This window comes from Microtus pennsylvanicus, chromosome 3 (genome assembly GCF_037038515.1).
Source record: "Microtus pennsylvanicus isolate mMicPen1 chromosome 3, mMicPen1.hap1, whole genome shotgun sequence".
NCBI lineage: Eukaryota > Metazoa > Chordata > Mammalia > Rodentia > Cricetidae > Microtus > Microtus pennsylvanicus.
In genome coordinates, this window is record NC_134581.1 from 25,032,720 (window position 1) to 25,104,002 (window position 71,283).

At 43.3% G+C, this 71,283-nt stretch overlaps 4 protein-coding genes across 4 annotated transcripts; 3 read left to right on the forward strand and 1 right to left on the reverse strand.

Moving 5' to 3' along the window:
• Positions 1-2,254: 2,254 nt before the first annotated feature.
• Positions 2,255-2,863, forward strand: LOC142846724 (proline-rich protein 23A3-like). Its single transcript, XM_075967554.1, has one exon. The coding sequence runs from the start codon at positions 2,255-2,257 to the stop codon at positions 2,861-2,863; it is 609 nt and encodes a 202-aa protein (XP_075823669.1).
• A 7,339-nt stretch (positions 2,864-10,202) lies between these two features.
• Positions 10,203-10,826, forward strand: LOC142846725 (proline-rich protein 23A3-like). Its single transcript, XM_075967555.1, has one exon. The coding sequence runs from the start codon at positions 10,203-10,205 to the stop codon at positions 10,824-10,826; it is 624 nt and encodes a 207-aa protein (XP_075823670.1).
• A 10,988-nt stretch (positions 10,827-21,814) lies between these two features.
• Positions 21,815-36,084, forward strand: Mrps22 (mitochondrial ribosomal protein S22). The gene is made up of 8 exons (XM_075964908.1): positions 21,815-22,022; positions 24,743-24,906; positions 26,058-26,222; positions 29,741-29,884; positions 30,353-30,436; positions 32,037-32,182; positions 34,671-34,779; positions 35,963-36,084. Exons 1-8 carry the CDS (start codon positions 21,851-21,853, stop codon positions 36,056-36,058), a joined length of 1,080 nt encoding a protein of 359 aa, XP_075821023.1. The 5' UTR covers positions 21,815-21,850; the 3' UTR covers positions 36,059-36,084.
• A 385-nt stretch (positions 36,085-36,469) lies between these two features.
• Copb2 (coat protein complex I subunit beta 2) lies at positions 36,470-60,002 on the reverse strand. The gene is made up of 22 exons (XM_075964907.1): positions 59,864-60,002; positions 55,388-55,525; positions 53,042-53,128; positions 52,701-52,827; positions 51,749-51,897; positions 49,779-49,925; positions 48,756-48,855; positions 47,983-48,125; positions 47,555-47,754; positions 46,087-46,197; positions 44,766-44,854; positions 44,572-44,678; positions 43,639-43,782; positions 42,932-43,062; positions 42,438-42,645; positions 39,588-39,698; positions 38,553-38,767; positions 37,682-37,774; positions 37,412-37,592; positions 37,180-37,248; positions 37,014-37,082; positions 36,470-36,823 (listed from the first exon to the last, which is right to left on the reverse strand). The coding sequence occupies exons 1-22, from the start codon at positions 59,864-59,866 to the stop codon at positions 36,728-36,730; spliced, it is 2,718 nt and encodes a 905-aa protein (XP_075821022.1). The 5' UTR covers positions 59,867-60,002; the 3' UTR covers positions 36,470-36,727.
• Positions 60,003-71,283: the final 11,281 nt, after the last annotated feature.

Below are 71,283 nucleotides of genomic sequence, written 5' to 3' on the forward strand. Positions count from 1 at the left end.
GCATTGAGTGAGGTGTGAAACTCTGATCTGCAGTGAGCAGTCCCACCTAACTGGATATTCTCCGCCCATCTTAAGCATTGCATCTTTGAGCTTCTCTGTTCCTCATCGGTGCCCATAACCACTATCCTTGCCCTTCCCCTCTATAAAGTTCTTTTTTTTGGGGGGGGGGCAATGAAGGCTGTAATGAAAACGGGTAAAGCACCCTATTGTATTGCGTACCAAGTGCCATTCTCTAGTTATTCTCTACACCCAAAAAAAGGCTAATCCCTTCAGGAGGGTCATCACTTAAGCCCCAAGCGACACTGAAAGGTGGACATTACCAAACTCACTTTATGGGAGAGAAACTGGCTTTCAGGAAAGTGAAGTCACGTGCAAACTCTCCCTGCTAGTATCAGACAGAGCCGGTGGGTGCCTGGCTCCGTGATGAGAACTGGGCCTCTCACGGTCTTTCTGGAGCTACTGAGGAGGAAAAGAACATAGGTTCTCTTACCACCCAGATACGGGTGCTAAGCCGCTCTGTCGCTCAACAGCCCCAGCATGCAAGGACCCACCTTCGTAGCTTTGCCTTGTGCTCTTCCCTGGAAATGCTCTCTCCCCATGCCACAGCTCAGGTCCCTCCTCCAAAAAGGTCTCCCTGCAGACCTCCATGTCCCTAGATGAGGGGCTTGGACATTCCCTGCTGCCTTCCCTACAGTCGTCCTTTCCCCATCTGATGTGAGAACAAGGCACTGTTCTGTCGTCTTGTTCAGGTGCTCTGCACATGTGCAAACATGCCGGCAATGCTTTGCTATGCATCCCTTCACATGTGGAACCCAAATCACCTCTTGTGGGATCGGGGCTCATCTGGCTATCTGGGTCTCTCTGAAGGAAGAGTTAGAAATGGCGGCATGGTTTTCCCTGGCTCTGTCCTTCCTGGGTGCGCCATCTTGAGATGCAGATACCAGGATGATCAGGTTGAGCATCCATAGGAAGGTCTGATAACTTCCACTTCTGTTGAGATCACTGTCAAAGTGTAAAGAATGAGCCTTCCTTGAACACAGCCACAGTCTTAGAGCCACCGCAGCTAGTATAAGAGAGCTCTCCCCAGATTTGCAGATTTGTGAGCAAAATAAATATCAGGAAGTTTTGTTGGCAAAGGCGGGATTGATTATGCTGCTGTACATATGTAGGGCATGGTACTAACTTAAATGGACAGTTGGGAGTAGCCGCGGAGACCTGAGCAAACACTAGAGGGAAAGGGTGTGAATGCTGAGCAAGCAGGTGTTGAGCTGGGAGGATGTGTGAACTAAATCCTTGGAGACTTGATTTCATGCTTGCAGGCTAGCCTTGAAAACACTGTAATCCTGGATTGGATCAGTACACGCCCAGTAGCAGGCTCGCCTTGAATTGCTAATCTTCCAGTCCTTGTCTCCTTCATCCTGGGATTATGGGTGTCTCACATTACTCCATTTTGGATTTCATTAGGGGCTCAAGCCCATTGGCCTCCAGCACGCTAGGCAGACGCTCTATCGTTGAGGTATTGTCCTAGATCAGTTATGACACTCAGTGACAGATATATCCTTGTCGGTTTTCAATTCCAAGCAGCCATATATATATATAAAAAAAAAGTATCCACTAGTATTTCCAAGCTTGACCTCCAATGAAAACCTCAGCTGTCACTTTGTTAATTTCCATTGCAATTTGCTTTGCAAATTAAGAAAATCTCTAGGCCCTCTTAGGTGTGGGTGGGACAAGGAGTTCCTGAGACTGTGGTAGGGGGTAAGAAAGAGTTTTCATGTGTTTGTGTATGTATATTGACAAAATAAAGGCAATACAAACCGTAGGACAGCTAAGGCTTGATTCCTTCTCTGAACCGCTACCAACAACGACAACAACAACCTCACACTCAAACATACACACACACATAAACAATTAGGCAGGCAGGAACAATAATACCCACGTGCACATTGGTGGGTTCCTGAAGGTGGGGCTGGGGTGTGTCTTCCACTCCCTAGGCCCCTCCCATGCCTGGGCGGGGATTCCTTGGCAGCCAGGCTTATATAAGGAAGAGGGGTCCTCGACCACTGCTCTTGATCAGCAGCCTGTCAACCTGGTAGCCTCCACTCTGTCCCAGAGAGTCCACAGAGTGTCTTGCAGAAACCAGACGACAGCTGTTCCTGAACAAAGAACTGTGGAGCCCAGGTCCATAACCTGCCTCGGACCTTGTTGTGTACCGGCAACCGCAAACGAGGGGCAAGAGCGCATTGCCACCAACATGCTGAAAATGCCTCCGCGAAGCCCCAGGGTCTACCCGAAGCCCTGCCGGGGCCCGCAGCCAGAAGAAGCCAACCCTGCCAAGCGCCACCTGCCCCAGGAGCCTGCCTGCCTGGGGTCGTTGGCACAGCCAGACCTGGAAGCACCCGCCAGGCCTGCCAGCAAAGAGCTCACGTCCACGGTGGTCATTCCCGCCGGATGTGCCATGCAACTACGCGTGGAAGGCGTCGACCTGCTGCTGGAGCCCGACCCGAATTCGGTCAGGCGAGTGTCGCTACCTGGACATACCATCATACTGGTCCCCGAGGGCCTCCAAGCCTCCTCCCAACCTGGGCAGGCTGTGTTCTGCCCCGCCGGCACAAAGGAGGCCCCTGTCCCGGACATGCTCCAGGACCACCATGTCTTTGCCCTCGACCAGGGATTCAATGGTGCCGAGAAGTATGCTCCTTGCTCCATCTGGAGCCTCAAAAGCAGCACGCGTTGGCCTCTGCCCAGCTCACAACTGCAGCCTCTCCCTCCATCTCCTCCTCCGAGTCATCAAGAACAAACCTCTGAGAGTCCTCAGAATCCTCCACGGCCACCGTGCAAGGCCAAGAGGCGACTCTTCTAGGAAAGGGACGACGACTGCACCCCAACAAACAACACCTCGGACATTTTATCTGGCCACCCTAGGGGATTCCCAGGGTGCCCCGAGACACCCAGTAACCTACCATTGAGACTGGGCAAACAGCAAGTGCTTTTTTTTTTTTTTTTTTTTTGGTTTTTCGAGACAGGGTTTCTCTGTGGCTTTGGAGCCTGTCCTGGAACTAGCTCTGTAGACCAGGCTGGTCTCGAACTCACAGAGATCCACCTGCCTCTGCCTCCCAAGTGCTGGGATTAAAGGCGTGTGCCACCATCGCCCGGCTACGGCAAGTGCTTTTTGCTGCACATTATGGAGGGGAGAAGAGAAGGACTTGCAGAAGGGTGCAGACACTGGATCTCACCCCTCAAGCTCAAAAGCTGCCTTGGAGAGACAGAAAGTTCTCTTCCAGTTCTGGGATTTGATGGAGGAAGGTCATTGGCTAATAAAGGAACTGCCTTGGCCCATTTTATTGGTTAGGACATAGGTAGGTGGAGTAAACAGAACAGAATGCAGGGAGGAAGAGGAAGTGAGCTCAGACTCCACAGCTCTCCTCTCGGGAGCAGACACCTCAGAGAGACGCCATGGTCCCAGCTCCCAGGCAGACGCACACTATGAAGCTCCAACCCCCAGGATGGACAGAGGCTGGAATCTTCCCGGTAAGCACACCTAGGGGCGCTACACAGATGATTAGAAATGGGCTAAATTAATATGTGAGAATTAGCCTAGATAGAAATGGGCCAAAGAGTGATTAAATGAATACAGTTTGTGTGTTGTTATTTCGGGGCAAAAGCTAGCCGAGCAGGCGGCTGGGGTGTTGGGGACGCAGCCCTGCCGCCCTTATTACTACAGGGATTCATCTCAAAACCTTCCCTGCCACCTCCTCTGCACAGGTGGTTCCCTCTAAGAACGCTCGGTGACCTCAAGCATGGATCTCAGAAACCAAGGCAGCACTGGCGTTGCTAGGCAGCCAGTCTCCTTTCTGTGTGCCCCTGACTGGAAGGAAAACTGTGCCTGCATTGGTCCCCCTGGACAGTTCAAGCTGCTCTCTGGGGAACTGACAAATGCCCCAGTCAAAGAAGATGCTTCCTTGCCCTGATGGACAATGATTCTTGGCTTCTTAGCACCCATCCCTTCACCTGCTGGAGTAGTTTTTCTTCACAGACTCTTACTGACAATCAGGGCTACACGGAGAAACCCTGACTTGAAAAACAGACAGACAGATAGGACAGCTACTGAAGAAAGCAGTTTTTATGGCCCTTTAGTTCGCAGTGATTGAGAAGCCAAAGATACCAGATCTCTGTGAAGTCCAGCTTGCTATCCAACAAAAACTCAAATTCATTTCTTACTGCAAAATGCCCTTTTTCAAAGCAATGTTTCTAATTCCAAAATCACTTATTATTAATAAAATATATAGACCATAGTATATGGTATGGATAAATGGCTTTATTAGAGAGAGTTTTTGTCTCTGTATATATGTTAGTATGTATGTGTGTGAGAGAGGGGTGGGCACAATGTGGGTGGTCGGTGGGGCACACCTGTCCTCCAGGTAAAGGCAGATGACCTAGGAGTTGGGGCCCACACTCAGAAACAGAGAAAGTGTAAGCTGGGCTACATCGGGCAATGTGAAAGATATCAGAAGATCAGCGTGGCCCAAGAGATGGCTCAGCACTTAGAATAAAGGTTCTCTTTCAACCTATGGGTAGAGAACACTTTGAGGGGTCAAACGAGCCTTTCCTACGGGTACCCAATTAAAGAACCTGCACATTTACATTACAATTCACACCCTGACAAAATTACAGTTATGAAGAAGCAACAGAAATAATTTTATGATTTGGGGGTCACCACAATATAAGAACCTGTTGAGATTTAGGAAGCTTGAGAACCACTGACATCAAGGGACTTAGTGCTCTTGCAGCATCCACATGAAGAAGACCCTTGACGATACAAGATAATGGACACCCTCTCCAACCCAGGCTCTTTCATGCCTGCAGTGCACAAAAGCCAACACACACACAAACACACACACACACACGCAAAGAAACAAAAAATAGTAAATAAATTAGAGTTGAACAAAATACAGAATAAAATCAGAGGATAAGAGGATCTTCGTAGACAGAGCATGTGTGGTGTATATCCTTGGTTCTCAACTCGATCAGACCTTGAATAAACTAAAACACCTGTTTTAGGAACCAGGTTAATCCTGGGCTATTTGTCTGGATTGGGTAATTTGAAGTGGGGAGCCTGACACTCAGTCCAGTCCTTGGGTGGTGGAAGGATCACCAGCATAGCAACTGAAGGCACGGCATGCATTCCAGGCTTTGGGAGGAGGAGACACTCCATCCCAAGACCAAGGCTATCCTCACTCCATCGTGTGTTTTACACCAATTGTGACAGTTGCAGGACTTGGTGAAAAGAAGTGCTAGAGGGACTTCAAAGTCCTTAGGGCCCACTGAGCAATCGTTAGGAAAAGGAATAGAGCTTGCAAGAGATGAGCTTAGTGGGGCATCAATGAAATAAAAATCCAGCTCTCACAGATGTAAGAACGTCATAATGATGCTATGGGACTGTGGTTTGTAGCCTGTCAATTGTATTTTAATAAGACATTGATTAGCCTGAAGCCAGGCAGGAAGTATAGGTGGGACCACCAGACAGGAAGTAGCGGCTGGTCAATGAGAACAGGAGAATTCTGGGAAGAGAAAAGCTTGGTCTGCAGTCCTGACCTGGCCACAGAGCAAGCAAGATGTAACTGCCTCACCAAAAAAATGGTACCAAGCCTTGTGGCTACCATAGACAAGGATAATGGGCTAATATAAGTTATGAACGTTAATAAGAAGCCTGAGCTAGTGGGCCAATGAGTTTATAACTAATATAGACCTCTGTGTGATTTCTTTGGGAGTTAACGATTGTGAGAACTGGGCAGCACAGAAAACTCGGTCAACCAATGGCACCCACGTGGATGACTGCATCCACATAAAGCCTGAGAGAGCTTGGGAAGTTATTCCAGACAGAAACGAATAGAGTTAAGCACAGCTTATTGATAGCAGCATTTTCTCTGGTGGGCTGTTTGCTAGAGGCAAATGTGTCTCATTTAAGAGAGGCTTCCTGACTCAGCTTTAGCTGTAAAACCTTGCAGCTCTTTTAACAGGTTCTGCCATGAAACACTTAAGTGGTATTGATGAAAAGCTGACTGCATGCTTTTTGGTTTTCAGCCATAGGAGGAAAAAAACCATGCCATTTTAAAATGCCTTTTTTCTGGGCGGTCCTGACAATGCAAACTCTGACTCTTTCAGGCAGGTGGTCTGGCTACAGATCATTTGAGTGTGGTATGTGAGCACACTGCTGCAGCTTGTTTGGTTTCAGGGACCTTGAAATGCCATAGAGTTGTAGCAATAAACGTGGCTATAGCAGGTACCCCGCCATGAAGCTGGAACCTCAGAAAGCTAAAGAATGGGCTGGATCCAGCCGTCACAGCCATAGCTTTAAACCTACCCATACTACTTAGCAAATTATAGACCCATGTGGTCAGAAAGAGAGAGAGAGAGAGAGAGAGAGAGAGAGAGAGAGAGAGAGAGAGAGAGAGATACAGTAAAGATAGATTCAAAGATGAAAAAAAACCTCTAAATGGCTTACAGTGTGTTAAAAAAATATATGCAGGCTTGGGAGTAAAATAAAAAAGGTTAAAGTCCTTAAATAAAAAAGAAAGAAAGAGAGTAGTTGGGTGTGGTGGCACATGCCTTTAATCCCAGCACTTGGGAGACAGAGGCAGGCAGACCTCTGTGAATCCAATGTGTGGTGGCACACACCTTTAATCCCAGCACTTGGGACACAGAGGCAGGCAGACCTCTGTGAATCCAATGTGTGGTGGCACACACCTTTAATCCCAGCACTTGGGAGACAGAGGCAGGCAGACCTCTGTGAATTCAATGTGTGGTGGCACACACCTTTAATCCCAGCACTTGGGAGACAGAGGCAGGCAGACCTCTGTGAATTCAATGTGTGGTGGCACACACCTTTAATCCCAGCACTTGGGAGACAGAGGAGGTAGACCTCTGTGAATCCAATGTGTGGTGGCACACACCTTTAATCCCAGCATTTGGGAGGCAGAGGAGGTAGACCTCTGTGAATCCAATGTGTGGTGGCACACACCTTTAATCCCAGCATTTGGGAGGCAGAGGAGGCAGACCTCTGTGAATTCAATGTGTGGTGGCACACACCTTTAATCCCAGCACTTGGGAGACAGAGGAGGTAGACCTCTGTGAATCCAATGTGTGGTGGCACACACCTTTAATCCCAGCATTTGGGAGGCAGAGGCAGGCAGATCTCTGTGGGTTCAAGGGCAGCCTTGTCTACAGAGTAAGTTCCAAGACAATGATACACAGAAAAACCCTGTCTCAAAAAGCCAAAAATTACAAAATAAAAATAAAAGAAATAGAGGTTAATATAAAGCTACGTGAAGATGAAAAACACAGAGAGTCATGATACTGTATGCTATTATGCTCTCATTGAGTTGTTTGAATGCTGAGGAAGGAGCAACAGCTGCTAAAAGATATTTGCTTATGAATGCTGCTAAATTAATCCAAGATAGGTATTTTGGTTTTTTTGTCTTTTATTTATTTATTTTGCTTTTTCGAGACAGGGTTTCTCTGTGGTTTTGGAGCCTGTCCTGGAACTAGCTCTTGTAGACCAGGCTGGTCTCGAATTCACAGAGATCTGCCTGCTTCTGCCTCCCAAGTTCTGGGATTAAAGGCGTGCGCCGCCACCACCTGGCTCAAGATAGGTATTTTGAAAATACCTTTACTTTAAAACTGAAGTCAAAAGTTATGTTACTTTGGAGGAGAGATTTGCTTTTGTTTCCACAGGAAATGAGAGGCTGTGCATCCATTCTGAGTTAAGAAAAATCAGGTTTGATCAAGGAAGACCACCGTAGAAATCTCTGATAGGAACAGATGGCCCAGATGTCTGAGTTCTACATCCAGAACAGATTCAAGACTGCTGCCTGAGATGATCAAGACTCACAGGATGCACCAGTCATGACTTGATCATAATTTTAAATTTTCTTTAAGTCCCCATAAGATTATCAGCACCCCAACCAGCAAGAAGTAGCCTTGAAAACCATGCCCACATTCCCTCCAAAAATGGACTATGGATATTTTCCTTTGTTTAGAATGTTAGTTTCAAGTTGTTATGAATAATGGTCAGGAGAAAACTAAACAAAGAACATTAGATTCAGAGTTCTCATTATTTTTTTTAAAAAATAAGGGGGGAGTGCTGTGTGACAATGTAGCCTGTCAATTGTATTTTAATAAAATGCTGATTGGCCTGTAACAATGCAGAAAGTATTTGCAGGACAACCAGCCAGAAAGTAGAGACAGATCAATGGTAACAGGAGAATTCTGGGAAGAGAAAAGCTTGGTCCACAGTCCTGACCTGGCCACAGAGCAAGCAAGATGTAACTGCTGCGCCAAATATGGTACCAAGCCACAAGGGTAGCATAGACAAGAATAATGGGCTAATATAAAGTTATAAGAGCTCATAAGAAACCTGAGCAAATGGGCCAATGAGTTTATAACTAATGTAGACCTCTGTGTGGTTTCTTTGGAGCTTAACGATTGCAGGGACCAGGCAGGACAGAAAACTCAGTCAACATAATGATACCCAGTATTTTCTATAGATGTTAGAAGAAGGAAAGAACATAGGTAGGGGAAACTTTGGGCAGATTTTTTTTTCCAAAATGTTTTCTCTCCAGGGCAGACAGAATAATCACATGACTGTTTTCCTGTCTTTTAACATATTTTCAAATTGGATATGAATATATCCATGTAGTATATACAGAGAAATATTATTTAAGTGGTGAGGAAATTTCAATGAAAATGGAATTGAGAAAGTGTGGCGACTTCCTCTATCAACTCACAGCTATGTAGCAGCCACACTGAATACAAAACAGGGTCAGCTGACCCCCGTTAGATATAAATACATGCATGCATACATACACACATACATACATGATCCTAAGAAGGGGCCAGTAAGTCACCCTGAAATATAGTGATTCTCAAGCATGTGTGAGAATATGCTCGAAGAGGAGAGAGTAAAGAAAGAGAGAGAGAGAGAGAGAGAGAGAGAGAGAGAGAGAGAGAGAGAGAGAGAGAACGGAGAGGGAGAGGAAGACAGTCATAAAGAGTAAACATGGTGTCAAGTGTCAAACACAGATAGAATACAACAAGATGATAGAAATGGGAGGGATAATATCAAAGGTCCCACTTATATAGGAAGCAGGTCTGTGCTTAATTGTCATTTTTCAAAACCAACGAGTTATCCACTTTGAGAGTTTTCTTTCTCACCTGTGACCTGGGAGGATCAACTAAATGTTGGAGACATGATTTCATGCTTGCAGACTAGTCTTGAATTCATTGAGCACGTGAACTGGCCTAGTACACACCCAGTAGCAGGCTGGCCTTGAACTGCTAATCTTCCTGTCCTCATCTCCCTCATCCTGGGATTAAAGGCGTCCTAAAGTCCTCACATTAATCCTTTTTGGATTTCGTTTGGGAATCAAGGCCATTGGCCTCCAGAACCCTAGGCTATCATTGGGTTTTATCTTAGATCAATTATTTACACTCAGTGACAGATATGTCCTTGTCGACTTTCAATTCCAAACAGCCGTGTTAAAAAAACAAAAAAGTATCCACTTGTATTTCCAAGCTTGACTTCCAATGAAAACCTCAAGTGACACTTTGTTAATTTCCGTTTCAATTTGCATTTGCAAATTAAGAAAATCTCTAGGACTTCTTAGGTGTGGGTGGGACAAGGAGTTCCTGAGACTGTGGTAGGGGGCAGGAAAAGAGTTTTCACGTGTTTGTGTATGTATATTGACAAATAAAGGCAATACAAACCGTAGGACAGCTAAGGCTTGATTCCTTCTCTGAACCGCTACCAACAACGACAATAATAACCTCACACTCAAACATACACACACACATAAACAATTAGGCAGGCAGGAACACTATGCCCACACGCACACTGGTGGGTTCTTGAAGGTGGGGCTGGGGTGTGTCTTCCACTCCCTAGCCCCTCCCATGCCTGGGCGGGGCTTCCTTGGCAGCCAGGCTTATATAAGGAAGAGGGGTCCTCGACCACTGCTCTTGATCAGCAGCCTGTCAACCTGGTAGCCTCCACTCTGTCCCAGAGAGTCCACAGAGTGTCTTGCAGAAACCAGACGACAGCTGTTCCTGATCAAAGAACTGCAGCGCCCAGATCCATGACCTGCCTCGGACCTTGTTGTGCACCGGCAACCGAGAGGCAAGAGTGCATTGGCACCAACACACTGAGAATGCGACCACGAAGACCCAACACCTACTCGATGCCCTGCTGGGGCCTGCAGCCAGAAGAAGCCAACCCTGCCAAGCGCCGCCGCCTCCAGGAGCCTGCCTGCCAGTGGTTGCTGGCACAGCCAGACCTGGAAGCCTTCTCCAGGCCTGCCAGGGAGGAGCTCACTTCCACGGTGGTCATTCCCGCTGGCTGTGTCGTGAAACTACGGCTGGAAGGCATCGACCTGCTGCCCGACCCCACCTTGGTCACGAAAGTGTCGCTACCTGGACATACCATCATACTGGTCCCCGAGGGCCTCCAAGCCTCCTCTCAACATGGACAGTTTGTGTTCTGGCCCGCCGGCATGCAGGAGCCCGCTGTCCCGGACATGCCCCAGGACCATGACGTCTTTGCCCTCCACCAGGGATTCAATGGTCCAGCTCTATCGGACATCGAATGCTTTGCAAACATCCCTGACCCACAGGAAGACTCTCAAGAAAACTTTGTGATGCCATGGATGAATGCTCCAACTCGCATGGCCCCCTTCACGGGCGTGTTCATCCCCCTGTTCCAGGGTCAAATGCCATGTCCTTGGAGTGCAAGCTACCCTCCTAGTGCAGGGAGATACGCTCCCTGGTCTCTCTGAAGCCTCAAAGGCAGCATGTTGTGCCCTCTGCCCAGCTCGCCACTGCAGCCTCTTCCTCCATCTCCTCCTCCAAGTCACCAAGGCCAAACCTCCGAGAGTCGGCAGAAGCCTCTAAGGCCTAGGTGCAAGGCCCAGAGGCGACTCTTCTAGGAAAGGAACGGCTTCTGCCTCAACAAACGGCACCTTGAACACCTACCGGGGCACCCTAGGGGAATCCCAGGGTGCCTCAAGTTACCCAGTAACCTACCATTGAGGCTGAATGCCCGCACACAAGTGCTTTTCGCCTTTTCGCTGCACACTATGCATGGGAGAAGATTAAGACTTCGAGAAGGGTGCAGACACTAGATCTCACCTCTGATGTTTAAAAGCTGCCTTCGAGAAACAGAAAGTTATCTTCTAATTTTGGGATTCGTCTCAAACTTTCCAGGGTTCCCCCTAAGAACAACAGCGTCCCTTTTTCTCCCAAACCAAGGCAGCAGTGGCTTGGCTTTGCTGCCGGGTTTTTTGTTTGTTTGTTTTTTCTGTATTTCTTCCCCTGACTGGAAGGAGAACTGTGCCTGCATTGGTCCCCCTGGACACTTCAAGCTGCTCTCTGGGGAACTGACAAATACCCTAGTTGAAGAAGATGCTTCCTTGCCCTGAGTGGACAATGATTCTTGGCTTCTTGGCAGTCATCCGTTCACCTGCTGGAGTGGTTTCTCTTCACAGACTCTTCCTGACAAACAGGACTACATGGAGAAACCCTGGTTGAAAAACAAACATTAACAGGACAGCTACTGAAGAAAGCAGTTTCCATGGTCCTTTAGTTTGCAGCGATTGAGAAGCCAAAGATACCAGATCTCTGTGAAGTCCGGCTTGCTATCCAACAAACTCAAACTCACTTCTTACTGCAAAATGCTCTTTTTCAAAGCAATATTTCTCCTTCCAACATCACTAAAAATTAATAAAATATAAAGAACATAGTATGTGGTGGTGGATAAATGGGTTTATGAGAGTTTTGTCTTTGTGTGTGTGTGTGAGAGACACACACACACACACACACACAGAGAGAGAGAGAGAGAGAGAGAGAGAGAGAGAGAGAGAGAGAGAGAGAGAGAGAGATTGATTACATTGGTGCTTTCACCTGACATACATGTTTCCTGAACGCTGAGAGGGGCATCCTATGGAGTCTTTGTTCAACAGAGAATGTTACTGAGCACACAGCACATTTTGATCCCATTACTGGCTGCAAGACTTTATAAGATCCCCAAGGAAGAGGGCCAAGGTTTCTGTGAGAGCCAAAGTTACATCTTTAAGTCTTGTGTGGGTTTTTTTTTAATTTTTTGTTTCTTTGTTTTGGTGTTTTGAGATGGTTTCTCTGTGTTGCTTTGGATTCTGTCCTGGAACTAGCTCTTGTAGAGCACGCTGGCCTCAGACTCTCAGAGATCCATCTGCCTCTGCCTCCTGAATCCTGGGATTAAAGGTGTGTGTTATTACTTCCTAGCCATTTTCACTTTTAATTACTGCTTAAAGAGATCAAAGAAATAAACATGCCTCTGATCTGCTAGCCCCTGTCCACAGACAGACACTTCCTTAAATGCTGGAGGCTATTATTTGTGGAAGATAACAAGCCACAGGGATTTTCACTCCCCTAAACAAGTTTGTTTGCCCCAGCTGCCCCCACGTGCTTGATCACTATGGGTGGGAGGTTCACAGACTGTAAATGTGTCAGGATGCATGCTTGTTCCTGATTGGACCTGATGAGAAATGCAATGAATTATGGGTTTTCCTTCTTAAGTCACTGCAAACTGTGTTTCTGGTCTCTTTTCCAGGAACCTGGTTATGGTCCTGGCCAGAGCCCATCCACCTAATCAGTATTTTATTAAAGCTTGCTTCAAACTTGGCTTTAAACTGTGGTAGTGGTCTTATTCTGGATCGGTGGGATTCCCAGTTGCCTCCATTTGTAGCACCTCAAATCCTGCACCCTTCTCTCTCCCCAAATAATCATTTACTCCTAAATAATTAAAATCTTTTCATTTATTGACTACTTATTATAAACCAGAGGTTTTATTTGCATAGTCTCGCTCCTCTGAGCTCTCTACCACACAGAAATATCAGCTTCATTTTCCTAGGCAGCCAATTAGATATATCCACAGAGCCAAGATTTAAACAGAGGTTTTATTATTCTGATACCTCACTTTGTTGACTCCTGTTTGTCACCTTCTTGGGACAATGTGAGCCTCTGACAGGATACTGATGGGCCCTTGGCAGGTGCCTCTTCAATAGTGAAATAGTAGCTGCAGGTGAAGAAGCTAGCAACAAAAAGTATCAAAAATCTGATCCTAGGCTGTAGATGGAGCTCAGTGGAAGTTCAGATAAATGAAACACAAGTGGAAAAAAGAATTTTGAAGAACGGAAAGACGGTCTATTAGCTGCGTGTAAGCTTCAAGAAACTTGGTCTACATGTAAGGGAGCCACTGGAGAAGAGAGCAAGAATGGGGAACTAAGAATTATTTGAATATACTGTACAAATATATTGAGAAATTATTTTAAGATAGTAAATACAAGTTTTCTGGTGAAGGGATAAGTCCCGCCCCTTAGGGGGCGTGTTCGCCTCGGGCTAACGCACAGGAGAATTCCAAATGCCGTAGACTTGTGGCAGTAAACATGGCTACAGCCAGTATCTCAGCCATGAGGCTGGAAAGCTAAGGAATGGACTGGATCTAGCTGGCAAAGCCACGGCTTTAGTCCTACTGATATTGCTTGGTACATTAAAGACTCATGTGGTCAGAAAAACAGAGATACAGTAAAGAGAACGTCAAAGACAAAGAAAAATTTTAAATGATTTTACAGTGTTAAAAAATATATGCAGACTAAAAGTTGAAGTTCTTAAAGTAAAAAACAAAAATAAGGAAGAAAGAGTAGTTGGGTGTGGTAGTAACACCTTTAATCCCAACACTTGGGAGGCAGAGGGAGATTGACCTCTGTGACTTCAAGGTGTGGTAGCACACGCCTTTAATGCCAGTGCCTAGAAGGCAGAGACAAACAGATCTCTGTGAGTTCAAGGTGTTGTAGCAAACACCTTTAATCCCGAATGCCTGGGAGGCAGAGACAGGCAGATCTCTGAGAGTTCAAAGACAACCTGGTCTACAGAGTTATTCCAGGTCAAAGATACAGAGAACCTGTCTAAAAAGCAAAAAATAAAAGTAAAAATATACAAAATAGAGGTTAAAATAAAACACACAAAGATGGAAAATACACAGAGAATTTTGATACTGTATGCTATTATGCTCTTTGAATTGTTTGAATGCTGAGGAAGGAGCAACAGATGCCAACAGATATTTGTTTATAAATGCTGCTGAGCTAATCCAACATAGATATTTTGAAAATGCCTTGACTTTGAAATTTGGATCTAAGGACATGATGCTTTGGAAAGGAGTTTCTTGTTTTGTTTTCACAGAGGATGAGACCCTGTTCATTTCTTCTATTCCGATATGGTATGATGGACCACGCCCTCCTGAAGGGTTGTTGTGAACATCTTCAGAAAATTGCTTCGCTCAACTGCCAGCTGAGATGAAACTAGCACACAGGTTATACCATGAAAGACCTAATTAACGACGCCCCCATTCAGCAGGAAGCAGTTTGGAGAGAAAAAACTGTGCCCATGTTCCCAAATACGGTTTGTAAACGTTCTTTTACATTTAAAGGGGGATATGATATAGATATGAATAATTTGTATTAATATAGATTTTGCTTTATTGATAGAGATTTAAGGTCAATTTTGTTATATGTATATGCATATTTCTGCTATTGATTAAGATATTGTGATTGTGTAGTTCACTTAAAATGTAATATATATAGCTTGTTAATAGATAATCATAATAGTCAAGTTTGTAGTCATGTTAGTTAAGATTTTCTAGATGTGCATAGATATATATTAGATAGGCATTCTTCATATCTTTCAAAGATTATAGAATATGGCATTTTAAATGTTTTAATAATTCAGGGCTTTTCATGACAATGAGACACGTCTGCTCCTGGCAGCACCAATCTACTTCAAGAAGAAGATGGGCATCGAAGAGGCACCTTATGGAGTTTTGATAGCCATTTATAAACTGGACACAGAGAACCCACAGAGAGAGGACTGCTAAACTTGCCTAAAGATGAGATGGTCTTTTGGGGTTCCTGATTCATGAAAGAGTCTGCAAGACATTCTTCAGGACAAGCAGATAGTGACTGCCTTTGAAATTTCCTGCTTTGTGGAAATGTCTGCTGGAAACTATGGGCCTGTAGGCCGAAGATGGATGCCCCAAAGGTACAGAGGAACTTTGGGTGACTGTACAGGCAGCAAGATGTCTCTGTCATTTCTAGAGTTTTAAAAGTTGCTTACTTTTTGTTTGCTTAGGTAATATTGTATCTTTCTGGAGTCTTTGATGGAGTTAAGAATAGTTAGTTATAGTTATAGTTTTCCTTAGTTATGATAAAGATTTGTAATTTTTACTTGATAACCGTTTGTTATATGTAATTTTGCTATGTTAAAGTTAAAGCCTTCCTTTTTTTTTGTTTAAACAGAAAAAGGGGAAATGATGGAGTAAGGTCATTGGTTAAAAAAATAAAGAAACTGCTTGGCTGGCCCTCATAGGTTAAAACATAGGTGGGAGGAGTAAACAGAACAGAATGCTGGGAGGAAGAGGAAGTGAGCTCAGACTCAACAGCTCTCCTCTCGGGGGCAGACGCCTCAGAGAGACACCATGCCCCGCTCCCAGGCAGACACATGCGATGAAGCTCTGACCCAGGATGGACGTAGGCTAGAATCTTCCCTGTAAGACCGGTGCTCACAGATTATTAGAGATGGGTTGATCAGGATATCAGAATTAGCCAGTAAGGGCTAGAGCTAAAGGGCCAAGCAGTGTTTAAAAGAATACAATTTGTGTGTTGTTATTTTGGGGCATAAGCTAGCAGGCGGCCAGGGTGCTGGGGACGCAGCCCCGCTGCTCATATCACTACATTCTGGAGTCACTGAAAGCTACAATCTGCTGTTGTGGAGTATAATTTTAACTAGGGAAGGATGTGTTACGTTTGTTTATGCTGCGTTTGTTTAACTATGCAAAGATGCTTTGCTTTGCCTGCCTAAGGCATGTGATTGAGCTAATAAAAACCGAACAGCCAATAGTTAGACAGAGGAGGGACAGGAGGGCTGGCGGGCAGAGAGAATATGTAGGAGGAGGAATCTAGGCTCAGGAGAAAAGAGAGAAGAGAGGATGAGGGAGAAAGAGAGACAACTAGTGATGCCTTTTATATAAAACTCCAGACAATGCAAAATATCTAGGGTGAAAGGAAGAGATAGGGTTATACAGAAAGAGGTTACTTAGGAGCACAAGGAGGGCAGGAGATGGCCCGGGTAGTAAGGAGCTTCACACAGAAGCACAGGACCTGAGTTCAAACCCCAGCACCCACATTAAAAACAGACATACTGGTACAGGACTGCAATCCCAGCTCTGGAGAGGCAGAGACAGGAAGATCTCTGTGGCTGGTCAGCTAGTCTTTCCAATATCGAGGAGCTCCATGTTCACTGTGAGACAACATCTCAAAAACTAGGGTAGAGAGCGGCAGAGGAAGGCTCCTGGAGTCAACCTCTGACTTCCACCCACATGCATGCACAGCCACATACACATGAACACGCACACATGCACTATGCTCCCCACACCCTCCAAATATAGGTAGAAACATAAGGAAGCTTTTGGTATAATGATTATGGTCATCGCTTTGACTATAGCCACAGTTATATGGTATATATATATGTCAAAATTTAGCAAATGATATACTTTAAATATGTGCAGTTTATTATATGCTAATTTATCCGAACGATCCTGGTTGTTTGCTGCTTGTGTATTACTGTATATAAGAAATCTATCAATTCCACTGAGGAATCATGAATGGGTGTGTGTTCCATATTCTTCTCTTCTGGGCCCATGTGCATTGACTGGAGCTAAGAAGGGTTGATTTCTGGTATCACTATGAGGCACACCCACATAGAAGCAGCTCACTGGACAAGGATGTTTCCAAGAGCCATTTAATGGATGAGAATTGACTTACTAAAGCAGTCAGAGACATGTGTGTGAGCATGCTTAAATAGTCATTCATTTCCCTGGAGTATTATTTCAGATAAATCCATCTCAATATGAACTGTTTTCAAATGTAGAATAAATACCGCCAACTAAGATGAGGAGAAAGGATGCCGGTGACAGTGATATTGACAACTGTCATGACAGTCATAACAGCCTTCGCTGTTTGATGGCCACGGACACATGGGTCTGTCATCCCAGTTCCTGAGGCAAAATGGGAGCCAGAGACATGAGAATCCCTAGAAGCATGTGGACCAGCTTGCCTGGTAAACACAGCCACAGAGGCTGTATTTGAAACAAGGTGGAAAGTGGCGACTGACAATAAGGTTGTTCTCTGACAGCCACGCACATGCCGTAGCATGCACGCACTTGTGGTCACACACACACATGTGAGCGAACACACATACATGTGCAAGCCCAAAATAGCCACACATGTGCACAACACACGCTCACAAGTGTCCCTTGAAGATGCATATACATGTGCATGGCCACACAGTCAAATATACACATAGGCTTACATTTGGGACATTCTGAGGATGTACACTTTGCCCTTCTTGTTCTGGCTCTCCACAAACAGCAGTCAAGGCACAGCACTTCCAGACTGCCCAAGACGTGGCCTTGGGAAACTTCAGGACACTGAAGTCCAAAGTCTAAAGGAATTATGCACAGATCTCTGCTTTGGGAACTAGATAGAAGTCAGAGCCATCACATGTACCAGTTTCCCATGAAAGAAATTGCCACTGGGCTTATTAACCTTTAAAAATCCCAGATCTCAGTCCAAAGGACTTCCTCAGTCCAGACAGAATTCAAAAATAGCCTCATGACAGACCACCCGGTTCTGAGGCCATGCGAGTTACTTTCAACCCAGGCCAGCATGTCCCTCAGACAAAATGTTCCACATACCAAACCCAACAACAGCCAACTCTCAGGATTAGAGGGGCCAAGCATCATCTATTAGAGATCATGTCCATGATGGTTGTGATGTACATAGGTGATTGATCTAGGGTTAAGTCATCGGGGTGGCAAGAAGGATCCAGCTTCAGTGCCTTTGACATTTATACCCCAGTGCTATAGGGCGTAGTGTACATCGGTCATCTCAGACAGACGCAGCTTTGGCTGGCAGATGTGAAGTGTAGTTCAGTGGATGCTGTCAGAACAGACAGGGCGTCTTGCGGAAGACTAGAGATAGGAAGATAATGCCAGGGGGGTAGATGGGAAGTGGCTCCACCACCCCTCTGTTCTCACAGACCCTCGCTTCTGCTTTTCCCTTCTCAGAAAAAACTGCATCCTTTCTAGAAGACACTATGGTCTCCTTCACCAGGTAACACAGAGGGAACAGAGATTTCCTACTGTAACAGCCAGGGCCCCAGATAGGAGCAGGGTGCTCTCTGGCAGGGCAGCAGCTTTCTCCACCCATGCCCAGACAGTCTCCGTCTCTGCTTCTGAGATCTATTTCCTTTCTCTGAAGATGAGCTTTCTCCACTAACTCATCACTTTGAGGTTTTAAAAGCCTATACCAAGCCCATGAATGTCTTTCTCTTTGCCTGCTGCCTTCGGATCAGGATGCAAAGCTCTCAGCTACTGCTCCAGCACCAAGCCGGTCTGCTTCATGTTATAACGATCAAGGACTGACCCCCTAAAACTGTAAGCAAGGCCCCAACAAAACACTTTCTTTTATAAGGGTTGCTCTAGTCATGGTATCTTTCACAGCCATAGAATGGTAACGAAGACACCAGGGTATAGAAAAAATAACCACTTTGACCTTTCTCTTACCATTGCCTATGGGAAGGAAGCAGAGGGTCAATTCTCTGAGGAAAGGCTTGAGGTGGGAGCCCCCTGCATTCCTTCATTCTCACTTTCTTGACATTTGTTACTAGATAGATGAGTGTTGGAGGAGATCAGGACAGTAGCTCCTACCTGAGTGAAGGCCTTGCCTAGGACTTTCTTCCACCCCTATTCCAATAGCAGATCTTGCAATGCTGTCAACTTCAGAAGGCTGGAGAGATGCCTCAGGAATTAAGGGCACTTGTTACACGAGCAAGAGGACCAGAATTCAGATTCCAGAATCTATGTAACAAGGTGGACATCCATGTATGCCTCTCAACGTGGATGGAAAAGGGTGGAGACAGGAGTATTGCTGGGGCTTACTAGCTTCCAGACTATCCAAGAATGTGTGAGCCCCACATGTCAGAGAGACCCTGTTGTAAAATGAATAGGCAGAGGGTAATAGAGGAGGACACACAGATATCCACAGAAACTCACATTTACAAATAAATAATCTTCTAAAACTCAAACAGAAATACAGGCATGAATTTCCAAAAAGGGAACTTTTATCTGGGAACAAACAAAGATTAGGATTAGAAGAAACTGAGACATAGCTGCATAAACTGAGATGATCTCTGATAAATTCAACAACAACAAAAAAAGTCATTGGTTTTACTAAGACAATCAATCTCAATCATTTTGAAATGAAGGGAGGTGGTTTCTTTTGAGGGAGTATTGTCTAAGAAAGCTGGTAAACAGCAAGGATAACTAGGTAAAGCCAGGCTGCTGGTTAGAGCAGCTCTGCTATTAGTTGTTAAGTAAAGCTATTCTTAAAGACAGGGCAGCCTTTGTGAGTGGACTGGCTTGTGAAGCAGCTCTTGGAGCAAGTGTGCACGACTGTAGTGTTTTCTGTGGCCCTAGACTCCTCTATGGTGGGGTATGCTAGGAATGACTCCATTCTGTATAATGAATTTTCACAGTGGTGAGAGAGGAAGAAAAGAGGTGAGGGTAGGAGTTAAGTCTCTCTATCCAACTAATTCGAACACATGTTTACTCAACATTTTTTTTTTTAGCCAGGCCTTCGGCAAAAGTTCTTAGACATCATCATCTAGGGAAGGAGACGACTTGCACTCCCTAGGCAGTTGGGAAAGAACAGATGAAATCATCCACATATCCATTTGTTATCCATTCACCCACCCACCCACCCATCTGTCCATCATTCATTCATCTACCTATCCATCTATCCACCCACCCACCTATCCATCCATCCATCCATCCATCCATCCATCTATCCATCCATCCACCCCATCTATCTATCTATCTATCTATCTATCTATCTATCCATCCATCCATCCATCCACCCATCTGTCTATCATTCATCTACCTATCCATCCATCCACCCATCTGTCTATCATTCATCTACCTATCCATCTATCCATCCATCTATCCATTATCCATCCATCCACCCATCCATCCATCCATCCATCTATCCATTATCCATCCATCCATCCACCCATCCATCTATCCATCCATCCATCCATCCACCCACCCACCCACCCACCCATCCATCCATCATCCATCTGTCCATCCATCCATCCATCCATCCATCTATTCATTATCCATCCATCCACCCATCCATCCATCCATCCACCCATCCACCCACCCATCTATCCATCATCCATCTGTCCACCCATCCATCCATTCACCCATTCATCATCCATCCAATTATCCACCTATCCTCTCACCCATTCTTCCACCCACCTACCCACCCGTATTCATCCACCCATCCATCTATCCATCATCCATCCATCCGTTCATCCATCCACCCATTCTTCCACTCAAATTTTTGCTTTGCACATAAGTTGTACATGGTCAGGTTAAATATATAATAAGATAGGTAAAGGCATTACCTTCATGTGTGAGAAAAATAAGCAGATGATAAGCAAAATGATCAGAAATTATGGCTTATGAAGGGAAGGAATAAAGTGTATGACTTTGTAGTGGTTATGGGCTCAAAATGAAGAGCTAATATCTGGGGTATGTATGGCAAGTTTGAAAGAAGATCCACAAGCAACTGGATTTAAACCTGCAGGTGGGAGAAAAAGTTGAGGCAGGCAATGCAAATCTATTATTTAGAACCATAAAAAGTAAAAAAGAAAAGGCGCGTATAGCAAAAACTTAACTCTACACCTAGCAAAAGACTCAGACATCTACTTGGGAATAAACTGTTTGCACGGTTTTGCACATGAATGTGTGTGTGTGTGTGTGTGTGTGTGTGTGTGTGTGTGTGTGGTGCTGGGAACTTAACTTGGGGCCTCACACATGCTAAGCAAGTACTCTACTGCTTAGTAATATTGAGTTTTTAATGTATGTACTTTTAATATTTCTCTTGCATGCATGTTTGTACTCTTAATGTTTCTCTTATACAAATGAGAAAACTAAAACTATAAACAAACAAACAGTAAATAAGAGCCAGTGAGATGGCTCAGCGGGTAAAGACACCTGCTACCAAGCCTGCCTAGAGTTTCATCTCTGGAGAGGAGCGACTCTTACAGGTTATCCTCTGACCTACACACACACACACACACACACACACACACACACACACACACACACACACACACACACACACACACACACACACACACACACACACACAATAATAATAAGGTAATTTTAAAAATCTGTTCCCTCATCTGTAATCAGAAAGCAGGAGCGACTCTTACAGATTATCCTCTGACCTACACACACACACACACACACACACACACACACACACACACACACACACACACACACACACACACACACAATAATAATAAGGTAATTTTAAAAATCTGTTCCCTCATCTGTAATCAGAAAGCAGACTGCTGTGGGTTTGAGGCCAACCTGAGCTACATAATGATTTCTAGGCCAGTTTACACTACAGTGTGAGACAGTCTCCTAGTTCATTCCGCACAGCGCTCGCCTTGGTCGCACGAAGCCTCAGGTTTAATCAGTTTAAAAACAAACCAAAACAAAAAAACAAACAACAATAACAAAACGCTTTCCGCGGCTGTTTGGCGCCACCTAGACTACACTTCCCAGCATGCTGTACAAGGCTCGAGAACTGGAAGTTGATCTAGTCGATTCCGGCGCAAGGGGCGGCGGGAAATCATGGCCGCTCTCAGAACTCCGTTGAGGTTGTGGAAGTTCCAGTTAGGCTCTCGGCGAGCAGAGCGAGTCTGCACTCGAGCCGCAACCCAGCGCCACCCCGATGCTCTGCTCGCGACGCGGCCCCAGCCCTTCGAGGTGGGGCAGCCATGCCGCCTGCTCAGCTCCGAGGCAGGTGAGTGTCCGCTAGAGCTCCGCTGCGCGCCTGAGAGACCTAGAGCTTGCTCAAGCAGGAGAAAACTGCGCCCCGGCTTCTTAGACTCAGTCGTCTTCCGTCTGTCCTTGCAGAGCTTTTCTGAGCCCTCCTCTGTTCATTCATTCACTTAGCCAATTATGCTTGCGATGCGCTCTTTGCAAAGCACGACTTACTTTGGGACGTGGGTGCTCTCCTAGTCGAGTGGCAATTGACAACATGGTGATCCCGGCTGCATCGGGCGCGCACCTTAGGGACTTTCAAACTAGGTAGGACGCACAGGGATGAGTTACAGGGAAAAGAGAGCCAGAGCTGCCATCTGGCTAACCATGCTAAAAGGTGAAAATAATTCTGAACGGAGGGACCGCATAACAAGCAGAAGTCCAGAGAAGAAAGTGAACGCAGGTATTTTGGGGGAACCTATTTTGGAGTTAGGATTGAGAGAACCTGAGCAGGTTTCGATGGTAAGCAGCTGGATGGAGAGTGGTGCCAAGCTAGGAAATATTAATGGTAGAAACAGGGTTTTTTTTTTTTTTTTTGAGTTGGGATTGGTGAGTAGGTAAATTAAAATAAAAATGGCAAAGAAGGCAGAACTGTGCTTGTTTTATATTAAATTCGAGGTGCCTTTGTTATCCCGGGTTCAATATACAGCTAGATAAGAACTGAGGAGCGTTAGAGTGAAAACGAAAACTAGGTTGTGCAGGCGAGATTGTCTGGAGAGGGTGTGGTGCTGAGCACCTGTTGTTACGGGATTATACAACAGGATTTTCGTCTCCAGAGAATGTGCTGGCTAGTTTTATGGAATCTTAACATCAGCTAGAGTTAATCTGAAAGGAGGGAACCTCGGTTGAGAAACTGCCTCAGTAAGATCCAGTTGTAAGGCATTTTCTTAGTGATTGATGGGGGAGGGCCCAGCCCATGTGGGTGGTGCCATCCCTAAACTGGTGGACCTGGGTTCTATAAGAAAGCAGACTGAGCAAGCCAGTAAGCAGTACCCCTCTGTGGCTCTGCATAGGTCCTGCCCTGGAGTTTCTGTCCAGATTTCCTTCCATTATGAACAGTGTTGATAAGGCATAAGCCAAATAAACCTTTTTCTTCTCCACTTGCTTCTGATCATGGTGTTTATCACAGTAATAGGAACCCTAAAACAGAATAAATTTCCTAGTGGGGAACACAGTCAAGCAGTCACTTGAGTTTCAAACATGAGTGTCATCTTGATTTCATTTTGGCAGGTAATCTGTGTGTAGGAACGGTTTGTAGTGAGGTCAGAGAAGAGGCAGGGAAGCCAAGGTGAGGGATAAGAATGGCCTTGGCCGGGCTGGAGAGATGGCTCAGTGGTTAAGAGCACTGACTTCCAGAGGTCCTGAGTTCAATTCCCAGCAACCACATGGTGGCTCACAACCATCTGTAATAAGATCTGGCGCCCTCTTCTGGAGTGTGGGCATATATGGAGGCAGAATATTGTATACATAATAAATCAAAAAAAATATTATGTATTTCATAAAAAATAAAGAATGGCCTTGGCCATAGTAATGACAGTGGTAAATAGAGCTAAAAAGAGACAGTCAACTAAAATGCTGTATTCATGTTCAATTTTGTAAAAAAGGATCATTGCAATATTACTTGACAGGGTTACTGTGAGCGTTGATTCTGCCAAGTGTGGTATATATTTAGCTCAGTAAGTACTGCATAGTAAATATCTCATACATGTTAGTAATAACCACTCCTGCCATTTTAATTGCTTTCTTGGCTGGATGTGGTGGGTATGGAAGAAATCAGGAATAATTTTAAGATTTTGGACAGAGTCACCCAGTGGATGGTGCTGTGATAGGGAACAGTAGGGAAAGCAGGCATGAGAGCAGAAAAGGCTGGGGGAGGTTATGGTTTGGCAGTATCGAAGTAGAGATGAGATGTCCATTGGGTAGTGGATGTCGAGGCTCTTGGCTAGAGATTGGGGCTTTAGAGTCCCCAGGAAATGGATGTAATCAAACCATAGGAAGCTAGGAAAGCCCCCAGTGAGAATCCGAATAGAGAGAAAAGGAAATTGATTAGGATCCCGCAAGATACCAGCAGCTATAGGACTAGTGGCAAAGAGGAGCCTAGGAACAGAAGGCCCCTTTTCCTGGTGGAAAGAGAAGATGTTGAGAGACCAAGGATGAGGGAAACTGCATGAGTCAGAACTGAGCTTAGATTGGAAGTAACTGAGGCTCCAGGACCAGTGACCCTGCTTAGTCCTTCCTCCATTCTTAATAGCTAGTTATCTTTGGCTTAGCACTGGCGCCCTCATCCATAAAATTGGAGTGTTAGGATCTATTTCATGGACGTGCTATGTCTGGCTTCTAGGAAGCGGATGTGAGGGCTGAAGTGTAACTGTGTGCTGTGTGACAGGTCCTGGTTCTGTTTGCACTGTCTCCAAAATACCAAAAAAAAAAAAAAAAAGAAGAAGAAGTAGGAGTCTGAACGGTAACAGTTCTTGTTGTCTTCATTTTCCAGCGTCCTCTTGGCAGAGTGTTTGCTTGTAGTGGTGGATGTTCAGGAAATTTTAAGTGCACGTTAAATAAATGAGAGAATCTCATAGTTATTAGCATCACGTAATTCTAAGGTGTATTCTGTACAAATGGTTTTTACTGTTAACTTTCCCATTTAGACGTCTTGGCTTGCTGTCATTGTCAGCTTCTTATTACTGAAATCTATTTTAACAGACTCTGGTAGCTCAGAAGTCAAGAAACCTACATTTATGGATGAGGAAGTCCAGCGTATCCTCACCAAGATGACAGGCCTGGACTTGAAGAAGACGTTCAAGCCTGCTGTACAACCATTGAAGCCACCCACCTATAAGTTGATGACCCAGGCCCAGCTGGAAGAGGTATGTCAACCCCGGAGTATTGACAGAATACCTGTGATTCAGGGTGATGAGACTCAGAGTTCCCTGCGGATGCTCAGTGCTGGTCCTCCGTAGGCGTGGGTGAGAGGAACGAAGTGTGAGTAGGGAGGCAGAGAGGAGAAGGGGTGTGACCACAATTGAGCAGGTGTCCAGGCTGAACTCCTCCCCGCCCCAAACCAGCCTGCTCATCGTTCATCTTGCCTACTCCAGCTCCCTTCCTGGAGGAACTTCTGCTATGAGTTGCCGTGGAGCTAAAGGTTTGGTGACATTAAAAGTCTGGGTCTTCTGGAATACACCGCTGTAGGAATATAAGAGACAGCGATGCTTCCTCCCGACTCAACAGTGACATCACTACCCAGGAGCGTGTTGGAAGAAGAGTGACACTTTGCTTTTCTCCCTGCAAAGGTCATCAGTGGAAATAATGTGGCATAACGCAGTGTAGTCCCTGGCTGAGAATGGAGGCTTCGGAGCTCAGTTCAGACAGCAGCGCTGCAGCTCCTAGTGCTTACTCTTCTGTGAAACTCTTGTTTTCTGTCAAACAGAGATGTTTATAATGGCACCAGGCTCCTGTAGGTGTGAGTTATTGAGTGAAGTCAGTAGTTTGATTTTCTTTGTTTTATGTGTATGGGTGTTGTGCCTGTATGTATGTAGGTATACCACGTGCATGCCTGGTACCCATGGAAGTCAGAAAGAGGGCACTGGATCCTTGGGACTGGAATTATAAACGGCTGTGAGCCATCGTACCATGTAGGTGTTGGGGACTGAATCCAGGTCCTGCAAGCCATCTCACCAGCACCCGTTTGAAGTATTTGAATGATGTCTGGCACATAGTGAATACTGAAGAAATACAGGCTTGCTGTGTTCTAAGCATCTCTTGCAGCCTGGCTCTGTCTCACGGCAGTCCTTGCTGCTTAGGTGGTGGGTGAGTGGTAGCTGGTGGTAGCTGGTGTTGTGTCTTGTCACACCAGAGGAAAGGCCAGGCCCCACCAGTCCAAGTCTGAGTTTTCCCTCACGGGTTCATGGCTGCAGCTTCTTTTCTGTGTAGTCATCAGCATCTTTGATGAGTGCCTGTTTTTATCGGGTGATCCCTTTGGACACTGTACCTTTCCTTCAGAGATGTTTTGTTTCCTTAGGCTACTAGAGTGGCAGTTGAAGCAGCTAAAGTACGGTTAAAGATGCCACCAGTTCTGGAAGAACGAACGCCAATAAATGATGTCTTAGCTGAGGATAAGATTTTGGAAGGAACAGAAACAAACAAATACGTGTTTACTGATATATCATATAACATACCACATCGGGTGAGTATATGCTAGACTGCAGAATAATCTTTGAAATGCCATGAGGAGATGGGTCTGAGGCTCAGATGATGTGGCATCCCTCTCTCTGAAGTTCAGAAGCAGAGGGCCTCTGAAGAGGCAGGAAATGCTGGCAATTCCACATCATGGTGTTACCATTTCTTTACATACTGCGGACTTGGTGTATTGCAGACTGATACCACAGCCCTGTGCTGGCTAGTTTATGTCAGCTGGACCCAAGCTAGAGTCATCTGGGAAGAGGGAGTCTAAATTGAGAAAATGTCCCATCAGATTGACCTGTGGGCAAATCTGTGGTGTCTTTTGTTGGAGGAGGGGCTGCTTGTTTGTTCTTGGCCACTTAGCCCCGAAATTATCACACAAAAACTATATTAATTAAATCACTACTTGGCCCATTAACTATAGCTTCTTATTGGCTAGCTCTTACATATTAACTTTACCCATTTCTATTAATCTGCATATCATCACAAGGTTGTGACCAACCAGGTAAAAGTTCCAGCGTCTTTCTCGGGCGGCTCCATGGCTTCTCCCTGATTTTGTCTTCTTCCTCCCAGCATTTTGTTTAGTTTTCCCTGCCTAGGCTCAAAGCAGTTCTTTATTTATTAACCAAGAAAAGCAACCTCACATACCATCCTTTTCTCGATTGATGTAGGGGACATAGCTCATTGTTGGTGGTGGCACCCCTGGGCCAGTGGTCCTGGGTGCTATAAGAAAGCAGGCTGAGCAAGCCATGAGGAGCAATACAATAAAAAGTGCTCCTTGATGGCCTCAGTTTCAGTTCCTCCTTCCAGGTTCTTCCCTTACTTCCTTCAGTGATGTATGTGAGCTGAAAGTTGTAAGATGAAATCAAACCTTTCTTTCCCAGATTGTTTTGGTCACGGTGTCTTATCACAGCAATAGAGACCTGAGACACGTGTGCTAAGACACAACAAGGCGAGTGTGGCCAGGCAGACAGCAGTGGCTGAAACCGAAGACAGTGAGCAAGACGTTCTTTTCCCCTAGGCTGTACTGATTTCCTGCTGAGACCTAAGGAGAGGATTGTTTGGTGTTTTCTCATGTGTGTGTGTGGGGGGGGGGGGTCATGGCACCCTTCTTCTTTAATTTTAAGAATATTCCTTAACAGCATCATACATGTGGATAATGTGTTTTTGGTCATTTTCAGTCTCTAGACTTCTCTCTTATGCCCATTCCTGTTTAAATCCTTCTTCACCTCAAGGAGTCGCTGTACTTTTCTCTGGGTTGTGTTTGTGATCTGCCGAGTTCATCGGGGTTCCTTCCTTGAGCTTGAGTGAGAGGGTATTTACTGAAACCAGGGCAACTTTTTCCATGTCCAACACTGAAGAAAGTGGCATCTCTTTCTTCCCGAGCCACCGTAACTACAGTAGACACTGTGCCAGCCAGTTCTCATGAAGGAGGGAGCCTAGCTGAGAAAATGGTTTCATAAGAGCTGCCTGTAGGCAAGCCTGTAGGGCATTTTCTTAATAAGTGATTGATGGGGGAGGGTCCAGCCCAGTGTGGGTGGTTCCATCCCTGGGCTGGTAGTCTTGGATTCTATAAGAAAGCAGGCTGAGCAAGCTGGTAAGCAGCACCCCTCCATGACTCTGTGGCAGCTCCTGCCTCCAGGTTCCCGCCCTTTGGAATTCTTACCTTGGCTTCCCGTGATGATGAACTGTGATGAGAAGGTGTGAGCTACATAAACCCCTTTCTTCTCAACTTGCTTCTGGTCATGGTGTTTACCATAGCATTTGAAATCCTAACTAAGACAGAAATTGTTATCAGGATTGTGGGGTATTGCTATGACAGACCTGACCATGTTGTTTTGGGGAGGATCGTCGAAGGTCTTTGGAACTTTGGGTTAGCCAGTGAGTGTTGAGAGTTCAGTGGGCTGTTCTGTGGGAGCTTGGAAGATAAGACTGTTGATAGCTCTGCAGACAGTTGTGGCCTGGCCTGAGGTTTGAGAGTCACGTAAAGACTATGGAGGCTGTTGCATATTTGGAGTTAAGAATCTGTGTTTCTGGTCAGCTGGGGCTGAAGAATCAGTCATGATTAACAAGAGAACAGCACCACTTTGCTTTACTGGGGCAATTGATGCTGGTCAGCTGGGGCTGAGAAATGAGCAGTGGTTAGGGAGCGAGCAGCATCCCTGAGGTGAACTCTCCAGGGAAGTGTTTTCTTCAGCACACAGTGCAGTCCCAATGTGGCAAGGGACCCAGCATTTTGGAGATGACTGGAGTGGAGCTGTCCTGCTCGTAAGAGACCGTCCATGTGGGGTACAGAGAGAACCAGAGAAGCGACCCAGGCCCTTGGGGGAGCCCGGATCACTGAGTGGATCCTGGGCATCAGATACTGAGTTATTTATGCAGTGGAGTTTGGTTTTTCTGTGTTTAGATTGTGATTGTGCACTGGTTCTTTCCTCTCGAAGTAAAAAATATTTATTTTTACAGGAGTCCACAGTTAAGGGGCTTGAATTTTTAAAAGAGATTTTGAAGTTTCACTTTGGATTTTTAGAGACTGATCTTTTATGTTTTATGCTTGCATAGATGTCTGTGCACTACATGTGTGCAGTGTATTACAGGGCCCAGAAGAGGGCATCAGATCCAATAGAACTGGAGTTGATTGACAGTTGTGAGCTGCTAAGTAATGCTTGGAATCAAACCCGGGTCCTCTGGAAGAGTAGCTAAGACTCTTAACCACAGAACCCCCTTTCCAGCTCGAGACTGAACTTTTAAAGTGTTGGCATTTATAAAGACTCTGTGTTGTTGAGGGGTTTCTGTCCTGCCCAGTCCTTGTTCTGCCATGTTCCCGCAGTTGTTAAGTCCCAAAGAAATCACACTGAGGTCTATATTAATTATAAACTGATTGGCCCGTTAGCTCAGAGATTCCCCCTGCCTCTGCCTCCCGAGTGCTGGGATTGAAGCTTTGTGCCACTACTGCTATTTTTCAACAATATGAAAATCACTAACTTCTCATTGGATTTTCCACTTTTTAGTAAAACCACAGGAAGTTTTGCCAATACTTTTCAGATATCATTGTTTCCACTTTGTTCCCAATTGCCAATTTAAAAGAGAGATCTATTGTCTAAATACAGCAGCTTTTTATAGAGAGTGATTTGTAGTTGGGCCACAGAATACATACATTCTAGTGCTGCCAAACGCTGAGGTTAGGAAAGTGATCCCACATTTCTTGTTCTGGTCATGCGTGTTTATGGTTAGAAGACAGGGTTTAACTTTGTCTTCATCTGCGGGCCAACTTCTGGTCACATTGCATCCACAGTCAGGAGGCAGAGGGCTGAGTGCTGTGCAGTCCAGGGCCCAGCTCAGAGAATGATGCTGCCCACGTTAGGATGGGGCTTCCTATCTCAGCCTAATCTACACAATGCCTCACACACACCCCTACCGCTTGTCTCCAAGGTGATTTTAATTCCTGCCAAGTTGGTAGTATTAGCTATCACAAGAGCTGAGCGGAAGTCTTCATAACTTGTATCTGACTACTTTCTGTTTCAGGAACGTTTTATTGTTGTTCGAGAACCAAGTGGCACACTACGCAAAGCTTCGTGGGAAGAACGGGACCGGGTGATACAAATTTATTTCCCGAAAGAAGGTCGTAGAGTTTTGCCACCAGTAATTTTCAAAGATGAAAACCTTAAGGTATGGTGAATTCCATTTCCATGATGGTCATTTGTTTGTTGAAGCTGTGGGCCCTGGGGCTGCTGGCATTTCATTATGGTAAACACGGGTACTAATGTAATAGTAACTTGATGGGGGCTCTCGTACAGTTAATTTAGTTGGGGTTTGAATCCAAGTGTGGCATTTACAAAGCTTGTGCCATTTTTGTATGCTTTTTAAAATGTATTTATTTTGGTTTTTTTGAGTCATGGTCTCACTATATAGCTTTGACTGTTCTGGAACTCACTGTATGGACCAGGCTGGCCTCAAATTCACAAAGATCCTTCTGCCTCCACCTCCCAAATACTGGATTAAAACCATATCCAGCTCCCTATATGCTCTTGATTGGCATATAGGTGGTCTCTATGTTGGATAGGCCTGACAAGGTGTCAGGACAGATGATAAACTTTTATGTTCTCTTCTGATTGCCATTTTGCTTTGTGGTTTTAGACCATGTACAGCCAAGACCGCCATGCTGATGTCCTCAATCTCTGTGTTGCCCAGTTTGAGCCAGATTCCACTGAGTATATCAAGGTAAGTGTATTTAATAGTTTCCAGAGTGGGGTTTAAATATGGTTATGCGAAGTAACATTTGAAATCGGCTACTGGCTTTGATGAAGATGATAGGAAAGGGAATTACCTGGAAACTTACTGAGTACATGTTTTATGCTTTCGGCCATCTTTAAGAATAAGGAAGTTGGGCTTAGAGAATGAAACAGCTTGCTCTGAGTTGCGCTGCTGTTATGGTAGGTTTAGGACCCAGATGATGACAAAAGCCTTTTTTCTTTTCTATTCATCTTACAGGAACAGTTACCCACTAAAATTTGTCAAAGTGCAGTGTATACGGTACTGTGTGTACAGTACAGCTTAGTGAGGATGTGTTCATGAGAACCTGGTTTTGTGGGCAGCAGAGCTGATGCCGGAAACTAGGCCTGCACTCTGTCAGTGATGTGCTGGGATGAGACAGTATGCAGATTACTGCCCCTTCCAGCCTGAAATGTTAGATGTTAAGAGTACTCTCAGGAAAGGCTTCATAGGGGGCTTGAAAAGGGCTCTAGAAGGTCAAGGAATGGTGTGAGTGAGGGGTGTTTGGTGAATAGAGTTGTTTCAGAGTAGACAGACTGAGCTGTAGGTAGAAAATAACCAAGTAAGCTTGAGATGTGGCCAAACATCTAGTTTGTACGTACGCATAGCACATTTGCAGGGGGGTGGTTCAAAGTAGATGGGCTGTATCACATGTGACTCAGCACTAGGTGAGGAACATGGTCTTCATCAAGAAGTTCTAAACCTTTCGAACAGGGCTGGAAAGAAGGCTCAGTAGGTAAAGTGCTTGCTGTGTGAGCTTCAGAGTCCCAGCACTTAGTAAAATCCAGTCACTCTCTAACTCCTGTTGGAGTAGGCAGAGACTGGGGGACCCTGGGGACCTTGTTGGCCTATATACTTACAAGAACACACACACACACAACCGTTTTGGACAGAAATGCCCTCAGGAAGATTTGTCTGGAAGGAAAACTGGATGGCATGGGTGAGCTGGGAGGGTAGAGGAGTTGTGAAATGGGGAAAGAGCAGTTAAAAAAAATCCTGCTTTCTTCCCAGAGATCAAGAGATTTTAGTCACTATTAGTGGTCATAATATATCATATTTGTGCTTACTTAAGATTGGCTGCTCAAGAGTAGCTGACAAAGCGTTTTAGTGTTTGCTGTTGTTTGCTCTAGGCTACCACACTCTGTAGTAGGGAAGACAGATTTGCTGTCATGTAGGCAAATCTCTTCCTGTATTCAGGCCAGAGGACAACCTTGGGTTCTTTGTGTTCTCTGTTTTGAGACAGGGTCTCTCATGGATCTGGAACTTTGCGTGGTTGGCTAGATTAGCTAGCCAATGAGCTTCCAGGGACCCATCTTGCCCTCACTGGGAATATAACTGTGCCCACCACATAGGGTTTTTATGTGGTCTCTGGGTTTCCTACTCAGGTCCTGCACAGTAGACAAGCACTTGACTGAGTCGAGGCTGGAAAGGCAGCATGCAGCTTGCAGGCAGACCTGGTTGCACTGACTGGTGGCAGGATTCCTGCTAGTTGGTCTGAACCACGTGACACTGCTCATTTTCGATTTCTCTCTGCCTTTCCTGTGGATAGGTTCATCATCAGACCTATGAAGATATAGACAGACATGGAAAGTATGAGCTTCTACGTTCCACAAGGCACTTTGGTGGCATGGCTTGGTATTTTGTAAATAAAAAAAAGATTGATGGTTTGCTCATCGATCAAATCCAGAGAGACTTGTGAGTATGATCTGAATAATTAAAACAATTGTTTATTGTCCAACAGTAAATCAGTATTTTCCAGTGCATTGTTGTTCAGTGATAAATGGAAGTTTGCACTTATCTCCATTTAGATGCGCTTTTCTAGGTGTTGCTTTTGTTATATAATCATCTAGATTGTTAGAGAAAGTATGTGATTTTGGATCTTAATATAGACTGAGTTTTTACCCTTCCTTGCCAGTGTTCCTGGGCACTGGTGGGTTTTTCAGGCACTCAAAGGTATTACATGGGAATTGTAAAGAAGTAGATGCAAGATCTCTTGGGTGCTTATATTCTGGCAGAACTACCCTACCCAAAGGGCTTCCAGGAAAGCATAATTAACTTATAAAAATAGCATTTTTTTTTAAATAGCCCATGCTGTTGAGAAGCTTCTAAGGTTTCAGAAAGGTTATTTTCAAGTAGTGTATTTACACATTGAGGTCTGCCTGGGTGTGGTGTTCATGGGTACAGAGGTGGGAGGATCTCTTGAGAGCAGACTGGTCTACTTAGTCAGACCCTGTCTAAAAACAAAAATAAGTTGATGGTTGGTACCTTTAGTTGACCAAGTTTCTTGTTATTTTTTAAAAGATTATTGTCATCTTGTAAAATATATTTCAAATATAGTATACAGTTAATCGACTACTGTATAGTGTAAAAATAACTACGCTGGTAAACTTAAAAGGTTATTGCTGTGGTAGGGAACTAATCTTTGTATTTTGGTGGTCTTCTTGTAGTATGCTATTTGAGATAAAACTGGAAAGAAAATAGTTCTGCACATGAAGTGAAAAAAATCTAAAACCACAGGGAAAGAAGCCAGCATGGCTACTGTGAGAGAACTAACTTTCCACAAAACCCTTGCTGGACTCTGAGATTGAATAAGAGTGTCAGTAGTCAATCCATCCTCAGACTGTAGAAGTGTCTTACTTGCAGTTTGAACATCATACACCAAAGGTTCCACTCGTGTTGTTTCTCATCAGGACAACTTTCCTAATTATTTCCTGGCTAGCTCGCTTCATCAGCACATACAGTGTGATTCAGTTCAGAAGGCAGCAGACCTCCCTCATTCCCTACCAGCTGGCTTAGTTGGGGATTACTTTCTGATTTACATGGCCTATGAACTCTCTCCTCAATCTTCTCAAATGCAGACATCCTGAGCTTAGTATAATGATAGCATAGTTTAAGATATTGAAGCTAAAGTATGTAGTAGTATGTGTATTCTATTACTCCTTATCGTGTAAGAGTTACAGCTGCAGTTTTCCATGCCTGCAGGCAGCTTTTTACCTAACGATTCTGGACAGTGAACTGACTGCAGAGCCCAGGCTGGACAGTAGAGGGTGCACTCTTCACTGGACAGAGACCAAGTGACCAATCCAGTACTTAGGATTCTGCACCCTCTTTTAAGTTATGTTTGAAAGTTTAAGTGTAGAGTGTTCGGAAAGCTACATTTAAATTATTGAGACAGACACAGGCAGGCATTAACTTGAGCATTAACTTGACATGCATTAATTTTGACATGTGTAAAGAACCCGTAGAGCCAGCATGCCCAAGTTGTAAATGTTTTCTACTTATAGGGGAGAGACATTTTGTTGCTACCTTTATTGAACTGATTATAGTAAGCTTGATAAATAGGAAATGGCTATTTCAACTTTTTTGCCCCAGAAAAGCTTGTTCAGTATGAGCAGAGCTGTTTCCCTGAGACGGTCTTTTCAGTAACTGAGAGGAGCCCAGAGCATCTCTAGGCCATTGTGGTTTCAGGCATTCTGTGCTCCTACTGTCTCTCAGCTCAGGTATTTAGATAGTGGGACTGGTCAAAGGGGGATAGCTTTGGCATAGCAGTGAATTATGATGGCCTCAGCCCTACCTCACCACCTGGAAGCCAGGGGCTACATTCACACAGCAGTGTCAAAGTGTGAACACTTGGAGATAATTTTATGTCTTCCCAACCTTCGGCTTTGAGGTGCATGTGGACAGAAAGTGTGCACTATGGGAAGATTGTGACTGTTAGTTTTGTGGACAGCTAAGAGAATCTTCATGTTGATACACTGTCTAGCTATAACCTCCAATGTATAAAGCAGAATTTGTAGCCCGAGTAGGAGCAACCTGTTTTATGTTGCCTAAGTGGACTGGCCTGGAAATCCTCTACCACTAGGAATGAATGTTGTTTCCGTGGGAAAGGATATTCCATCTCCCAAAGGACACAGCCATATTTTCATAGAGTGGGCACTTCCTGTATTGCCTCTTGCCTTACCTGCCTCCTAGGCCAGAGGATAGCTTTGTGGACTTGGTTTTGTGCAACAAGTACCTTACTCGCTGAGCCATCCCTCTGGCTCCTTCAAATACTTTTGGAATTACAGAACTACCCTTTCCTTTAGCAGAGTGAAGTCTGAAATGTAATTTAGTTTGGAGTTGACAAACACTGCAAGACTGTGAGGCTGCTGAGAACCCTTTGGTAATGTTCTTTCATTCTCAGGGTTGATGATGCCACCAGCCTGGTCCAGCTGTATCACATGCTCCATCCAGATGGCCAGTCGGCTCAAGAGGCCAAAGAGCAGGCTGCTAAGGGAGTGGATTTAATTAAGGTAGAGTCCTTTTTGTCAGTTTTGTGGTAATGATCAAGTCGGGAAAGATCCAGAAATGGGTCATATTCAATAATACACAGTTGTGACTGACTATGGAACATTTTGGGTCTTGAAAACATTAGTATGACTATAAGCCCCGTATTTCTTCTACCTGGATGGGGGCATTTGGGGAATCGTGCAGCACTCTAGATGGCATGGTAGGCCTGCTGGCAGCTCCAGTTGAGAGGTTCAGGTAGTGGGAACAGCGTGTTCTTTGGAGCATTGGAGTCCGTGCTGCACTGAAGGTAGTCAAGTCCCCACAGGCACCAAGCAGCCTCCCCTTAGTGTAGGCACATCCTTATCAGGGCTGGAAAGGGCAGGTGTCAGGAAGCCTTGGTTGTATGATCACTTTCCAATTGTACACCTCTCAAACCATGGACTCCCCAGATTTATCCTCATTGCTACATTGAAAGGGTATGTTCATTTGGGAAGGGAAGGTCACTGAAATTTGCCATTTGGGTTTTGCTTATTACAAAAGCAGTTAGGCTTCTTAAGGACAGAGGTGACGTGTGATGCCTGTAAGAATAGCATAAAAACTGGTACTCACCCTGACTTTCTGTGCTAAACCAGGGAAAGCAGTATTTTTTGGGGGGGAAGGGGTTTTCAAGACAAGGTTCTCTGTAGGTTTGGGGCCTGTCCTGGAACTAGCTCTTGTAGCCCAGGCCTCCTTGAACTCACAGAGATTCACCTGCCTCTGCCTCCTGAGTGCTGGGATTAAAGGAGTGCAACACTACTGCCCAGCAGAAAGCAGTATTGTTTTGGAGAAAACTTTTTTTAAAAAAAAAAAAGGAAAAAGGACATTTTTGTAATGAAAAGTAAGCTTGTCATCTCTGCTGTCTAGGATTCTGTTGAATGTAATGGCTTTCATTTTGATTTAGCAGGAGGTACAATGGCAGGGTCTTAATCTTTTAATACAGATGAAAGCTGTTCTGGGGTTTAGAACTAGTATTGCTGCAGTTATTGGACACAGTACTTCTGTCTATATAAACTTACTGCTTCTATTCAGGGAGATTATTGTGACACAAAAACCTTACTGGGAATGGTTTTCCTACTGCAGAAATATTCATGATGTCTTAAAACTGATATACACTTGGTATGGTATCCTGTTGCTCTAGAACTTTTTTTTTTTTTTTAATTTCAATAGGTCTTCGCACAAACAGAAGCACAAAGAGGAGCATATATAGAATTAGCACTCCAGACTTATCAAGAAATAGTCATCGGCCATTCTGCAGCGTCTTGAGAACAATTAAAAATACTGTAATTTGTTTCTGCCTTTTAAAGTCTGAAAAATTTGTTATCCTACTCGATTTCTGCACAGCACGGGGATAAGTGAAGTGTATATTGGAGTACCTGGTGATGAACTTCTCTAATCACGTCAATGCAGGGAAAACAAAAACCACTTCCAGAGTACCAAAGTGTTGACAGCCCAGCTGGACAGTCAGGAGGTATGCCCACAGCCAAACTATGCAGCCTGAGATAGTGATACAAGATCAGAAGGAGGGTTGGAAAAATGTCCCTAGCTATTCAAAGAAAGAAGGATGAGCTATTCAAAGAAAGAAGGATGAAGCTGATTCCCAGTAAGATATTTGGCTCAGGCATCTAAAAATCTAAAAACTCGATATCCATTTTCATTAGGAAGGAAACTCAGGAGTTTTTCATTAGTTCAAAAAATTTATGAGAGATGGTCTAATGGCAGACAGTATGAAAAAAAACAAAAGTGCACGTCTGCTTCAGTTAACAAGGAGAATATAGTAACTTAAATGTTGCCCATCAACTCCCCTGAAGATGAGGAAAAGGCAGTGTTCCCCCTGTTTACATATGCAAATCAAGGAGTTTCCATAGTTCTTGGTCAGGGTGATGATCAATTTGTATTTGTCTTGATCTGTTATTGAAGTAAATGGCAAACTGTTCAATCATCCAGAATATCTTCATCCAGATTGATATCTGTTGTGTCAATATCTTCTAATTCCAAATTATCCAAATCGACTTCTAGTTCTAGTAAGTTCTGCAAGGAAAGGGAGATGGCAAATGTTACACAGTGCTGTACTGAGTTACCTGGTTCACAGTCCAAAAAGAAACCTAGTTCCCTTGATATTGACGAGAGCATCGTCCCACTTGAAGCCTCTTTGAAATATGATACCAAAGACATCTAAAAGCCTACCCTCCTGATTGAGGGTGGAGGATGTCTGACCCACCTTTTCTTCTTTCTGGGTAGGTTGGGAGGCTACAATAACTGGGCTAGAAGCAGGTTTCCCATCAGGTTCCTGAAAACTCAATAAGAGGTAAATATGAAGTCAAAGGAACTTGCCAAGAGATTTCAATCAACAATGTCGATCACACTGTCACACGTTCTTTACGAACCTGCTGAATCGTGGCTCTCGAGGGCTGAAAGCCTTTTGCCTCTTCCATGACATTTCTCTCTTCATTTGGCTATCAAAATAAAACAATGATAAAATAAAATACTCTGAAATCAGAAATAATCTGAACACTTGGTCCAAATCCCAGACATTAGCTCTTAAACCATTTGAAGTTAGACTCATGGATGTCTCCTCCTTGCAGTCACACTAAATGAAGCTGGCGCTCTGCCACTCACCGTGACAAAAGGGTACTGTTTGGCTGGCCACAGATCCACATGTGTCTCCTTGACCCACTCTTCAACAACAAATGCTTCTTTTAATCCAGGGAAAAGGTTTTCATACTCTGTAGGGTCAGCAAGGGACTCTGCTGCTTTCTGGTTGACTTTTGAGAGGTTCTCCCTCCACAGCTTCACCACCCTAATATTAGAGACATCAGAGAACCAAACAGATGAAGCAATTGGGCCCTGTTTTCAGCTGAAACATTTTTCCCTAAACTAAGTGCATACCTTGAGACCTGGCTGGGTAAGTAAGTGCGGGCCAGGAAGGCAGCTTCTGGGAGTCTTCCTGTTCTGATCAAGAGCTCTAGGCACGCATCAAGCCTACAGAGGAAAGCAGAGGAATTGTTAGAGAAGTTATAGCACATAGAGATTAAAGTGTGAACCTGTTGCAGAAGAAGAATGCCCCCCCCCCTTACACATTCACTTGTTGCCAGCCTTAACATTGTCTACAAAACCAGGGGTGTGAGGGATAAGACAGCGTTCATGGCAGTGCTTAGCTTATTTAGTCTGAATAACTAAGAATATAATGGGACTTTTCAAGGAGGGTTATGGCAAGCTTGGTATGCACTCTGTAGCATGTCATAGTATAGCGGTAATACAGTTCAGAGAAAAATGTTTGATGACTCAGTCTAGGATTTTTAAGAATTGGCATGTACAGCAAGGGTAATAATACTTCCTACATGACTGGGCTTGCATTAACTCTGCTAGACCTAGAAATTCATGACATTTCCAAAGTGGAGCTCAAGCAGCAAATAGCATTTTCATCCCTCATCCTTGCACAAAACAAACCCAAAACGGCACAGTGTAGATAGTCCTCTGCCATTAGTCCTCTTGGAAGAGAACAGCTGTCTCCTGCTACCATTTGAAAAAATGGCCTAGGAGTAAGTAGCTGGTAGACTCTGTAACCCTGAACTACGCAACTACGGTAGGTAACACTATTCTCTGGCTGCCCCCACTACTCAACAACACTCAGCTGTCCATGGGCTCTTTGCCAGGATTTGTGTTTCATATTCCTCTCAAAACACTGCTATCCTCACAGTCAGCGTAGGAGTAACTGCCTATAACTCCTTAGTCTTTTAGACCTTGAGATAATACTTACTTGCCCTGTAAAAAGTAGCTCATGAATGCCACGTTATTTTTGCCATCTCTCTCCGCGCCTTCTGCTAACTTGTTGACCATATTGGCATTTCCAGAGGCAGTGGCCAAGAGCAGCAGACCCCCATAATCCTGGGCATGGTGCAGACACTCCTGGGCTAGGCTGAACTGACATTTACTAATGGCGAGTTCAGCAAGTTGTTTCCACTTCTGCTCCGACTATAAGAGATTAAGATAAAACATCTTTGGAAATAAACATTTAACGATACCAGTATTATTCTGTTACTTTGAACATTGCTGTGATGACATTATATAATTTTTGAGTTACATTTGGTAAATAGGCTCTGTCAGTCAAAAGAAGGCATGATAAAAATGTGTAATGAAAGGAAAATCACATGAACAAAATTCAAATGGTACATGGATCAACTCATTTTTATGTTTAATTACATATAGAAACTGAATCTAAGCCATATGAATGGAATTTAAACATTAGACTGCAATTATTTTAACAAATCAGTAACACTCTTTAAGGAAGAGTAGAAAATTATGTCCTTAAATATTGAGTAATGATTATGGTCATTTGTAGCTTCCGAGAAATCAAGTAAAATACACATTTAAATACTCTTGATAGCTACAATTTTCTGTACAATATTAATTTACTTGTAAATGCTGTACTTAACACATAATTGCCAGTACATAGTATATACAAAGATCTACAGAATATCAGAATTCTTTAAAATCAGTGCCTCTCACAAGTTTGTAATACAGCAAATTGTTGACATGTTTAGATTCTGAGAGCCAGGCTAGACAGGAAAAAACTTCTCAAACAGATTACACAACTAACAGTATGCTAAGTTTAACCCATTTAATTTATGCAAAGGCTATCAAAGCATTTTTGAAAAAGATCAAAGAGACAACAGCTTCACCAAAATGAGCCACTAATTCCTTGAAGAACATTAGTTAGAAAATGTTTCAGCAAAAACACGGAAGTACCTACTAACCTTCCTGGAGTTATGGAAAGTCATGGATTAGAACATACCTCTGCTTCCACTGCTAGCTGGTAAGCTATTTTCAGCTCTCCAAGTTGAAGAGCAAGCTCAAAACGATGTTCAGGATCTGTGGATACTGTAAGTGCTTGCTGCTTGAAGCCCTACACATTATTAAAAAGAAAATGTGTGACTTACAAAGAATGTGCACATACAGTATACAGACTACAAACTTTCTCAAAAGACCGTACTGACAGGAAACCATAGCCCACAGTGGACCAAATGGAATTTAACTCCAAGTTATTTGACATCCATTAGCAGTCAAGAAGATACTACCAACAGTGCAAATCAGGAGCCATTGAAATTTTACAATTCCTATTTTTTGTGCTTTTATTTCTAAAATGAAAACTTTATATTTACATCTTTAAGATCATCCTGTGACAAGGATGCTATAGGAATAAGTACTTCAACTTAAAAGGTTTTTGGGAGAGCTGGGTGTGGTCAGAACTGAAGAACTGATGTTTTTCATATATTTTAAGTCCTAATTAAATACAATTTAAATAAAATTTTAGTGATGCATCAGGGGTTCAAGGGGCACATGGTTCAGGTAAATGCAGCTGCTGGTAACCTCAAAAGTGGGCCTTAGAGGTCATCTAGTTCAGGTTTCATTTTATAAAGGTTAATGACAGAAACAGGAAGAGAAAGGCAGGTGAAAAGCAAAACGTTTCAATTTTCTATCATCTGAAGGTCATCTAGCAGCTGGGGTCCAGGCAGTGATGAGCTGTCATAGTTATGCCTTATTTGGTCTCAGATTCAGCCTATCAAGTGTCCAAAGGAAGAAAGGAAAGGTCTTCTCATGCTCTATTAAGCCATCAGGACAGGATTTTACAACAAATGTTGTAATTACAAAGTTAACTTCTGTAAGACAGAACCACTGAGGGGCAAGTTTTTAGCTCTGGGAATGTAGCAGTGTCAGAGGAAATAGGGTGCTTTACTTCTCAGCATACTGAAGGAAAAAGCCTAGTATGGAGTGGTCAGGACAGAAGCCAGACAACTTTCAGAGTTCAATCTGGACGCAGGATGGCTTTATGTTGCGGGATATGTACCACTCCACTTCCCCCACCTACCCGCTGGTGCAGTGTAAATACTGGTTCAAAATAATCCCAAATTACTGCTTTTCTTCACTAGCACTGACACAAGAGAAACCCCAGAGCAAAGGCTTCAGAAGTTTGGAACTGGTCAGGTAGGGACAGAGAAGAACAGAGGTGGCATGTGCTTGCTTTTGTATTTCTAATCTCCACTAAGATGATACTAAAGGTATTTTTTGTTTGGGGCATAAATTCCTAATAACAGGGAGAGGAACTACGACTGTGAAGTGAAATTAAAATATAAAAAATCATTATTAATGTATTAATAGGGTTAATAACTATTGATAACATTAACAATAAAATGAAATTAAAATACAAATTTTAAAGAGAACTTTTTATGATTTATTTTTATTTTATGTGTATGAATGTTGACCTACATGTATGTAAGCACACTATGTTGTGTGCCTGGTGCCTGCAGAAGTCAGCAAAGGGCCGTGGATTCCCCTGGTACTAAAATTATTGAGTTGTAAGTTGGTAAGTACTTTCTGGGAACCAAACCTAGGTCCTCTGCAGGAGCAGCAAATATTCTTAACCACTGAGCCATCTCTCTAGCCACATAACCATATCTCCAGCCCCTAACCAAGTTTTGAAAGGTTGAAAGCTGGTAGAAGAGTAAAAAGGACAGGAGAGCACAACCTGGTGTACAGCTTAGAACTCCAAGGCAGCTTATAAAGAACAATACTAAGATAAAACTGCCCAAGGCAGGCGGACAGTACAGATCCACTATTGTCCCTCCAATCCCTGACACACAGGTCTGTTCTTTGAGGGTCTCCAGTCTCAGGGATACACAACACCTGGAAAAGGGAGTCTTGAGAAAAAACAATGTTAAGAATGCAGAGGAACTAAAGGAAGTCCTAAATGTCCAGCCTCTGATTGGCTTCTACTCAGTCCACAGAATGATGGCAAACGTAGTTTCTCTATCATATCTAACTAGTTCAAGGGGAAGCTGCATTAAACTACTGTAGTGTCACTCCCATCAGAGCTGTGGACAGGCCAAAATGCTACCTAGAAGGTTTTACAGTCACTAGATTCACTAGGTGACTCTCTGGACTGCACCCCTTCCTGTGATGTCCACACCCAAGAATCCCTACTCACATGAAATGCCTAACGTTGAAAAATGAAGTCAGTTTATCACTCTATCCTTAGGCATGCAAACAGAGTAAATGCCTCTGGAGGACAGGAAAGAACATCTGATTTATACCTTGTAAAACCTACTCTATACGCTGTGAATATGTAACTGAAGTAAAAAAATGTTACATTAGGCAAAAGGCACATTAATAACGATGATTTGTTATGGGCACTTCACAACACTTTTTTAAAAAAAGTTAAAGCAAGATGCAGTATTTTTTGTTTTTGTTTTGTTTTTGGAGACAGAGTTTCTGTAGTCAAGGCTAGCCTAGAACTCAAAAATATCCCTACTTCTGCCTCCCTCGTACGGAATTAAAGTTGTGCACTCCCATGCCTAGCTAGAAATAAAAATATCAAGAACTTAAAAGGGGGGGTATGAGAGGACTGCTAAGACCAGCACCAACACTGACAGGCACCGAGGGTGCTGAGCTCAAAGACGAGTACAAGCCAAATGTGCCGCATGCTGCCACCGCAACTCAACTGAGAAACCTGACTTGGTGAGACACTCAGCGGTCAGTAAGAAACAGGAGACAGCATTCTACAATCCATATCAACATTCTGTCAAATGCTCATTTTAAAAATAAAGAAGAGAAAAAAAATAAAAAGAAGGTAGGCAAAACCTCTCACCTGTTTTTCCAAAAAGTGTGCAACTCTGGTCCTCTGTTCTTTGGGAATGGTAGGGAGGACTTTATCAGCCATGCTGAAATCCCTCCGCATGACAGCAGTCTGGTATTCCAGGACTGAAACCAGCAGGGAGTAGCTAACAATGTTCAATTCCTTATCCCCCAGATAAAGCCTATTGTCTTTAGGAATATAGCCCAGAAGGTACATTGTCCTGTAACAGACACAGAAATAAAGCTAAGACCTATTCTATGATTACAATATTACACACACACACACACACACACACACACACACACACACACACACACACACTCTCCTCACTTGCTCAAAATCTTTACATTTGATGGATGTGGTTTTGGTTACCATCAGAAAGTTTACGAAAACTAGTGTGGGGAAATCATCCTATCACTGTTCCAAGTCAAAACTACCTTTGGTTCACAAAGAACTTTTGAATTTAGGCTGCTTAAGAGAAAAAAAAGCAAAATAATATTCAGTACCTGTCCAAGTGGGCAATGGTGACTATTTCTCCTCCCACGTAATAGTTTAATCTGTTCACAGAACTTGTGTAAATGAAGCAGTCACCCACCCACAGCCCAGTTTTCACAATTTCCTGAATTTCACCAAGAACCTATAGAAAGGAAACAAAGATTATTACTATCGTAGTCAACAACAGACACCTGTGAACAAGCTGGATATGATGAAGGTGGTAAGGGAACATAAGGAATGCAAAGTGAAATTCATTTCGAGAACATTCACCCAGGAATTTCTGTCTTCATTTAAAGATGGTGTTACATGAATATTTATACTGTGAAATCTCATTGTTGTTCTAAACTGCTCAACACACATGAAACTGGAATGCTAAGTATCCCAGAGTCCTTTAGGATGTCTATCCCCACAGTGGGTGGTTTGTTTCTCCCATCTCAGGGATCATTTGAATTATTCTGGCTCAACAGTCTTAGAACCAAACATCTTCAAGTTTCCTTAGTGAAGGTATCAGAGTATGCCTGCAGAGTTCCTAAAAGAGCACACATTTATTTCAAACATACTTACTTTCAACTTGTTTGTGCCAAGATTTAAATTTTTATGTTATCAAAACTTTCACTCTCCCCAAACCTAATTTACACAGAAATGTTAAAATCAGCGTAATCTGTTTTAAGAATACAAAATATTAAAAACAAAGCCTAAGATGAGCTGAGACACTTACCTCAAAGGCATCTTCAATGCCATCTTCAGTAACCCCCTCATGTGTTTCCTGTGCAGCCAAGACTTTTTCTGACAGATATTTAAGAATAAAAAATGACTCCTCAGTGGCAATACAGACCAGCTCTCCAGAATCAGACCAGAATATCTGCAACCCGACAAACAGAAACACTGATAACTGATCTGCCTTCCTGTGTGGCCACCACAAACTACACTCTTTTCACTCCAGGATCGGTCTCACAGGAAGGGTAGCAACTGTGCAGTGTATTACATACAACTGGAAGGCAACAGCATAGGGCTGTTGTACTTAGCCCAGGAAAGCCAATGGGAGACAGGAGTGCTGTCATTCAGGAAGGGTGCTCTGCTCCCAATTCTCTAAACCAGTGATTCTTACTCCTTATTTCTCTCTCTCCATACACATATGTGCACTCATACATAAAGAAAAAAACACCACCACAAGCCAGTACCCTCTGTGGGTCATGGCCCTATTCTCTATCAGACAGACTCAGGACCACAGGGAGGCAAGATGCTCCCTAATGGCAATGTCTTATTAACAGTGAAAGCTGTCAACCAACTGGCGTCTCTAAGGCTGTTACTGGAGAAGGGCTCCTGACCATCAGCACATGAAGCATGGAAAGGCTTTTCCACATTAAAAATTCCCTAATTTCTTTTCTTCAACATGCATATTCACTTTGTTAAGATCATTTAAAATTTGAATGGCATTTGGAATTTGTATAACATTCTATGTTTTTACAAATAGCCAATGTTTACTATCTGATTCCAACGGAGAACTGATATTGTGAGCACTTTTAGATAAATGCCATGGTCTTCAGCGCAACGGGACCAGGATAGCAGTATGCAAAGGGCCCTTCTTGACGTGAGGGACTCAGACATTTCAAAGAGAAACCTCCCAAAAGCAACCAGAGGGGACACTCACATGCTTGGGCTGAATTTCAATTCTGCGGATGAGTTCTGTATTGTCCCAGTCATAGAAGGCTAAGCCATTCACAGACCTGACTCCCAGCAAGAAGCCCCCATAGATACCTTTAAAAGGACACAGAGAGATTCCACTCAAATATTCTGAGCCATTACAAAGATTCTCAAAGTGTGTCATAAATAAATAGCACTCACTTTCCGCTCCAAAATCAGGTTTAAATGACTTTTTTTCCTTAAAGTTCTTAAAAATCTTTACAACACTGTTGCTTTCTCTTATTGCATACCTAAGGAACAGAGGAAACGACATATTACACACTAAATCATAATTGCATCAAATGTTAGAAATATCTTCAACTACTTCTAATTTAATATTAATTATTCAAAAAATAAAATATATCCCCATTTGCTGGGCGGTGGTGGCACACGCCTTTAATCCCAACACTTGGGAGGCAGAGGCAGGCGGATCTCTGTGAGTTCGAGGCCAGCCTGGTCTAGAAGAGCTAGTTCCAGGACAGGAACCAAAAAAAGCTACAGAGGAACTCTGTCTCGAAAATCCAAATAAATAAATAAATAAATATAAAAAAATATATCCCCATTTGAAAAGTCACTGACCTGTTTTTGTCCTAGGATAAAACTTTACAGTTAGACAAATAATGAATGAGTTTCATGCTATATGTTATGCAAATTACTAAGGTTTACAAACCATTTTAGAAACCAGAAATGACACCAATATCAATCAAAGGTGAGTGCTTAGGTTGTGGTGCACCCATTCAAAGGAACACTACTTTACACACAAAAGAACTACTTATTGATACAGACAAAAACACGGGTGATCTCAAAAGCCAGAGCCTAGAATGCTCCAATGATATGAAACTCCAAAGACATCTAAAGAAGAAATTCTGACCTATAACATAACAGAAAACAGATCAGTGTTTGTCTGGGACTGCGGAGTGAGTTGACTAGATGGGGATAATCTGACTTTGTTGGTGGTTATGAACTGTATACACTATAGAGAGCTAAGGTGACTTCTGCTTTCATGACAGCATTTTATGAATCTTCAGAATTCGGACAGAAAGGGTTAAGAATGAACAGCAGGGGACACGCAGAAATTGAGTTTTAAAAAAAAGATCCATTAAAGTTCTTGTCCAGGTGACATGGCATAGCACCATCTCTCCCAACTACTTTATAAAGGGCAGGGCAGCCAGCCCCTTGGGAGGCCATGCCTGTGATGGCTTCCTAAGGATTTGATGCTGGGCCTACTTTGCCTTAAACCCCAAGCATCAAGTCCTGTCACAGGTTTCCTCAGATACAGGTCTTAGATCCCCAGTTGAATGGATTTATTACATTAGCCTGAGTGAGCCGGCTCAATGGTAACTCAGACAGGAGACGGGCAGTTTATCCTCTCCAAATGCCTCAAGGAAGCTGTTGTGGGGGAACTCTCTTAACATAGAAAAGCACCAACCACACTGGCACCAATACCCTATTTACAATCAGGCATCATGCAACTAAAACTTACTCTGAAGAATCGTGGGCCCATGCAAACTCCTGGGCAGACCCAAAGCTCTTGTTTCTCAAAGCCATTGCTGTGTAGATGATATACTCCCCATCGCCACACACCACAACAAACCTAGAAATGACAGAAGTCACAGTGGCAATCGCAAGAAGTATCAGGAAACAGTAATCCACATTTATAATAAAATAACTCAGTAACAAATGCTTCTTTAGTCAACTATTATAATTTAAAATGTTAGTTACACATTTCTTTGCATATGCTGTATATAATATTCTAAGCAACGAGTCCAAAAGCAATTATCAATATAGGGTAAATGACAAAAACATTGTTGCAGTGGCCTTTTCTGGTGAACAGGAGACAGGAGAGCAAGCACAGCTGGAGATGCAGAGAACTCCAGTCATGCGGTAGTGCTTGCTGAGCACCAAGATGCCCACCACCTTGCTCATGGCATTCACACCACAAGGCACTACCTTACAGCAAGTTTACCTGCACACCGATGTATATCATTTATAGGAACAAAAAAATCTTATTCAACTGATAAATTTATTAAAATAAACAGGATCATTAACATTTAAATAACAAAAATAGCATGTTACATACCCAAACATCTCTTCCCAATAGACAAAATACCTCTTTTCAAATTTCATTTAGAAAATAATAATGTCTGTTATTAAAGGTCAGTCTAAGGTAAAATGAACCTTACAGCAAAAAAAAAAAAGTTTGAAGATATTAATATATATGCCTTAACTTTCATAAGGTAATTAAAAATGTAATCATCACTGATTAAACCATAATACTATACTTTGGCCATTTATGATAGCGAAGATGGCTTAAGACATCCAGATACACTATAAAATGATTTATAAGGCTCTAGAGCAGTGGTCCTCAGCCTTCCTAGTGCTGTGACCCTTTAATACAGTTCCTCATGCTGTGGTGACCCCTAACCATAAAATTTTTTGTTGCTACTTCATAACTGTAATTTTGCTACTGTTATGAATTGTAAATACCTCATATGTGATCCCCCCAGAGGGGTCAAGAACCACAGTTGAGAACCACAGCTCTAGAGGTCTGAGTTAAACTTACTGTTGTAGAAACTTCTCTCACACAGCAGTTATTACTTTATAAATCTTAAAGGAAAACAGAACTGACGATTCAGATTGTGACTAAGAAACACAAGTTTTCTAATCCCAAACTTTCAGAAGACACACTGGAGCTAGTCTTCCATAAGAACAGTAAGGCCCCTTGTAGGCTAGGACCAGGTCCCTGACCCCAAGAACACAAATCCAGTGCATCTGAAGTACGAGGAAACAATACCATGCAATGACACTGTGCCACTCTGCATGTCAACTCCATCAACTGACGTGGCTGCCTCAACTGTGGAACCATGGAGCAGGGTCCAGCATGGGGATGGATTAAGGACATGCTGTGCAGATGCGAAGTTGCTCTGAGAGGGATGTTAGTGACAGCTTACCTCCCGTTAGGATTGTGCTGAATAGTCTGTGGATATATTTCACAACTGCCCATATCCTTTACTGCCAGTGGCAATCTTTCTCCATCTTTAATTTCAGCATCACCCATTGCTTTTAGGTTGGCCTGTTGAACTTCTGAATGCTTGGCCCAGATTATCTTTCCATTGGCATCCATGGACATGGCAGGTTCCTCCCGACCAAGCTGGAACAATGACAGATAGCTCTTAGTGACTAAAAGAAAGTCAAAAACCACACAACAGTCGTTTCCCCCTCATGGAGTCTTATTTCCTTTCTTCCACGTTAAACTGTCATTGCCTAATCTCCTCTAGTTAATGATAGAAATGTTAATTTAACACAACTGATGACTTGGAAGATGGCCTTACAACAGTGGCTCTGCCTATGTCTACACATTTAAACAAAGTATAATTACCTTAACAATGATGCTCCCTTCATCATAGCCCAGAGCGACATTGTTGGACCCTCGCAGACTGGCCACACACCACACCCTCTCCATTCCATAATTCAGTGTGCTCTCAAGCCGGTAGGTGCTAGAATGCCAGATTCTCACCGTTCCTAAAAAGCAACATGAACATTCCCTTTGGATATGAACGATGTGAGCTTTCCTTTTAGATATGAGCATCTAAGATAAACTGTGGTGAATGAGCTGCATGGAAGTCTTTCTATTTCAATAAAAGTAATTTCTAGTAATTTTATGACATTTAGATCTATATTCTTTATCTGAGTTTACAAAGCAACGAAAATGAAATAGCAAAAAATTTACAACTAAGAAACTAGAACTAGGCAATTAAATTTAAGTGTAAAAACATGTATCACGTGTTTGCTGGTATAACTTCTTCTCCCTCTTGCTATATTTCTATGAGTAGCATGTTCTCATCTCTTAATCTACCCAAAACATGTATTTCAAGGTGGCAGAGCCTGAATTTGAACTCAGGTCTGTCAGACTCCAGATCACAGGCTTTTTCAGTTCCTCTCTAGACTATCTGATGTCCTTTTATTTAAGTGATAGTGTAAAAGACACTAGAATGGTGGTGATAAAGCCGCTTTATTCTCCTCATATTGTAACCTAGAATCCTAATCCAAATAGGGAAACAGGTAGAAATCTCCCACTGAATGCTGGGCACCACCTGGTTTAAACACGCAGCGAGTCATGTCAAGCACACAGTGACACTGACTCTGACCTACCATCTTCTGACCCTGTGATGATGATGGGCAGCTCAGGATGGAAGCTTGCACAGGACACATTCTGGGCATGCCCCTCCAGGGTCTGCACACAAGTTTTATTCTGAAATCAAGACACAGAAAACAGATTCAGTACTGAAAGCAAATAACACATCTTTAATTTTCTCAGTGCACCTTCTCTCCGCCTGATAGTGGTTATGGCAAACTCAACAGACCTAATACAGACATTTTAAAAGCATTATTCTTTTGTTTTATATATGACTATGTTCTTCAATTATGTCATAGGTAAAAGTAAATGTGATTATTACACTTAAAGAAAATCCCAAGAGATAGGTTTTGTCTGAATATTATTTTCCTGATAATTACATTACTTTTTATCTATGACATAATCAATTTCTTTATTGCACAGACTTCACCCTTGGTCGAAGGAGACCATACTGTTTTAGCCTTTTAATTTTTTCTAGATTAACACAAATCTAAGAAAGTTTCAAAGTAAAATTGTGGTTTGTTTATTTTTTTAGGCCTACTTGCTTGTGGAAACTTTTTTCCCAGACAGAGTCTTGCTATGTAGCCTATGCTACATAGCAATCCACCTGCCTCAGTCTCCCTAATACATAGATGGTACCACTACACTCTGCTGTTGGGAAACTACTTACGATGTGAGAATGTGGAGTATGAGTGCACACCTAGGAGCGAGGTTACATCACAACACTCACTGCTGTGCTTGTGTTCTTTCAGACACAGAGGACTGGGAATGAGGACACTCAGACATGTGTGCTTTAATATGACAAGGCAAAAGCCCTTTAAACAAACAATAAGCATGCTGGCATTTTGTTCTTAAAATCTTAAAATGCATTTGTATTTGTTTTTATGAGTGGGAGAATTCTAGGACCACAATTTAGGTGCAAATACTGGGGCCTTAACTAAGACTCTCTACAGAGTTCTTCCTTCCAAGTCTCAGCGGTGCTATAGGAAGCAGTAAAGACCAAGTCCAGCATATAACAAGGAAGGGTATAGGAACTGTACCTGATAATCCCATATCTTAACAAGACGGTCATCTGCACCTGAAATGAGGTACGGCTTGTCACCACCACTGTAGTAATCAATGCAATTCACGCCCTTTTCATGTCCCTCCAGAGTGAAGTTTGGTGATGAAGACCCCAGCTGCCACACCTTCAGAAAACAGCAACATTTGCCAGTCAGCACTCTGAGAGGCAGCTCCACCCACTCCTCACAGGAGACATCAAACACCATAGCCAAGACAGTGTTAACTTCCAGGGAGCATAATCACTGCTCTCTGCAGATGCCAATTCCCAGGCTTCTCCATACAAATTATGGTTCAGCTCGTGTCTAGTTAGCTTTTTGTCAACTTCACACAACTAGTCATCCGGGAAGAAGGGCTCTAATTGAGAAAACACCTCCATCAGAATGGCCTTTTCTTGATTAATAATTGATGTAGGAGGGCCCAGCACACTAAGGGGGGGTGCCACCCCTAGGCAGATGAGCCTGGATGGCCTGAGAAAGCATGCTGAGCAAGTCATTAACTATGGTGCTCCTCCACAGTTCTGCTTCTATTCTGCCTCCAGGTTCCTGCATGAGTTCCTGCTCTGACCTCCCTAGATGATGGACTAAAAGCTATAAGATAAATAAGCCCTTTTTTCCCCAAGTTGCTTCTGGTCAGTGTTTCATCACAGCAACAGAAAGCAAACTAAGAATACCGGTATACAGGCAGAGTGTAAGAATCAGTACATAACACTTTGAGGATCTCTGCTTAAAGGTAAGTAAGGGTTTGACAAGCAATTTAGTGGATTGGTAACATGTACTAAAATGAAAGAAAACCTGTCAGGCAGAGAGGCACAAGCCTATGTTCCCAGCAACTGGGAAGTTGAGAAAATTGAGAATGTGAGGCCAGTATGGGCTACACAGTAAATTCTGGACCACCTTAGGATACACTGGGGACCCTGGCTCAAAAATAAATATATAAACCTAATTTAGTAAAGAAGTTAGAACTGATCTGTTTCCCACCTATGTCAAAAGGGCAATTAAACAAAAGGTTAGTTACAAGGCTAGGTAAAAATCTGAAGATCTTCAAACACATAATAGCTTAAATGAGTTAAATTAATAAAAATGTTATCTATATGTAAGCAAAAATAATATGACTTGGATTTTATTTGAAGTCAATGGACAGGAAGACAGTATGAACAGAAATCTGACTACACTCGCTGCAGCATGCATGTGTCCAGTACAGCCAAGGCACTGTGCTGTTCTCTCAGAATGTCTTCTTGGGGCTGTGAAAGGGCAGATACAGCTCCTGCCCCAAACATCCAGTCTGTCATGGGGATAAAGGATTCCAAATTACATGAATTATGACTCAATGTGAAGACTGTTACTAGAAGTAAAAGCTAGGGAGAGTGGCATACAGTCTAGAGCTCAGGTGCTTGAGTTTCTCAGAATGACTCTCTGTGCAAACCCTTAGAGAGCTGCAGAGGATAAATGTCCGGAGAGAAATAAATCTAAATGGGAGAATGAAAAGACCAGAAGTCCAGAGGAATTGCTGGCGGAAGGCAATGTTCTAGGAACACCCGTGGCATTTCTAGAGGACAGAGAGTATAGAATCAAGGTTATACTGGTGTCTATAACAACAGCCCACATTAGCCCTGACAATTTTGTATTTCATTCTTAGGTAGCTGTAGTTTGCTCTGAAAGCGTGAACTGACAAGATGAAGTCTATAGATAAAAGAAGCCCATAGGAAGAACAGAGACAGGAAGGGGAGATGGCAGCAGACAGAATTTAAATGTGACCCAGACAAAAGATGAGGAAGAGGTAACAATGACTAAAGGACACACAGAAAACGGCGACCTAGAAAATCATGGCAGTGCTTCCTATCTTAAGATCCCAGAGTGTACACTCATTTTACACTACGTTCCTTCCATAAGAGCACAGGAGCAGTTTTCTGGCCAGGCACAGGAAAGCAGAAAACAGAGTGGACACCTACCTTGATGGTCCTGTCCAGAGAGGCACTGGCGAACTGATTGTTATCTTTGGGGTTTATCACAATCTGCATAACGTAATGTGTGTGTCCTTCAAACACTTGTGAACAAGACCATTTTTTATCCCAGTCCCAGAGCTTAATAAGCATGTCATCTACAACAAAAGAAAGTCAAGTCAGTTGTAATTTGCTTTTCATTTCTGTAGTGAGACAGTCTTGGTTTCTTTTAAGGCAACAAACTAGCAGAGTTTACACACTCCGTTACCTAAACCATAGAACCAATGCTGGAAAAGATCTCCAAGTACCCATTTACCTCATGGCAAACCTAACTACAGAACAGGAACAAAATGTATATAATTAACTACTAAAAGCAGACAAAAACCATGAGGATAAAAAAATCTTTTAATTTAATTTAAGAGGAGCTGTGATCACCATCTAAGTCTGACTGGACAGCGCTGACTGCTGAAAGAGGCAGCTTTTGTCTGATGAGACAGACTGCTTTATAAAAGTTCTCACTTGTTAATTTAAGAACATTTCAAAGACTACTACCAACTCAGGGCTACCCAGGGATATCACCCTCCCACAGGGCCACTGCTTTACACTAATACCAGGGAGGTAGGTAATCTGAATATGCAGACAAACCAACCAGTGTCCATGGCAACCTGCCAATAGCCCACTCATCAGCATACTAACGAGCTTTCTGCTCCCTAGACACTGAAGCATCTAGACCTTTGTATTTTCCCTGACAGGAACTGGAGCAATTGCAATATCATCCTAAATACAGTTACTTCATTAAAATACACAGGTGGGCAGCATCAGTGGCACAGTAAAGCATTCAGAAGTTTAAAAGACGCTCGGAGTGAGAGCCCCACTGCTAACAGCAGTTAAAGTCTAACACGCCTCACTGAAAGGAAATCATTACTCAGAGTGCACACGACTGAAACAGGTTGTCTCTTACCACTGCTGGTGAGAATGAACGGCTGGGTGGGATGAACAGCAATACAGCGAATGTAATCTGAGTGTGCTTCAAACATATGTACTCTATCCAGGGTGTTATAATTGAACACTCTAATCTGCATATCATCCTAGGAATAGAGGGTTTAAAATGTCACTACTATGAGGTAAACTGCATAAAAAGCTAAACAGTATCATTATAGGCTCAAGGCAAGGCATAACATCCATCCTTCAAATGCTACATCTAATTAATTATCTAAACAAATCAGGCATTACAACTCTGCAGTTGGTATTTATAACCACTGGCCAATCAGAGGATAGAGTTTGATATTCAGAAGTACTTACTGCTCCTGTCACTACCCAGTTCTTCCTTGCGACAAACTTTGCAGCTCGAACAGGAAGATCACATACTTCAAAGGTCTTCACCAGTGTCTTGAAATGTTAACAAGAATAAACAGGTTGAGTTACGAGGAAACAACTAAAAGGTCTTATTCTGCTCTACTTAAACATCAGACAATAAAGCATTTCTAGTTTAAAATGTTGTTAAAGAACGTATGACAGCTCAACATTAAAATGCAGGAGAGGGACTAATCACCCTTTCTTTAGCAGATTTGAAAATAAAAAATTAAAAGAGAAAGCAGAAGGTCACAGGACGGCATTCTGGACCCTCTGTCCTCTGGCCCTCCTCTCTTTGGAAACCTTTACTCCCTTCAGTACCACTGCTCAGGGGGAATCAAGTTCACTTTCTATATTCCCACCATACTCTGCAAGGGGGAGGCATCACCACTGGGAACCCACACCTACAACAGTGCTGAATTCAGCTGCTGTGCGGTCCACTCAGCTACCTGTTCAGTTAGCTTAAGTTTCCTTTAAAAATTGAGCCACAAGGGACTGGAGAGATGGCTCAGGGGTTAAGAGCACTGGCTGCTCTTCCAGAAGACCTGGATTCAATTCCCAGCAACCACAGGTTAGCTCACAACTGTCTGTAACTCCAGTTCCATGGGATTTGACACTCTCACAGAGACATACATGCAGGCAAAACACCAATGCACATAAAAATAAACTAAAAAAAAACAGAGCCATAAATGGGGTGTAGTGGTGCAGTGGCACACACCTTTAATCCCAGCACCTGGGGCAGAGGCAGGCAGATCATTGTAAGTTTTGAGGCACGAGAGCCAGGGCTACACAGTGAGACTCTGTTTTCAAAAATAAAATAAAATAAAATAAGACTTTTTGAGCCCATAGAAATGACACAAACAAGATATAATTTCTTTTTCACATCTTAGCAACATTATTTCTAGAAAAATACTATGGGGATTTTGTGGTTATTGTTCGTTTGTTTTAGTAAGCATGAAAACTAAGAAGTTTAGATGTCCCCCGGGTGCTCAGAATGGATCATCTACATAAGTTTTAAGGGGGAAATTCTGGAATCTAGAAAAGTCAGATATGAACAGATATCTTTGCTTTCCCATGTTAAATGCCTGTTCTTTAAAATTCTAAAAATTAAACTATTTTTTTTAAGTTTTGTTTTGAGACAAGAGTTTCTCTGTGTAGTCCTGGCTGTCCTGAAACTTGTTCTGTAAACCAGGTTGGCCTTGAACTCGGAGATCCACTGTCTCTGCTTAGGATTATGGGTATGTGTTGTCCTGACCGGGCAAAGCTATCATTTTTAAAGCCTTTCTATACCAAGAAAGCAATAATGAAGAGTTTCAGGAACACGACACATCTTATTGGTTCATTAACCAAGACACACTGAAAAAAACCAACAGAGTCTGGTTTACAAGAACTGCTAAGGCCACGCTGGCTCCCCAGGACAGACTTCAAAGATTCTTAAGACAAATCTTGAGTAAGTGCCACCAAGATACATAGCTGCTACCAGGTAACTATGACATCAACAGAGCAGCTGAATGCAGTCTGCAAGATAGCAAAAAAAAGGCACAAAATCTTTTGAATTAACAAATCCAAGGCTGTTTGGAGCAGTGCAGAGAGGCCAGCTGTAGAGCAAACCGTCATGACTGAGTAACACATGAGGTGCTGCGGTGGGACAAATGGCAAGAAAAGTCAACTCACACTCCAGGAGCTAAACCACCTAAAGAGTGGAGAAGGCCGCATGCTTCAGCCATGGAAGTGCTCCATGTAAGTCAAGAAAGTAGCAGCTCACTCTGAGATGGTTCTTTGTGAATCAGAAACAACTGCCTGTCATTTTATTCCATGGGCTTACCAGTTCTGTCATGCAAAGATCACAACAATTATCATCCATTCAGAGTAATAAATCAAGACTCAGTGTGGTTAAGATTTGCCAGTAAATTAGCAGCAGGTAGGCACCAAATAATAAAACACTGCTGTTGTTTTAAAACACTGTACCTACTACCTCAAAAAGGGCACCAAATTTCCTTATTTGAAATGTAAGAGCATTTGGATTCACCCCTAAAAATGCTGTTGCCACTCTCAACATACACGAATGGCAACTAGTGACAGAGGGGAAAAGAGAAGCAGAACAAAAGTTGGTGATAATATTATCTACACCAACGTTGCTGTATTTAAATACCACATACAATATGCCCAGAAGAGTTTCTCCCACAAGCAACACCCACACAAACCTAACTCCTGTTGAGAAGCAACACACATACAGCTGTTGGACTCTGGTGCTTCTTTATTAATAGTGGTATTTTATTGCTAAGGAAGTCTTACCTGAGTTTCATGATTCCAAACACACACGCTGCCATTGTAAAGACTAGCCAACATCCATGGCTCTGTAGGATGCAAATCCACACTCTTAACTCGATCAGATCTAGCAGTTAGCTTTCTCTTGATGTCAAGTCGAAGAGGCTAAGGAGAAAAGAAAATTGTTGAGAAAATTAAATTGTTAAATCAAATAAAATATTTTTGAAATGATATATCAAGAGGCTTATGAAACAATTGTTTTCACTTTGTTAAATTTTGAATAGTTTCATGTCTAATGCACACATGTTAATCACACTTAGAAAAATGAGATTTTTTTTTTAAGTTTGTATTTATAGCAGTGGTTTTTAAATTTTACTTATCCAGACCTCTTTCTTTATACACTTAAAATTTATGAGGACTTCAAGTGATAATGTTGATATGTAACAAAAACAATCATCTCAAACACCTCTGGCCTCAAACACATCTAGTTAGGAAGCAGAGTACGTAAATCATTTCTTGGAGAATGGATGTTGCTTTGATGCTGCCTGAGTGAGAAGGGGGTTCCTTAAAGAACAAATCCACGGGTCTATCCCATACTCTGAATAGATATCAACTCCTGCCTGGCTTTTTATAATGTAATACACTGGTCATTTGAGAAATGATGGTTCATTGAGTTACACAGATCCATAAATATGACATATTTCATTACACTGAATCAGAAGTCACATTTATTAATTAATACCACTACCTACTTTAGCTGACAGGCCTTTGAGTATGAGAAATACATGAAGTTCAGTCTCTAAAATTCTATCATCAGTAACAAACATGGTCAGGGACCAGGTAACATCTTTCAGTTACCAGACTATGTCTAATAAATGTCTGAAGAAGCAGCACCATATCAAGTAACGCCTGCAACCTGAACTTTATCTGTATTGAAGTGCCTTTTGCACCAGACATATGTGGCTTTACAAATATTTTACACATCCTCTTTCTGTCATGCAAATATTTAGAAGATGCCTACTCAGGTGTTGAGATTGACAGCATTCTTACAAAAAGTCTTACTTTAAAAACAACTGTTTGACAATCAAGAATATATCAGGTTGGGTGTAGTGGTGCACTCCTGTAATCTCAGCACTTTAGGCCCAGGAAAAGAGGACTGTGAGTTCAAGGTCAGCCTGGGCCACAAGGTAAAACTCTTGTCTCAAAAAGGGTGTGTTATCAGCACAGTCTAGCCTGTTCCAGCATGGTCACCTTTCATCAGTGCAAATATAAACCTAATGGAAAGGCCAATAGCATCCTACTACTGGTGAAACTTCAGATCTGTGGCTTCAGAAAACAGTAAGGGACCTCTAAGGAACTACAGATGATACTTCTAGAACACCTACTTTATAGACAGGTAAATAAATGCAAACTAAACTAAATTTAAACATCAACTAAATCACAATCTCATGTCCATGCCATTACTGTTATACGAGGAACTATTGTGAAGCTGTAGTCATCCTAAGCCATAGGAAATGAGCTCTTTGGAACTAATCAGACATGGGGGTGGGGGATATTTAAACTGTAGACAAGCAGTAATGTCTGATCAACAAAGGTTTTATTCACGTCCATAAAGGCCTTTTGAACTTATAGAAACACTGAAAAATTAGAACTAATTTGAACAAAACGAAGCCATAAAATAGCAATAGTTTTAAAACTGCCCCTTTCCAGTCGGCCTCATTACCTGAACCACGGAACAGAAATGATTTGACCAACTGGTTTCTGTTTCTCCCTGGGATGCCATTTCAGAAGTAACCCATTAGACAACGATGCCCTGGAGCAGCAGGTTCCACTCTCTCCTATGGGCTAATTTAAAACGCATTTCCCTTTCAACAAGCCTAAAGCACAACCTGAAAGCTTTCTTGGCAGGAAGAGTTACTGGACTAGCTTCTTTGCACTGTTCCATTCACGAATGGGACAGAAATTTAGGGTGACTTTTCAACACGAGGATCCAACAGAGGTAATATCCTGAAACAAACACCTACCACGGTCTCTCTTCCCTCTTTTGGATCTCTGTCAGGTGTAGGTCACTGTCTACTGCTCTTCAGTGCATGCCTCCCTCACCTCCAACAACTGTTTTCAAGATCCATGTTCTAACTCTTCAGGTCCCTTGAGAACACTTCCACTGTCACTTGTTCCTATCCATCTCAAACTTACTCAAGCCACCATCTTTAAATCATACGCCAATCAGGAAGGCGGCATCTTCTCAATGTCTTCTGAACCTCTGCCCTACTCACTACTGTCACAAATTTTAACTTCTTCCTCTCATCTTAGAGTCAACAAACAGGAAGAATATTTATGCCAGGAGTCATAGTGGGATCTTTTGCACAACCTACCACATCCGAGTATATACTTATAAATATATACTTTATGCTCACAATGATTTAAAATTGATCAAAGTGCTCAGGGATCTTTGAACAACCCCGTACAGCTCCACATACTCCAATGCACAGACACTACTTTAAAATATCCATTACTGCAGGCAAGAGCGCCTACAGTCATACTTACCATCATAGTCACAATGTAAAAGCTACTGTAGCAGGTCCTGGATAGTTAAAGTACTCACAATGTATCCTCATCCCCGGACTTAGTTCAAATGCCACTGTCACCAATATGCCCTTTCTGATCAGCCTAGCCAGGACTCCTCCCCATTCACCATGGTACATCTGTGCACACAGCTCTTCTTGCTTACTGAGTGAATACTTCTTAAGGGCAGGATCACTGCTTATAGAGGTCTTTCTCTCCACACCTTATTTATTTGGGAATGGGGAGAGGAACAGGTGTATTAACAAAGTCCAGAGTCTTGCTACATTCAAACCTCAGCTGCAACAGTTAGACATGCAGTAAAAAGTTTGACTTTCATAAACAGGGATAATAATATCTACCTCTTGGTGCTTTGAGCAGTAAATTCAGAGTTCAGTTAGAGCAGTGCAAGGCTTATAGTAACCACCTCATAAGCATTACTCATAATGATCTACAGGCGGCTATCAAAATCAGCTGGCAAATGTTTAGCAAAATGCAAGACAGTAAATACTCCTATGGTAAGTGGGCAAACGTATACATTCATGTTTTGTGCTTTCGACTCGAGACTTAAAATACAGTCATCCTTTGGTGTCTGCAGATGGTTCCAGTACCCTCCACCAAACCAAAATCCATGGTTGCTCAAGTCCACTTATATAAAATGGTGTGGTATATGCTTCTAATCTACCCATTGCTCTCTGCCATCTCTAGATTAGTTAAAACACCAATACAAGGTCAAAGACTTATACTATCACAAGATAAATGTCAATGCATGTCCATGGTATTTTCCCCCAAATGTCTTCCAGTCAAAGCTGGTTCCGTCTGTGGGTGTGGAAATGGCATAAAGAAATGAAAGCAATATTTGACTATTAAAAAATGTCTTAAGATGAAATTAGGCATATCCAAGGGCTTTCTCTAAAATGACCCAATCAATATGAGCTGTTTAATATAAAATGATTACCATACAAGGTCTGTTGAGGTGGCTTCTCAACTTTGGGGACCCAATAAAGTGTACAAATGAGGATGGTATGGGAGGAGCTGGAAACACTAAACTTTATTCCAAACTCTTCCTCCAAGAGGTTTCCTGGGAGTTGCCATGCCTTTCACTAGCCAATCCTGTTTCGACTTTTCCACAATCTGCTTTGTGAAAATGTAGTCTTAAGTGTTTTTTTAAACCACCAGGTAAGGGACTTGGAATTATTTCCTCCAGTCTTCAATCGCCAGAATATTTGCTCACGTGAGCCATAAAAAAATAAAACAGGCAAGAAAATATTTACGAATACAAATACTGATTTTGTTTCTTACTTTTTTTCCCAGGAAAGATAGCCTCACACGTTTTACATTGTAACGATCCCGTGCAGAGGCATTTCTGGTCACATTTGGGCGTGACGATGATGATTTTTTTAACAAGTGCAGAAAATCACATAAGCTAGTTTTATAAACAATTTCCTAATCTTTCTTTGCCCCTAGAAAACGACGACTGAAATGCCACCTTTGACTCCATACACATTTGACTTTGTTTTCCTCTAAGTTTGCAATGTGGGGTCTGCACACTACCAAAACACCGCTCGCAACCTGGATGCTGGATTAGCAGACAGACACCAGCTTAATGACAGAATGAAGTGATTTTTGTCCAAGTTGCCTTTGGGGTCCGTTTTCTGCCCCTGGCATTCACTTGCGCTACTGGACCCAGTGCAGAGGGCGGGTGCACAGACAGGCGCCCTGACTGCCAGGAGGGCCAGCAGCTGCTCACTCGCAGGCACCCAAACCACCCCAGCCTCCAGGTCAGGCCTTCTGCCTAGCAGGGTTCCAACAGGACGGTAGGACCCCGCCAGGCCGCAGCAGGGGCGCAGACCGCGTCTCACCACGGTCCCCAGCCCGGGAGCCCCCGGAACCCGCCGCATCCGGTGAGCTTCGCTCTCTGTCCCGCAGAGCCCGACCTACCATGGCTCCGACTGTCCGAGCCCGAGCCTCTCACGGCTCCCGGCGTCACTGATCCTGAGGAACCCACCGACCCGTGGACCGGCTGACCCACTGACGTGGAACTTCCGGGAAGCGGTTCTCGCGATACTCGGAACCAGGCTGTGCGCCTGCGTAAATTCCCCGAAAGGCGGTCTGTGCCAGGCCCCGCCCCAGTTTCCTAGGTAACGCGGCTTTCCGCGGCTCCGCTTGCTGAGCTGGCTCAAGTGTGTGGCGCTGCGGCCCCGGGAGGGCGGTGGCTGTCCGAGCCGGTGAATGCTCACCTTCGGTCAGGTTCAGAAAGACGGGAAGATGGAGCTCTGTGCTGGATTCCTGCGAATGCCAGCGGCAGCGGAGGAGCCCGGAAGCTCTGTTCGACCAGCTCGGGCAGAGAAAACAAGGCTCTATAACAGTGTTAGATTCCGGAACGAAGCCCAGAACTGTCGGGATCTTGGGGTGACAGCCACCGAAGCCAAGAAGATGTAGGCGGGACTCCAGCCTCTGAAGTCCCAGGCGGCCCTGGGACCTTGGTTCCCGAACCTCCTGGAGTCGGCCGCCTCTGCCCTGAGTTTGGTGGGCTGTGTACCTTCATCTGACCGTAGCTTAAATGTTTTCCTTTCAGATCTTCACATCAAACTTGAGTTGTCTCCATTTTATTGAGTAGGAAACTAAGGCTCAAGGAAGTTGGGTGTACTGGCCAGGATGGTCTAGTAAGTAGTGTTATTAGGATCTGGGCTCAGAGGGATATGCCCGAGAGAGCTCTGAGCTCCATCTACTACGCCAGGGTAGCTCTTTAATAAGGTAGCTGAATTTTAGAAAGTACCATGCCATAGGGGTTGCCAAGAAAAGTGCAAAAGCATTGTCCACTGATGACACACACACCTTTTTTAGTGATAACCCATGGAACTTGTCCCTGGAGACTTATAAAACTCTGATGTGAGAAAAGTCTGGGTTTTCAGAACCGAAGTGTGTGCACTGAGAGAGGAATCCTGCTTTCAGCAGGTAGTTCCTGGTTCTTGTGAGATGTATGGGCCTCAATTTTCCTTGAACAAAAGGTTGGATAGTTTCCAAAGATCCATTTTTACTATTCTGTGTTTCAATAAAAACAAATTTTCTTTCAGTGGTGAGGTCTTATATAACTGAGATGAATAATCGCATACATTGCACACTGCACAGCAACCAACTGCAAAAATTAGTTTAAAACTTTTTAAGTGTGAGCTATACCTAGAATGGTAGAATAGTGGGGCTTCTATTATTTCTTATTCCTGAACTCTCTTGCATGAAGAGGGTGCATTTTGAGTTGATACAGTACCAAGAAATACAAAATAAAATAATAGCTCCATTCCCCAGGAGTTCAATAATACTTAAATATATATAGTGCCAGGTGCCAATGATTGATGTAGTTTACCTTGTTGGAGAGTTAAGCCCACAGTGTCAAGTTCTCTTTGTATCCTAATATCTTTTTCTGCTGCAGTTCACCAACATTAAATCCTGAATAGTGACCTATAATCAGCTCTTAGCCAGGCCATGGTGGCATGCCCATGTTATCACAGCACTCGGGAAACAGAGGAGACAAGTTCAGTGCCAGTTTGAGCAAGACCGTCTTCTCTCTCTCTAAACTTATGTACTGAACTTGCACGGTATGAAATTTTATTTTGGGTACTACCTTAAGTTAATGTCTAAAACTCTGCTCTTGGGTTTTGTTTGAAAGAAATTTTAACAACATAGTCAAATCCTAACACATATGCATATATACATGCATACGCACACACATATACATATATATTTCTTAAGGGTTCAATTGTGAGCTTAAAACAAAATCTCTTGTTTACTCTGGTTTAGAGGAGACTGGAAGGTTAGGAAAATAGCTCAGGGGAAGAAAAAAAATATGGTGAAGCTTAGCACATTGGTGGAGGGGTTCCCACGGGGTTGACTTCAATTGATAACAGAGCTTAAAGTCTTACCTGGTCAATTTCTCGGGCGGTTGTCTTAACCCGAGGGAATCCTTCCAGCAGTACTGTGTGTGCACTCAGCCCTCCCCATCTGTCCAGTCTGACTTCTGCTGCTCTGATAAAATACCGAAAACCAGCCTGGGGAGGAAAGGGTTCCTTTCATCTTCCAAGTTACAGTCAGTCACTGAGGGAAGCTAGGGCAGGGAATCAAGACAGGACCCTAGCTTGAACCTGGAGGGAAGACCAGACAGAGTCCACGGGGAAATGCTGCTTGCTACTTGCAATTCAAAGTTTGCTCAGATTTTTTTTTTATACAACCCTGGACCATCTGCCTAGGGTGGCGCTGTCTACAGTGGGCTGGGCCCTTGCATAGCAATCATTAGTCAAGAACACACACCTAGTCTTGCCTACAGGCCAGTCTGATGGAGGTATTTTTTTTTTCCATTGAGATTCCCTCTTCCCAGATGACCTGAGCTTGTGACAAGTTGACAGAAATTTCACTAGCCCACCATCCTATTTCCACTTCTTTATAAGAGGCCAGGACAATGAAAATTCTTTAAGGAAACGTCTAGATTTCTTTGTTTGTTTGTTGTTTAATACATGTGTATTTGGTTAGCAGAGAAATAGATTGGGGCATGAAGCCGTAGCTAATTGCTCACCTGGAGGGGCGCTGTACAGTCTATAAACAGGAAGGATCAGTTATGCACAAACCATTGCATGCTGGGCAGAGTAGGAGGACCTGAGGGAGGAGCCGCAACTAAAGAACGTGTCCAGCTGGGATAACAATCTTTATTACACATGCAGAATTTGAGGCTAATCTCAATTTGTGAAGAGGATATGGTACATGTGTGGATCCGAATATTTCATGTTTGCTTGGAAAATGGTATTCATTTACAAGAACAGTGCGGGACAAGGAAAAAGAGGAGACTGGGACCGGAACCTGGACACATATACATAGGGAGAATTAGGGCTTTGACTCAGTCAGCACTGAGTCAGACAACACGCTTGTGAACATATATACCTTTGCTGGTGTTTATGACACAATTGAAGAAATGAATTGGGAAAAATAGACTATAAAATATGGAGTAAATGGGAGTGAAATTAATGGCAATAAAAGTTCTATTGAGTGCCACAATTGGGATTCATATGATAAATCTAAAATATAAGCATTATTTTGTCTAATGTATAGGAGAGAAACTGAGACCCAAATGGGATGCGTGTTCCCTGCCACATTGCTCAATATAAAAGACAGACCTGATATTGTAACTCAGTCATACCTAAATCATATCGAGTTATCCCAATGCCCTTTGTAGTTTCTCATCCCCCTCTTCCACTCTCATGTCCAAGAAGCCAAAATAAACTAGATACATAAGGATTTCGTAAAGCTGATGGAGAAGGAAGAATTTAGTGCTGTTTCGAACCTAATAGCCCCCCAATTTTGTAAGTAGAGGAAGGTGGGGAGCCTTTGAATGACAGTGGGACAAGTGAAAAAAAGCAATCAGAGAAAGATCTTGGAAAGAGTAAACAGAGAAAGGACAGGGCACTCTGGATGTGTCAGTTTAAGAAGCGGAAGGAAGCTGGATGCACAACAGAGAGCATTGGAAGGAGGTGGGGAGGCTGTAGTCAAGGTGGTTTTAGAGAATCTAAGGAAAATTAATATTTGCAAAATCCTTCAAAATAAGATGTTCATCCTAAGGGATTTCAATTAAGCACACACAAACATATTTGGGTGAGCAGTGCTAAGAGAAGCAAGTTGTGAAAGGCTTGAAATGGGAGTGGTGGGTACCGTTTGCCCAGAGATTAGTGATGCGAAGACAGATGTGGGTTTGAAACATGTAACACTGAACACAGGTTGACTCTTCTGCATGCAGGGTGTACTTTATATAAATCATAACACTTCAAATGGATACTTGTGAGCTAATGGCCCTTTGCAGTCTCGGCACACTAAGACTAGGTTTGCTTACTTGAGCCAGGACAAGGGGGGGAATTGTGAAATGGTACTAAGACCGATGAGGCTGAGCTCTGAAGATGTGTGACTGTCAGTTTAAGGAGTCTGGACTTTATCCTGCAAGCTCTGGGCAACCGTGGAAGAATGTTAAGCAGGGTAATCATCACACTTCTTCATTGATTCATTGCTGCTCATCAGTTACTTTCCCTATTAAAGGAAATGTTCAAAATTATTACCCAGATTTCTGCATAAAGTGAATGGAAGTGAGAGTCTGACCACATGGTCACACCACCAGCCATCACCGGACTAAAGTGAACTGGATAACCACCGAGCTGTCTCCTTAGAAGAATGGAAATGTGGCTGCATGACACTTACAGGCAGCGTCTTGACTGCAAAGGTTCTCAGCTTTTGTTGAGGCAGGGTCTCATGTAGCCCAGGCTGGTTTCTGAACTTGGTATGTAGCTGATGCTAGCTTTGAACTACTGATCTTGTGCCAACCTCCCGAGTACTGATATTCCAGGCAAGCCTGATCGGATTGTAGATTATTTAAAATAGTCCTTTTGGTTTAGCTTTTCAAGACAGGGTCTTGCTGTATAGCGTAGGCTAGCCTTAAACTCAACCGTGTAACCTAAATTTCTGCCTTAGACTCTCAAATGCTAGAATCACAGGAATATGCCACCATACCTGACTGATTGTAGAAGTTTTGATTGATCACAATGTGACCCTTCATGTGGATTCCTAAGAACTTCAAATTTGTTCAAACAAATTTGCTCCATGTGAGTTTGAGGTAGAATTCGTGGTGGACAGAATACTTACTCTCTCTCTCTCTCTCTCTCTCTCTCTCTCTCTCTCTCTCTCTCTCTCCATAAGAGCTTAGGTATCTGCAGAGGTCAGAAGAGGCCATCAGATCTCCTGGAGCTGCTGTTACAGATGGTTGAAAACCACCAAACCTGGGTGCTGGGAACTAAACCCTGGTCCTCTCCAAGAGCAACAAGTGCTCTTAACCTCTAGGCCATCTCTTCAGCCCTGATGCTCACATTTCTGACTTGTATGTAATTGAACCTTTAAATTTTTTTCATTAGCTTCTTGTCTTTTAATCGTTGTTTAGAAAGAGTCAGAGTTAGAATGGGTTTCGAATAGAAATCAGGGGGGTAACTTCCTAAATAGGGGCATCTTTCCACTGTCGGCATGACTGTAGAGTTTAGGAGTCTAGCATGTAGTCCCTCCCATTGTGGAGAATCTGCTCGAGCATCCTGTGTCTTGTTCTTCACCCATGGGGTACTAAGAGCACCCTGGGGCAGCTCATGAGCAGAAGGCTCTGGGTGCTTCTGTAGCCCAGGATTGTCCAGTGGAGCGACCTCCCTGACTCTGGGTTTTGTGGCCTGTATGATGATGCTATATAGCATGAGTTGTAGTGTCCCATCCTACTCCAAGCTCTTTTAGATTCCGGGTCTGTGGTTCTGTGCTCTTGTCAACTTACATTGTGACAAAATGGATATTTGTTTTTACATCACATGCTGTGTGGCTCTTCCCATGTGTTTCAGGACATGTCTTCTTTTTCTCGTAAAGCCACACTCCGCCAGTGAATCTTGTGGCTGACTCCATCAGACTTGGAACAATGTTCTATAGACTCGAGGGTCCTGGGAACCCAGGGAAGGAGCTCAGCAGACAAGCGAGTCCTAGGAAGGCCCAACAATGCATGCTGGGCAGTGGTCCCTAGTCCCTGGCCAGCTCTCTCCTAACTGGCCCTTAACTTCCTTCCAGGGAAAAGATTTCACAAAGTTTGGTACAACCAAATTGCTAAGTTTGAAGCAATTATGTTTCCTTAAGAATTATGTCCTTCTAAGTGGCAGTCCTGCATAAAAATAAATGAATAATAATGACAAATAGCCTAGCTATCTGGCATATGGCAGCTACCTTTAAATTAATTGGGAAAAAATTGAATGTAAAAGTGAAATATCTGGAGTGACAAGCCCCGCACAATGTAATTCCCATCAAATTGCTTTCCTCTACTTTCTTCTAAGGAATTTGTCAGCTCAAGTTGATCTAAAGACATTACTGAAGCTGAATTCAAATGTAGTGCTGACCCTAAGATTTAAAAATGAAATCCTTGGGCCGAGCGCCTGGCGGTCTTTGTATGAATACGATAATCCAAGTCATGTCCGGTTGCCCTACTGTGACCCCTTCCAGTCCATGTCACAGCACACCGGTGCTGGTCCGTGTTGCATTCACTAAAGCCCAAATGACGCTTTAGAAAGGGTAAATTGCTTTTTTATTTTCTAAACAGGACTGCATTTTGGTTGTAGGTGTAACTTCATCTTGCGAAGATTTCTATGGAAAGTGAGCGTTCCATTTTACTTAACCTGCCTTCGTACAAACAGACTAGTAGAGGCCAAGTCTGTGCGGGGAGAGTGAGAAGGGTTACAGGTGATTTTATTTGTGCTTTCTGATTCCCATGTGATACATATTACGTAAAAAGAAAAAGTTACCCAAAGTGAATGTAAGATGTTTCTAAAGAGTTAGCCATGGTTGCTTTCATTTTTGTTGTTTGTTTGTTTGTTTGTTTTGAGATAGAATCTCTTACAGCCAGGGCTCCCCTCAAACTCGATAAGTAGCCAAGGGTGACCTTGAACTCCTGATCCTACCGTCTCAGCCCTCTGAGAGAGAGTTTACAGGCACGCGCCACCTTGCTAAGAATTTGCCATTTTGAAGGAAGGCTAATTTGAATCTGAGTAACAATGAAAGGCCATTTATTTTCATTTTATAAAACCCATTTTTGGTGTTCCACGACAATACAGTCATATCCAAAATGAATAGTTTTCAAGAGACTATATATACCAGGGGAACTGAGAGCCAGGATTTAAGAAAGGAATGGCTTTACATTAAGGAATAGTCCCAAAGAAGTTACTCTGCTGGAAGGTTCAAAGCTGCAAGAAGAAGAATGAAGCAGGGATAGACAGAGTCAAGGGAGAGTGGTCAGTGAGGCTCATGGGAGGTAGGGCTATAAGTAGGGCTCATATTGACTTGGTAAGTACTGGTTTTGTGAACATATATGGTATTAAAGTATTGAAACCCTAATTATTAAGTAGCCTTTGTCTTAAATGTCTTTATCACCCTAGTCAGGTTCCTTTGGAAGGAACATCCACATTCCAGCTCCCTGGGGTAATGAGCTCATTCTGTGTGGCTCCATCAGGTTCCAGATCCAGAGCAAGCATCAGGCTGATAGGAGGCTCTTTGTCACCTATGAGTACCAGCAGTTAGCAGTGAGTACCAACAGCTAGCAGTGTTCAATGTTCCATGTGTCAACCTTCCTCCAGAGAAGGGATACAGAACAGTTCCTGATGCATGGAAAGATGAGAGGGGAAGCAGACCAAAGGAGAGAGTGTTTGCCACCAACAAACTGTTCACAGTGGGATCTGGTTTAATGTAGGCTTAGTTGGATTGGGGCACCATTTCCAACCTTGTACAAACAACCCTCCTTCCTTTTCCAGCCAATTCTGTTTTATGGACATGCCTTATTTTATAATTTCGTCAGTCACCAGTCTGATGAATTCATTACCTAAGCTGACCACACTTAAAGTGTAACCAATCACCATGAGTTTTCCAGCGTCTTCCAGAGTGCTCAGAATTTTGTTAAGAGCCACAGATGAAGAACAGGAACCAATATTGTTCTCAGGTGGTATTTTTGTTGTTGTGAACAGAATTCTAGGTTCACAGTTATTTTCTATGAGTGCTTGAAAGTCCCTGGAGCCTGTCCTTCCTTGGCTTGCTGTCAAAGTCAACCGCTAGTCTCTCGTTGGAAGATAACCCAACCTCTCCTGCAGCAATTGTTAGTGTGCCTTGTTTCTCTTTTTTTTCAAAGTTTTCTGGTGAATTTTCCAAACGTGAGCTCTATTTTATTTAGTTTGGAAGTCACCGAGTCTCTGTAAATTGTATCTCCCATGAGTCCCTGAAAACTCCTCAGTTTCTATTCTTGCCTTCATCTCTTCTAGCAAGCCCTGAGAAGACTCCCAGCTGTCACTAGATTCTTACATCAGAACAGTATGTTCTCCCAAGGATGGATACACACACACACACACACACACACACACACACACACAGAGAGAGAGAGAGAGAGAGAGAGAGAGAGAGAGAGAGAGAGAGAGAGAGAGAGGACAGAGAGAGTACAATGTCAAGACTTCATGAAACCCATGTTAAAATCCTAGCACCAAGTTGATGGTCTGGTGTTGACTGAGGTTTCTGTCCCACCCAGTCCTGGGACTTCAATTCCAAAGAAACACACAGAGGTCTACATTAATTATAAACTGATTGGCCTATTAGCTCAGGCTTCTTATTAACTCTTATAACTTATATTAGCCCATAATACTTGTCTGTATTAGCCACGTGGCTCTGCACCTTTTTCAGCGAGGCAGTCACATCTTGCTTCCTCTGTGTCTGGGTGACGACTACAGACTGAAACTTCCCTCTTCCCAGAATTCTCATTGCCCTGCCTCTACTTCCTGCCTGGTCACCCTGCCTATACTTCCTGCCTGGCTACTGGCCAATCAGTGTTTATTTAAAATACAATTGACAGGATACAGACCATTGTCCCACAGCAGTCTGGGCTGCAAACTCCTCCTTGAGAGTCCCGGGTAAATTATCATCAAAGAGGTTTCATCCAGCAACTGATGGAAAAAGATGCAAACCCACAGCCAAACTTTAGGCAGAATTTGGGGAATCCTGCAGAAGAGAGGGGGGGAGGATTGTAGGAGCCAGAGGGGTCAAGGATACCATAAGAAAACCCATAGAACCAACTAACCTGGGCTCTTAGAGGCTCACAGAGACTGAACCGACAACCAGGGAGTCTTCATGGGACTGACCTAGGCCCTATGCATATATGTTACAGTTGTGTAGCTTAGTCCTCTTGTGGGAATCCTAACAGTGGGAACAAGGGCTGTCTCGGACTCTTTACTGGCTTTTGGGACCCTTTCCCAATCTTAACACACAGGGAGGTGCTTAGTCTTACTGCAAGTTGATATGCCATGTTTTGTTCATACTCATGGGAGACCTGCCCTTTCCTAAACAGAAATGGAGGAGGAGAGGATTGAGGGGTTGGAACAGAGGGGAGTTGGGGTGGGGATTGGGAGGAAAAGAGGGAGTGAAAACTGTAATGTGGATGTAAAATAAATAAATATTCATTGAGATTTGCAGAGAAAGCAGAAAGGCCAAACATTTAGCCACATCTTTTTTTTTAAAAAAAAATCGTTGCATTTGTTTGTATACATGTGTGTGTACACCGTGTGTGCTCACGGTGGATGTGATGTGTGGATGTTCATGGCACAGCACGTATGTGGGGGTCAAAGGACATTGATTCTCTTCTTCCACCTTTACATGGAGTCCTAGTTTGCTTTCTAATGTGACCAAAGTAACTAGGGAGGAGAAAGTTTACTTGGCTTATACATCTGGATTACACAGTCCAGCTGTGAGGAAAGTCAGGTCAGGGCCCCAAACAGGAACTAAAACAGGAAGCTTTGAGGTATGCTGTTTACTGGCTTGCTCTTCATAGCTTGTTCAGCCTATCTTCTTTATTTTCTCTTGTTTTGAGACACGGTCTCACGGTATAGTCCTGTCTGGCCTGGAACTTGCTATGTAAACCAGACTGGCCTAAAATTCAGAGACTGGCCTGCCTCTGTCTTCTGAGCAATGGGATTAAGGCATGTGCCCAGCTTCAGTCTGCTTTCTTATACAATCCAGGAGCACCTACCAGGGGTGGCACTGTTCACCAAGAGCTGGGCCCTCCCACATTATCAATCAATCAATCAATCAATAATCAATCCCACAGAGCTGCCTACAGGCCAGTCTCATGGACACAATTTCTCAACTGAGGTTCTTTCTTCCCAGATGACCCCAGCTGTGACAGACTGACAAAAAAACAAAAACAAAAACAAAAAAAGACCAAGTAACACACACAGGTTCTACAGATCAAACCCAGGTCTCTAGGATACAGAGCAAATGCCTCTACCTGCTGAACCAATTCACTATCCACCACTCCCATCATAAGAGATAGATAGATATGAGCTCTGGCAATCACAAAGGCACATACGTGGTTTGCCTTAAGCCGCAATATGTGGTAGAGTCGAGTCCCAAACCCAGGTGAGTGTTGTCAGGTCACAATCTGACTGAATGAGGGCAATGCTGAGCTAGGTTAGCTCATAAGCATCCCTATCTGCGCTTTCAGTAAATACCAGTCCTCTCTCTTCTGTCTGTACTTGCTGTCCTATAGCCCTGAGCTTGGCAGCCAATGTCTAAAAGGGGCCAAGAAGACAGCAACAGCAGGACGTGTGTGTGTGTGTGTGTGTGTGTGTGTGACAGGGTCTCTCTCTGACTCCGGAGCTCCCAGACTTTTCAAGACTAGCTGGCCAGTGAGCTCCAGAGAGCCTCCTGCTTCCTCTTCCCAAGCACTAGGTTTACAGGTGTGGGCCTTCATATTCAGCTTTTCATGTGTGGGGTGGGTGGGATCTAAACTTAGGTCGCCACACTTGCCCAACAGGTGCTTTCCCGAGGAAGCCACCTCTGGCCCCTAGAGCAGGCTTCTTAAACCGCTGGGTTTCCCGTTCTTTTCTTACCTGAGAGAGGCTGGTGAGGCCCCAGGTTTACAGCTATATATAATAGTATACAAAGTAAACATTTTTTGAGTAATCAATCAGGAACACATGTATTTTAGATGTTTTTTTTAAGTTTATTTTTTGTGTGAGTATGCTCTTTTAAAACAAACTTGGAATGCATCCCATTTATTAAAGGCAGAAACAAATTTGCATACTAATGAGATGGGTTTGCTTATTTTTGAATTAAGAATTAAATCTTGGCTGGATATTTGATACTGTGGGATGTAAAGAGCCTTCAGTGTTTTTCGGAATTGATAGATGTTTCAGTTTTATAAATGTCAAGGCTGAGAATGCTCTTTGCATAAATGCACAGCACAAAGTGGCAAACGTATGTTAAGGCCATTTCAGAAGTTGTTAGAAATCCTGTCCTAAGCCTAATCCAAACTTCATCAAATGACTTTTAAGAAACTCAAGTCAGCAATACAAACACCAATTTTTTAAATCATGCTAACACAAAGATAGGGGAATTTGATACCTACTGGCTGAGGAATGATGGTGGGAAAATGTTAAAGGTCTTTGTGGTCTGTGGCGAAGCCACTGTGTTTCTTTAAAAGCAGAAAAGCTCATATAGACTCAGCAGAACCTCGACCTGCCCTGAGATGTCTCGGGCAGCATACATTGGGATTGCATGGGCTGGTGTGCACGCTATGTACTCAGAACCAAGGCTGCAGGGACACTGGGAGACGCAGCATGAGAGACTGTTCCCAGGTTCATGCTGCACTGGGTTAGGACATAATTTGGTTGTTGTGTGTTCGGAAGCCTTGTAATGATACCAAAAGTTTTGTGATGCAGTTACATAAACCCATGAAGGGTCACTACCTGCAGTTGAAGAAGTCCGGGGAAGGGGTAAAGGGTGGAATT

What these genes read in the sequence shown, in the direction of transcription:
- LOC142846724 (XM_075967554.1), top strand. Translation starts at nt 2,255, where the DNA reads ATGCTGAAAATGCCTCCGCGAAGCCCCAGGGTCTACCCGAAGCCCTGC.
- LOC142846725 (XM_075967555.1), top strand. Translation starts at nt 10,203, where the DNA reads ATGCGACCACGAAGACCCAACACCTACTCGATGCCCTGCTGGGGCCTG.
- Mrps22 (XM_075964908.1), top strand. Translation starts at nt 21,851, where the DNA reads ATGGCCGCTCTCAGAACTCCGTTGAGGTTGTGGAAGTTCCAGTTAGGC. An exon ending in CCTGCTCAGCTCCGAGGCAG is followed by an intron (nt 22,023 to 24,742) that starts GTGAGTGTCCGC and finishes CTATTTTAACAG; the next exon opens with ACTCTGGTAGCTCAGAAGTC. An exon ending in ATTCCACTGAGTATATCAAG is followed by an intron (nt 30,437 to 32,036) that starts GTAAGTGTATTT and finishes TCCTGTGGATAG; the next exon opens with GTTCATCATCAGACCTATGA.
- Copb2 (XM_075964907.1), bottom strand. An exon ending in CTCTGGACAGGACCATCAAG is followed by an intron (nt 49,926 to 51,748) that starts GTAGGTGTCCAC and finishes TGTTTTCTGAAG; the next exon opens with GTGTGGCAGCTGGGGTCTTC. An exon ending in AAGGGAGCATCATTGTTAAG is followed by an intron (nt 47,755 to 47,982) that starts GTAATTATACTT and finishes TCATTGTTCCAG; the next exon opens with CTTGGTCGGGAGGAACCTGC.